At 33.2% G+C, this 72,089-nt stretch overlaps 4 protein-coding genes across 11 annotated transcripts in view; 3 read left to right on the forward strand and 1 right to left on the reverse strand.

Annotated features, from left to right (window-relative positions):
• Positions 1-230: 230 nt before the first annotated feature.
• Positions 231-2,342, forward strand: LOC120354800 (tigger transposable element-derived protein 7-like). The gene is made up of 2 exons (XM_039442573.1): positions 231-282; positions 555-2,342. The coding sequence occupies exon 2, from the start codon at positions 582-584 to the stop codon at positions 2,340-2,342; it is 1,761 nt and encodes a 586-aa protein (XP_039298507.1). The 5' UTR covers positions 231-282; positions 555-581.
• Positions 2,343-4,843: 2,501 nt separating this feature from the next.
• Positions 4,844-27,799, forward strand: LOC111044200 (androgen-induced gene 1 protein). 2 transcript variants are annotated; one of them, XM_022329284.2, is made up of 6 exons: positions 4,844-5,299; positions 17,985-18,122; positions 19,663-19,880; positions 23,801-23,952; positions 24,336-24,441; positions 26,970-27,799. In XM_022329284.2, exons 1-5 carry the CDS (start codon positions 5,150-5,152, stop codon positions 24,395-24,397), a joined length of 720 nt encoding a protein of 239 aa, XP_022184976.1. In that variant the 5' UTR covers positions 4,844-5,149; the 3' UTR covers positions 24,398-24,441; positions 26,970-27,799. The 2 variants fall into 2 exon arrangements, with proteins under 2 accessions (XP_022184976.1, XP_022184977.1); XM_022329285.2 differs by lacking the exon at positions 24,336-24,441 and having other exon boundaries at positions 4,865-5,299.
• A 2,485-nt stretch (positions 27,800-30,284) lies between these two features.
• Positions 30,285-45,056, forward strand: LOC111055000 (ATP-dependent DNA helicase PIF1-like). Its single transcript, XM_039445265.1, is given in 10 exon segments — positions 30,285-30,433; positions 31,899-32,408; positions 32,929-33,037; positions 34,566-34,700; positions 35,628-35,761; positions 36,164-36,405; positions 38,056-38,195; positions 39,490-39,652; positions 43,286-43,451; positions 44,671-45,056. Coding segments are annotated over 9 exon segments (1,821 nt in total). The 5' UTR covers positions 30,285-30,433; positions 31,899-31,907; the 3' UTR covers positions 44,902-45,056.
• A 4,990-nt stretch (positions 45,057-50,046) lies between these two features.
• LOC111044198 (double-stranded RNA-binding protein Staufen homolog) overlaps positions 50,047-72,089 on the reverse strand; it is a 40,861-nt gene continuing 18,818 nt past the window's right edge. For all 7 annotated transcript variants that reach the window (XM_039445289.1, XM_039445274.1, XM_039445281.1 and 4 more), the window contains 9 exons: positions 71,151-71,347; positions 69,599-69,775; positions 68,874-69,017; positions 68,015-68,143; positions 58,746-58,908; positions 57,254-57,435; positions 56,498-56,596; positions 55,967-56,058; positions 50,047-54,997 (listed from right to left, as the gene is read on the reverse strand). In XM_039445289.1, the coding sequence (XP_039301223.1) occupies positions 54,925-54,997; positions 55,967-56,058; positions 56,498-56,596; positions 57,254-57,435; positions 58,746-58,908; positions 68,015-68,143; positions 68,874-69,017; positions 69,599-69,775; positions 71,151-71,347 (1,256 nt within the window). In that variant the 3' untranslated portion in view covers positions 50,047-54,924. The remainder of the gene's footprint in view (positions 54,998-55,966; positions 56,059-56,497; positions 56,597-57,253; positions 57,436-58,745; positions 58,909-68,014; positions 68,144-68,873; positions 69,018-69,598; positions 69,776-71,150; positions 71,348-72,089) is intronic.

The raw sequence follows: 72,089 nt of genomic DNA on the forward strand, positions 1-72,089 counted from the left end.
ACCATTTCCCAAAAGATAATTAATTTTATTTACATGGAAATAATAACAGTAGATATTTTATTTTTTGCCCAAATGTTGTGGTCAACCTGCTCTATCAGAAATGATAGGTTTCATTATTTTATATTTTTTAGGTTGGCACCTTGCTCTTTGAAAGTTTTTAGGTTTACAAATAAAGTAAAAAAAAAAGTTTACAAATAAAGTAACTATAGTTTTATAGTTTACAAATTTTTCACTTCTGAAACTTCTGACTGTGGAAATATAACTGGAAGCCTTAAAATTAAAGTAAGTAGCACAATAGTATCTTGTATTAGTTCCTGAAACATAGTAACAATATAGTTTCACTCATAACAATGGTTTTAACTTGCAGTTACTTCTAAAAAAATCCAACCTAAAACTTTGTGTTTTGGGGTAACATTGGCCCAAGCATTGTTTGGGCCAATGTTACCCCATGTAATGGTTCCTTAAAGTGTTTTGTTAAAAGGCGTATTCCTGAATTGTGGTCATGCTATAGGCTATGTTTTGATTATACACTAAACATTTTTGAATTGTTCCAGGTACTGGTACGTTCAGATGCCACAAAGATGCCTCAAAACTACCAACGACAAGTGGGCGCTCGAAAATACACAGACTATTCAGCAGAAACTTTGCAGATGTGTTTGAATGATATCCAAAATGGTTTGCGGTCTCAAAGAAATGCAGCAGAACATTACGGGATCCCAAGAAGCACAATAAAAAATAAACTCAAAGGAAATTTGAGAGAAAAAGTTGGACGTCCGACAATATTTACGGAAGAAGAGGAAAAATGTTTTGAGAACCACATACACAAGCTTGCAGAATATGGATTTCCAACAAATGAATTGGACATCCGTTTCACAATCAAATCATACTTGGATAAACAAGGTCGTCAGGTGAAACAATTCAGCAACAACTTGCCAGGTAAGGATTGGGTCATATCGTTTCGTAAACGACATCCTAAGTTGACTGTGCGCAAGTGCAGTAATATTAAGAGGGCTCGAGCTGCAGTTGATGAGAGCATAATCAACAATTACTTCAACAATTTGGAGGTTACACTGCAAAATGTTCCTCCTGAAAATATATGGAACTATGATGAGACGAACCTATGCAATGACCCTGGTTCAGCAAAAGTTGTGTGTAAGCGAGGTTCTAAATATGTAGAACGCATAATGGACTCTACTAAATCATGCATATCTATTATGTTTTGTGGAAATGCTGTTGGGGAAATGTTGCCTCCCTATGTGGTATTCAAGTCTGAACATTTATGGTCCACTTGGACTGAGGGAGGACCTAAAGATTGCAGATACAATCGCTCTAAGAATGGATGGTTTGATACTGCCTGCTTTGAGGACTGGTTTACAACCTGTTTATTGCCTCGTCTTCAAAAGGAAAGTGGAACTAAGGTTATTATTGGAGACAACCTCAGCTCACATATTAGTGTGCAGATATTGAAAATATGTGAACAAAATGACATTAGATTTGTGTGTCTCCCGGCTAATTCTACACACATCACACAACCCTTAGATGTGGCATACTATGGGCCAATGAAACAAGAGTGGCGCAAAATTCTTACTAATTGGAAAGAAGCTCAAAGAGGTAAAAATCTGTCAAATTTGCCAAAAGATGAATTTTCTAAGCTATTAAAAGTTCTGGTAGATCATTTGTTTGTTGAAAAAAAGCAAAACATGATTTCTGGCTTTTTGAAAACAGGAATACAACCACTTGACCGAAAAAAAGCTCTGGATCGATTACCACAGAGGAATGTTAATGTTGATCTTGTTAGTGACTCATTCATAGAGAAACTTGTGCAGAGGAGAGAAAAAATCACAAGCACCGGTTCCTCACAACCTCTTAAGAAAAAGCAAAAGAAGTTGGATGTTCCTCCAGGGAAAAGCATAGGAGTGGAAGACATTGAATTACAGTTGGGACCTTCTACATCTAACCTAACACAACCTAAAAACAAGAGGGTGCGACCTAAAAAGGACTCAAAAGAGACTGTGCAACAGTCTGACTCTAGTGATTGTGATGATCCATACAGTATTCACGATGATAGTTTTTCTGACGATGATTTGGTTTGGGAGGAATTAGTTGGTGAAGATGAACAAGAGGAAGAGGAAGAAGATTTGAGAAAAAGTTATGCTGCCAGTAAGCCCACCTTGGATAAAGACAACCTCAAAGAGGGTAATTTTGTAATAGTCAAATATAATGAGGGTTTCTATCCAGGTATGATTTCAAAGATGCCAAGTGAAGACAAGGATGGACCAACCGTGCACTGCATGCAGAAGAAGAAAAAATCGTGGGGCTGGCCCGAAAAAAAGACATTTTAATGTATCATCGGTGTGATGTAGTTCAACAAATTAAACCTCCAAAAATGGTCAACAAGAGGGGGCAATTTTCTGTCCCTGAACTTTCAGACTTTTAGCCATGGGAAACTTTTTTAAACATCTCAAGTGTGATTTTGGTTTCTTAATAGGCCTACTATATTTTTTATGTTATTATTTCAACTTTACCACATTACCATTGGGGTTACAATAGCCCAGCAGAAAAACTACATGCAATTCTAGTATAAATGTAATACTGGGCCAATGTTCCCCCAATGACGGGTAACATTGGCCCACTGTTAATAAAATATTCTAACTATTAAATAATTTTGAAAAATGTAATTAACAACATGTCAACTTGATCTTTGACTCATTGAGAAACATAATAAATTATATAAAAAATTATTTCTTTTCTGATTCATGCTTTAATAATGTTAAATTGTTCAAATGTCCAAGAAAGTGGGCCAAAGTAACCCCGGTCTACGGTATTATAAAGATGATAATAATATATTTCTAATCTGAACTATCAATGCGAAACCTAAAATTAGTCAATAAAAAACAAACGGAATTTGATGTCATATTATAATTCACTTGAAATCAAATCTTTGCAGTCTCTACAATAGGTCAGTATAAGCAGAGACAAGAATAATATAGTTCTTACTTACTTATCCTTCATCTATGGTATAAGTTAGTTTTTTCGGGTCATGGAGCGTGGGAGGAAACTGGAAGATGGGGTTATGTTCTTGCTTTTAGATGGTATTATGTTGATGTTATTCGAAATGTTTTGTAATTTTACATAACACAAATAAAGAAAAGTTGCTACACTGGACAATAAATTTAAATATAGAACAAAATAAATGCCACCCGTTTTTACAAAATTTGATGTTTTCTTTTTAATTTAATAGTAAAACTACTAAATAGGCTACAATACAAAATAAATATCAAATGATTAAGAATACAGCCGTAAACCTCCATTTATTTCTAGAACACTTTTAATTGTTCAAAGATGATGAGGTCTATATTGAGGTCCACGTTATAATGACAGTGTTTGGTTAGCAATGGTTTTGCTATCCTTGTCTATCATTCAACAAAGAGGATAGTACTATCTCTTTCTCGCTTTGCTCTGTTGCCAGATCGTCTTTTAACAATGGAGAATTATTAATTAACTAACAAAATATCTCATCCTAACTATGAAAAATCATTATAAAATTATTGAAAAATATAATTCATTGCTTGATAAAATATAATTTATTATTCTAAATAAGAATGAACCGTTAATATTATATCAATAAACGTGTATCAGCTACAGTTTATAGAAGGCAGATTGTCAAGACAGAGGATCCGTAACGTTGCTCTTCTATCTTTCTGCACTGCCATTATAACGTGGACCTCACTATAGACCTCAGCTTATTATAATGTAAGTTATTGTGTATATAATATACTAGCCGTCAGGCTCGCTTCGCTCGCCGTATCTGTCTAGCCAGGGGGCTCCGCCCCCTGGACCCCCGACTGGATCGTCCAGGAATGAGATCAGCAGGCTCGCTTCGCTCGCCTGCATTTTTCATTTGAGCATTTTTATCATATGTTAGGACAATCCAGTCGGGGTCCAGACTAAACGTCTGGCTAAACGGATATGGCGAGAGAAGCGAGCCTGACGGCTAGTAATATAATATTCCCAGGAATAGCTCTAGCAGTGCCCAATCAATTTTTCCGCGATAAATGCATTTCAATCTTCAACTTGGTGCCAATCTTACAAAGTCAACTCAACTTAATGCCAACCTGACAAAATTATTAATTTAGTTGCCAGTTAACAACACTGTTTCGAAGAGGTACTCTATCTAGATTATAGTTCTATAGTAACATATGATATGGAAATTTCAATTATAATTAAGAGATTGGGAGAAGAAGAATATACATGCTAAAAGACGAACTTTAAACCCTTAAAAACAACCCTTAGAGTTAAAATATTGCCAAAAGATTTCTTAGTGCGCCTCTAAAGGGCCAACTGAACATACCTACCAAATTTGAACGTTTTTGGTCCGGTAGATTTTTAGTTCTGCGAGTGAGTGAGTGAGTGAGTGAGTGAGTCAGTGAGTGAGTGCCATTTCGCTTTTATATATATAGATGTATGGGCATATATTCCTTTATTTGGACAATATATTTTATGGAATTGGGATGAAAAAAGTTTTGAATTGTAGTCTGCTTCTTTGTCCTTAAGTTGATTGTAAATTATAAATAATAAATATTATATGTTGTAAATTTTATTCCTGTATATGTCAAATAATTATATATATATATATATATATATATATATATATATATATATATTTTCTATTTTGTGTTTTTTGTAATTTTCTATTGATGTGATTAAAAAATCTATCCCAATCTGTCGGTTGCTGACAGTATGAAAGAATAGTTTTGTCGACGACTCACTTTGTCTTAGCTTTGAACGTATTCGAATGTCAGTCAGCTGAAATGTAGCACCTGGCATTTGGCAACACTGAGCTACAGCTCAGATTTCAGCATTCAATTTCATTTCATTTTCCAGTAGCAGAAGCAGATTGGAGATCAGTCAGTATCAGTGTTGAGTGTATCAGTAGTGTTGAAGTGTTTGAGTAGAGTGTGGTTAGCTGTTTGGTTTGAATACCTGAGCGTTTGTTTGCTGTTGCACTGATCTTCAATTTATTATAATTTTTCCCGAAGTATTCGCTCATTGCTTGAGTTGATACTTGAATCTATGATTAGAGTTGATATCAAGGAAAGTCTAAGTTAATTATTTTATTTAGATTTAGTTTTCTAAAAATATCAACAAAATGCTCAATTACGTTGTTCATTTGGTCGGCGCGTGTCTATTCTCTTTTGGGGTATTTTATGATTATACTTACGTTATAGTTCCTACAACAGTGGTCCCAATTATGTCGGCCTACGGTGGAAAATTTAAATTTTTAACCTTTTGGGATGCGGTAAGTTTTAGTTCATTATCATGATAATTAACCTTATCGCCTGTAACGCCTTATCTTAGTAATCTTATTATCACTAACTGAAATTATCATATCATATATATTATTATCTAGGTACTTTGTTTAGTGTAGGTACCTTATTTTTTTCTGTAGTCACTTTCTTTGTATATTCTCTTGTCATAGAACAAACTCATTTTGAACATTTAGAGTTACTTATTACCGGTAATATCCAATTGTAGCCTATTGCAGTCCTATCATTTTTATGATAAAAATACTTGATACCTTTATATAACCTAAATATTTTGTTCTATTTTATACTTGAAACTAATATCTATTTTACAAAAGTGATAATTAAGATTGTTCAACTCCTTCACTTTTATGTTATGGGTGACCAACAAACCCCCCCCCACCCAAATTGGAAGCCCCAAAAAAATGATCATCAGTGGTAATTTTAAACACTGCTTACCATTTTTTTGGAACCCCCAATTTGATTTAGAGCCCCCCCCAACCATGATTTTTAGTGACAATTGAGTTTGCAGGTAGGCCTGCCAAGTTCCATCACCTATTGGGTTTTCATTCCCCCCCCCCCCCACACCAGTTCCAACAAGCAATCTGTCAAATTTGTAAAATTACTACCTCGGAGGCAACGAAGGCTTTGACAACATTTTTTCTTGATCGTCAAAACTTGAATTGAAGATATCCAGATAGCTTTCCTATTAATTGGCCAAGTATTCGACCACTTGATGGGACCCCGGCATGCGGTTGTCATATTATAATGTTGACTCATATATAGTCTGCTAAATGACTCATATATTTTAGCTAGCCTCTTGTTAGTTAGAAGTAGGCCTATAGTAGGGAAGGTAGCTACTAGATTGTAAAAATGCATTACTTTGTCTAGAAGCTCATTCTGAGTAACTTATTTAGCATATGTGTAGTTCTGTGATTCAAATCTATAGAGTAACTTATAGGCAATTAACTCGCTAGCATAGGCTACTAAATGAATACATGTATTAAAATAGCCTAAATAAATACCAAGTAGTAGAGGGCTATGTAGTTCAAGCCCACATTATTAACAATATTAACACTTTTATATAATTTGCATATCATAGCCTACCTATAATATTATAGTCTATGCTAGTGACAGGGGTGTCCATCCTCGGTCTCCTCAAGACCGAGGAGGACGCAACTCCTAAATGGTTTTGAACCCCCCACCCCAAGAATTTCAAGGATGCCGTCTGTGTCCTCGCTCCCCCCCCCCCCTATGGGCACTCCTGACAAGAGATATATTCATTTTTTAGTGGGCCATCTGAAGCACAAAAATAACTTCCATCTCATGATTGGATGAACTTCTTCAATTGTAATGTAACACTCATGAGAGAGACTCAATATTTAAATAGTTCAACACATTAAAACATTACCTTCCATAGACCTTTTTTCCAATCTCCAATAGACGATAAATGAACGATTATAACAAGATCAAAATCGAATAATTTATTTATAATTTTCAACTTCATAAATTATTGATGTTTTCTCACTTTGGGTACCTACCTGCTTGCTGCTGCTATCAACTATAGCCTAGTAATATTCTAATTACAGTCCTCAATAATGTCCAAACCAAATAATATGTGAGAATGAGTACGGTAAACAGGAAGTATGCCTGCTGTATTATTAATTTTCTTTCATGCAATACTCGAAGGTCGAAGATTATCAATCAAATACTCACTCATCTCCTAATGAGATCCTCATTTAGCAAAGTAACTATATAATTGGTTCTTTGCCAATTGACATTTCTGCCAATCATTATTATATGGGAAGAGAAGAGAGCTATACAATATGCATTAATCATTCTCAATTAATTCGAATTTGATTGGTTATTATCATGTTAGTTTCTGTCATTAACTTAATATATACGGATCAATTATTTCTTATCCACCTACAGCTCTCTTCATAATTAAAATTCTGTTTAGAAGCACAAATCAAATAAAATTGGTCATTTCATTATTTTCCATTTTGGTTTACAAGCATGAATTTCCCCTTTTTCAATTTTGTCGCTCTATTCTTATGCTGAATTAGGCCTACTAATAATCAGTATGATAATTGTCACTCATTCTGGCCATCAAACTTGCGGTTTGTCTCGTCAAATAAAAGAAACGTTTTTGGCTCTTCAATAATGATTTGCAAGAGGTGTACTAAATCATTATAACTTCCCCAAGTTAATAGAATAATCGTATTTTTAGAGAAAAATGTATGTAAAATTCAGTAAGCCCTACTAAACTTTAATAATTGACCGAGCGAAGTGAGGTCTAAGATTCAAGTCGACGGTTTGGCATTTCTCTTAATGTTTAAATGTTTATATGTTTTTATGCTGCGCATTTACGGCGAAACGCGGTAATAGATTTTCATGAAATTTGATAGGTATGTTCCTTTTTAAATTGCGCGTCGACGTATATACAAGGTTTTTGGAAATTTTTCATTTCAAGGATAATATTAAAGGAAAAAGGAGCCTCCTTCATACGCCAATATTGGAGTAAAAATCAGACTAGAATTATTCATCATAAATCAGCTGACAAGTGATTACACAGATGTGTGGAGAAGCCAGTCTATTGCTGTATTCTCATAAGGTCTATAGTTTCAATCGGGTACTTGTGGATGAGAGTACTGCGTGAGGTCTACTGTTCACAGAACTACTAGTAATAATAATAATATTTCTCTGGATTTTGGACGACACATCCAGAGGAGTTTATGCGTAAATTCAGGAACATTACAATCATATTTTTATACATTTTCAATAATATAACATTATTCAAAGTTTTCAAAATTATACCTCACTATATAGCTTACTTTATAGCAAAACTTTAATTCAAAAATTAGAATGGCCGAGTGGCCTAGATACGTTCGAATCCCGTCCGGGGCAAGGATATTATTTGATCATCTCATATCATTACCCACGAACAAGATAAAGATTAGACATTTGAGTATCAAGCAAATTTTTTATTTTAATTGTTTGCTCCATCAACAATTTTGAAAGAGAACTTCTTCCAACGCAGTTTTTCATTCTGTCGATGTTTTGTTGCATAAGGGTTATTGCATCCTCTGCGTGAATCACTGTACAAAGCTGCAAAGTGCATGAGATTGTCGAGTAGTTTGAAATGGAACTTTCCGTGCAAGAGAAGCATAAATTGCACAATAGTAGGCTGAAATTATCTTCACACACAATGTAACATTAATAGGTCGTCAACGCTCGAAGAAGAGACAGTGTTACTCAAGAATATTTTTAGGACGCCAAGAACCTATTGAGTAATAAGTCGTGAATTATTTTATGATGGACCTCTTTTTGTTGGATCATCCCGAATGCTGCTTTCACTTGAATCTATTAGAACATCCTTCATTATCACTCAAATTGTGATGTTAGTAGAGTTATAACTGTCACTTGAAATGTAGGTGAAAGAACCGTTTCATGGTACCCCGGGCATGGCTATTTTGATCATCTTATCTCATTACCCACGCTCAAGTAGAGCTTTTGATGGTATCATTCAGCAAAAATCACATTTAAAAATATCGTTAACTCTTATCATATCGAAGTCCATAAGAAGAGACAAGTATTGCAACAATCACATAATAAATTTGTCATCTCTCTTTCTTAGGGCCTGGGGCATAGCTATTCCGATCATAATCATCTCATTACCCGCGCTCAAGCAAGAGCTTTTGTTGGCATCATTCAGCAAAAATTATCAACCAATAACATATCGAAGTCTATAAGAAGACAAATAATGTAACAATCACATAACTAAATTTGTCGTCTTTCATTCTTGGTTCTGTTACTCCATTATATGTTAACACAAGGATACCGTTTTGTCAATAGTCTATTGACTCTTATAATTACAAGTTATCATCCAAGCAAATAATGTAACTGGATAAAATTTGTATTATATATTTCTATTTATTTATTTACTTATCACACGATTTAGTTATACTCAAAGTCAATAATGTAATTGGATATAATTTGTATACTATTTGTCTATGTTTATTCAGTCACAGACCAATAGATTAGTGTGATACGCGTATTGACAGTTAATAATATTGATCAAACACATCAATATAACTGAATAAGATTCTCTTTCTATTTCATACTTATTAATGATCATTCTATTAATTAGTGGCGCGTTTCAGTAATCTTTTTCATTGCATTGTGAGTATTTGAAAAATGATTTTTGATAGTTTCACTTTCATAATAATATGATGAGTAGGTAGACATCTATCCACTCAGCTTCAATATCACTGACACTGTCCTAATTAATGGAATAACGTGCCCCACCGTGGTCGAAGTCATTGTACATTACTGAAAGTTAGGTACTCTTATTATTTGACTTTAACACACTACCAGAGTTCACAATTTACCTGAGTCAAATGTTTTTCGTTTGGTTTTTCAATTTAGGTTAAACAGTTTCATAAAATTTCGGATGAATAATGGCAATTATAGTGTATTTCGAACATTTTCATGATTACTAATAATGCTGATCAATCGATAGGTTAATGATGACTGTGGAGATGATGATTATTGTAATGATGATGATGTTCAATCATGATGTAGTTTTCGAGATGCAGAGAAATCTAAATTTTGAGGGCATATCAAAAGTTCATGCTGCGAACATCATCTTCAGTGAAAACATCAATGAATTGATTTTATGAAGAGTAAAAGAGTAGAAAAATATGAAGAGATATTAAAAGCGAATTGGTTTGAAAATGAAGAAAAATATTAGGCTACTCAAGTACGGTAGATAATGTAGGCCTACATTGTAGGTCTTTTGGACGTGAAGGTGACTTGTATACGAAAAAATCCAATATCAGTAAAGTTTATTATTATTCTCATTATATTGATTGACTCAAATCTAGGTCAATAGTGTTTAATTAGTTGAAAAATGGTCTTGATCTCTTGGAGGTACCTCTCCTTCAAAATTATAAAAAATTAACTAATGAAACGCTCTTAAATTTTGTTGATTGCCTTGAGAATGAAGTGCGCACAAACGAAAAGCTTCTCATTACCACTAAGTGAAGTATTCGTATCGTCCTACAGAAATATTCAAATGGGAAAAGCACAGAGTTCAAAGACCATAGTGGTCAAGCAGAAATAAAGAATAATTCTTCCTACAATTGAAAAAACCAGGCCTAGAAGGAAAGAAATTCTTCATTTTAGTAGAGCATTATTTGATTTTTGGATTATAGCTATGGTTTGCATACTACTTATGCCCGGTTTTATCGAACTCGGTCAAGACATTTGAACATAGAACATGCTCAAACCGTGTACGCTTTAAATGATTGCAGTGGAGCTATCGATAGAAGCTATTGTCATATAATCATATGTTCTAGCCTAGTGCACACCTTGAAAAGCGTATGTGATTTGACCATGTTCATTATGTCTTGACCGAGCTTGGTCAAACAAAGAATCTTCTGTCTACAATTTGAAAAGCATATGAGTATTAGTATTAAAGTAATTACAAGTGCAAATAGCAAATTAAATAATCCATAGTATAGTTATTAAAATAATCACAAGTGCAAATAGCAAAATAAATAATTCATCATAATTATTAACATATATTGCTACAGTTAAAATAATGTCAAGTGCAAGAAGTGAAAAACGTTCATTGTAAAATTAGATACTGCTATATGTACAACACTGTTGAGAAGACTAGAAACAATTCAGAAATAAAAAATACATCCGAATAAAACTCTCATTATTATTCTAACATGATAGTGTATTGCTTATTCAAAGATTGGAGTTCATTATGTTTTAATGAAGTATTGTCTACCTCTTTATACTTGCAATAATTGCTGCAATTGTTCACTTGTGTTAAGTTGCAGGTAGAATACACTTATACAGTAATAATAGCACCGGAAAAGTACAATAGTTTGGTATTATTGTACCATAATCACTCCTTTATACAATTTTTGAAAATGTAGTTTTACATTTTTAAGTTATTCATTTCACATATGCGATGCTTCTGAGCTCTGTAGCTGGTCTTGAATATTAATATGATAATCCATTAATTTGAAATCATGTAAATTTTCATTAGAAAATTCAAGAGCAAGTTTTTTCTGGCTTGATCCTTTTCGAGTCTAATTCCAGTAAGTTAGTACAGTAGTGTCTCTGTCTCATATTTTTATAGCCTAATATTTTATAAATATACTCTGAAGCACTGCGAAATATTTATTTTTCCATCAATTGTATATTCATAATGGGAAAGTAAATTGGGAATTTCAATGGAAATTGAACGATAAAATTGATGTTAACACTATATTATAACTTTGTTGTAGTTCAGACACTGTGTTATATTTGTGTTACACATTTGTCTAAAAGTGCGTACAGATATACGCGCCGCGAACATGAGCAATTCACTTTTAATCAGCTGACTATATCTGTATTTTTACAGAAACGGTAAGATACAGATATATAAAGCTTGGCATCAGCTGATTAAAAGTGAATTGCTCATGTTCGCGGCGCGTATATCTGTGCGCACCTTTACAAGTACCTCAAGGAAGTGTTCTGGGGCCCATTCTCTACCTGCTTTACACAAATGATATTCTTGTAAGACAATTTTTTTTATTGAATATAACTGTGACTAGTACTAGGACTAACATCACTTTATTTCTATCCTAAATTAATACTTCAAGTCATTTTACAAGAAGAGTCTTGTAATAGCTTCTCCTTGTTTTAAATTAGCTCATTCTTAGCTTTGCACTTAATTGATATGTTAATTTTTTCCTTTTCAATCTCCTCGTTGATGTAGAGTTGTCCAAAAGCTGGATTTAACACCTCAACATTTTGGTGGCGATGTAGAGCCTCTTCATAGGTCCTATGAAAAAGTTATTGTTCTTATATAAATCTGTAACATTAATATTATGTGCAAGACAAATGTGTAACATGGAACACAGTGTCTGAACTACAATAAAGTTATTGAAAGATAATGCTCAATTCAAATTTTAAATGATATGTTTCCTGGAAATTACATGTTACACCAGCCTATTTCAATTTTTGAAGTTCCAATTCTTTGAATATGCAGTAAAAGGTACAGTTTCTATTATCACTCATATATCAGTGTGAGCTATAACCTGAATAAATTTAGAAACCTTATTTAGTGGGATGCACCATTTGATCAGGTACCATAGTATTTGAAAAACTCAGTAGTACCAGTGTTGAAGTCATTTGCTCCATTATACATCCAGTTATCAGATGATCACATAATCCTAATACCTAATTGAATAAATAATTGTTTCCCGAATTGAATTAGCTGCAACCATTAATTATTTATCGTTGAATAAGGTAAACCGATGAATGGAGTGGGTGATGGGTGATGGCCTTCGTTGCAGTCGAAAATGCTATTCAAGGTCTCGACTTTCCATGTCTCGTTCACTAATTCTGGTTTACCTTGTACTTCACTGATAATAGATTATTCTCTAACCTGGCTTTTTTATGGCATTAATTCTTCAGTTCACATGATAATGCATCCTCATTCTTCTCCGGTAATTATCATCTTCAATTGAGTAGTGATTTAAACTAGTATCACTATCCACACTAGAGTAGTTTTATTGCAGTTCTCTGATTCATAAATTTGAATCAGTCTATGAATCCATTCAATATTTCAAATGTCTTTATCACCATTTGAAAAAATGGAATTGAATAAAAAAGCCCAAAAGTTCAATACCAATAAAATAATAATTAGGTGTGGTTCATACATATCAAACTAATTAATTACGTGGTTGAGGGATAACTTGTTTTTTATCTCTTTATGAGCATGTCTTCTGTCATGATTATTTATTATGTTGAAATAATTGAGCTGCACATTCTCTAAAATGCTCAAAAGTAGCATTAAATTAATTCATCAAAAAAAGAGTATTTTATAAGAATTTGCATAATTTTTATTCGAATCAATTCATTACTTATTCAAGATTCAGAAACTGTGTATCAATAACTGAGCTTCAAATCATTTCAGTTTCTAAATTTCCATCAATCGATTCTCACAATAATAATACTCTAATTATATCTCAAGCTCCTGAGTTCAAGCTCTACTGAGGTTTACTACAATGTGTAGTAATGTAATTTTCGTGAGCATTAAATAATATAAATATATTAGAATGTAAAGATGGCTGAATTTTGATTTCAAACTATTACTTTCGAAACTCGAGAATTTTCATAGATAGCCTGAAGAAAATTATGCTACAACATAAATATAATGTATTCCGTGTAACTTAGCTCATTAGTCGGAAATAGTCTGAATACTGATTTTATTTGTAAAAACAAACATTTAAATATGTAAAGCGAGAATGCTGGTGCATTCACTCACGTATCTTTGACTCACTAGAATTGGAAGACTGGGGCATAATAAGCTCTTGGCTCTGTTTTAAATATAATCATCAGGGATGTATTGATGGCTAGCAATCAAGAATCTATCTGTCATTGACTTTATCATCAGCCGAGGATTGGCATGTCATCTTCATTTTCATCACTATTCATGATGCTGATCACCATTATGTTTCATTACTTGATAATTCTTGACACTATTCTTGTTCAATAAAACATTCAATGCATGTCAAACATTTGGCTATAATTATTGCAGGTACGGCAATGTTGATGTATTTGGTGTTGCTATTCATTTCAATGTTGACGATCAAGTTTGAATCAAATCTCATTCTTAATTCTAGTGTTATTCATTTTTGGTTACTGGAAAGAGAAAATAATGTGATTCATGCAGTACTCGACTGCTCATCAATACGTCTAGCTATTAATATTAAAGTTGAATCATCCGCTCATCCATTTGGATGATTACAATGAAGTACTGAACTAATGGCTCTAGTCCAAAACTGTTCAAAAACAATATTACTATTACTATACGGTAGTAATTCTATTAATGTTTTAAATTGCTTTTAAGAATTCCCCAACATTGAATTAATCCTTCAAATGATAAATTGGCATTCTTAGATTGCGGATCTTATTGATACACTCTTTGAGAACTTAGTTTGCATTTACAATGAAGGTGGAATTATTATTATTCAACAAGGTCGAGCATTACAGCTGCGTATAGTTTGTTGTTTGTAATGTGCATACTCATCTTCATAGTTATATAAGAATACATGAGATTTTTTATTTCGCCAAGTATTGTCGTAGGTTTGTAAACAAATAGTTTATCTCATCTGTGATTCAACTTTAATAGACCATCTACAATGGATTAGATCAATATAGGTAAATTTATTTTGCGCTTTCTGCATCTTGGAATCGAATATGCATTATTTTTAATGAATTATTCAATGTTATTAGTATTGAATTAAGGTAGGCCTATTCAAAATCAATAATTTTACTTAACCATCCAAGGATCTAAACAATATAAGAACTTATACTTTTAACTTAGTGAATCAACATAGGTGCCTCCATTCCTGTACTATAGCATACGCTACTATACTATAACATAGATTTGGAGGTAAGTGTTCTTCTATGGCCATAGGTAGGTCTACCTTAGTGAGGAAGCTTTGTAAAATCTAGTTACTAATAAAAATTGATTCTGTCACCTCTGCTTCTAAGAACCGTCCAATCTCCTCAGGTATTAATAGTGAAAAGACATCGAAAGAAAAATGTCGTTGAACTTATTTCACCTTGATTAAATACGGGTTGAATGTTATCTATGACGTTTCTCCAAAATTATGTACTATCTTAATTACAGTACCATTCAAGATAATTGAAACCACTCATCCATTGATATCAACTTATTCTTTCTAGCCTAATAGATGTTTGTATTTGTAAGAGAACTCATTAAAATCATTTTCATTTTTTCCCTATTTTATTCTTCCACTTTTTATCGCATCCATGGTACAAAGGCATATTTTATAAAATATATTGTGTATGATATTCAATACAAACATGATTCCCTGTATTTTGTGGCTTTCATAATTGTAATCTTTTCAATTCATAAACTGAAAATAATATTCAACTTCTATAGTAAACTCAAGTAAACATTTTTCTTTTGAGTTTCCTTGCACCAGTAGCTATGTTGCAAAAATATTATTAACACTTAATTTTTAATTAGATGCTACATAAATTATTCAATTACAAATCTTTTTCAAAAATGCTCTGGTATCAGCCTATTGAGTGAGTGAAATTATCTGGATATTAAGAAGTCTCTGTGTTTTGGTGGGCATCAATGATAGTGTTTAAGATAGTTTGATTATCACCATTCTCTCGGTATCCAATGATCGTAATTATAAAATATATGGCAAAAATCAACGTTTCACATACATTTCAACCTCAACGAAATTGGCTGGTCTCTGATGTGGATGAATTCATATAAGACAAAAGTAATTTGTCAATGCCACAAATGGGATGGGAATGTCTGTCAAATTTGTGACATTCATTATATGCAACTCTATCAATTATTATCCCAGTTGCATTGCCTTGTTTGTCAATTCATAGTTAATTGGTTGAGCAATATATCGTTAGTGAACAAATTCCATACTATGCAGTGGCAGCGGCAGCATACTCTACAATTGAGCACTTGTAGCGAGAGAAGAGTAGAGTGATTGTGGAAAATGCTGTGAAAGTTTCATTAGCGAGAATTTTTCCTTACTATGTTGAAGTGTTTAACTATCAAGTATGCAGATGAATTTTACTGCCTAGTCGTTGGGTCATATAAGAGGCCCTGAAATTGATCAGTTGCGACCTGAAAACTCTGACACCAGACCTGAGCCAGCTAGGTCACTCGATATTATTACTATTTTTACTGTAAGAAACATCAATAACTAAAGTGGAAATCCAGGGTCAATATATCAGTAGGCCATTACTATTGGTAGGTCGTTACTCATTACATATTCAAAAGATAGTTTTTAAATTTTTATATACATAATTGAAGAATGTTACTCTCGAAAGGTGGATAATTTCATTTTAAAAATGATTTTTATTCTCATTTTCTCGTCTATTTAGGATAATCTTCAAAATAATATGAAGATCTCAGATAGTCCTTAGCTCTTCACACTCTACCAGAAGCTGGGTTTATTGCGGTGGTTGTTTTCTTTGTAGATTCTTTGATACTTTTCAAGGTTTGGTTAACAAATTATACTCTACAACTATAGAGATAGAATGTTTGGCTAAAACCTTTTAACATGGTAACAATAGGTTTGTCTTCAAGGTCTGTGAATTAGTACCTTGATTCGGATGGTTCCAGCAATCCAAATCCACCTATGAACTTGACAACTTGACTTGAGAATATATATTTTCAAGTATTGTCGAATGTTGGTGGTAAAAGCCGGCAGGAGAACCGGACCAGGCGCGAAAACCGGAAAGTAGGTTGTGCAATAGCAGCTTTTGTGGAGACGAGCCTATATGGAAGTTGTCCGACCATTTCCGTCTGCTTCACCAAATAGCAAGTGTAGCGCATTCATCCAGCGATCCAGCACTCACACACATTCACATCCACTCATAAATACACACATATCTACCACTACATGACCGAGAAAAGTTTCCGGAAGTGAAAGCATCTCCCTACCACCTACCACTCACACCTTGTCCCATCAAATGATGCGTTTTAATTTTTGTGTATCACATCATACCGAATCTCTTATGTCATCTTACATAATTTGTTATGAGGCCTATAGAAGCTAGGCTACTCTATTGTGCAGCATACAGCCAGTATCGTGCTTGATTGATTTCTTCTCCATTCTCGTTGTGTCCTCAATTGAAACTTGATCTCATTTTTCCATTCTTGATCGTGATCCGACATTCTTCAAGTGGTTGATAGTTTTTAAGCGGGTTGTGGCTATAAAAGAAAAGAACTATGAGGTCAATGGTGTGAAAGGGTCAACTGCATTTTGTTGAGACTCAGCGTTTTTTGTTATCTTTGAGAGAGATCACCTTATGAAAAACCAAATTTAATTACGATGTAGGCTCCATAGATAAGTTTCAAACTTATTGAAAACTACCGCTCTCGATTAAATCAACCAAATATCAATATTTCATCTCTAATTTATTGTTCTCATTTCAATGATTTATTTAATAGTATCCCCACAAATAAATTCTGTGATAACCAACACCAATTTCTCAATAAAGTTGGAGGAAGTTGATTTATTGTCAGTAGTTTAGTAAGTGTATAATTAAGTATTGATAACTCATTTCTATCTAATCACTAGTTCTCAATTTGTAGCTGCCTTCATATGAATGACAATTGACAATACCCAAATGATGTTATCTATTCAATATACAAAGCAGCCTTAAATTGAATTTTCTATGAAAAATACATAATTTAGTTCATTTTAGTTTTACTGCTTATATAGCCTACTTTCATTTCCATGTTTTGGTTCCACAAGTATAATAATAGTAATGCGTTTTTAAATAGATCAACACAGTAGTATCAAATTAACCTTCAACTGTGGTAGTAAACAATAAGCCATAAAAATTCCGATCAATCAATCTTTTTCCATCCGGCTATCTGGATTTTATTACTCAGATCATGTAAAATATTTCGCTAGAAGTAAATTTTCATTCAATTACCATGTTGAAACGGCAAAAAAGTGATGCCATTATAATGTCCGGTCCCACAAGAAGTCAAATTATCAATTGATAACATAATAAGTAACTAAGTAAGTCATTTTAAAAATACGGATCGTTCTATTCGATATTTATATTAATGTTGTTTCTTTTCTTTTGTTGCAGATCCTACAAGCATTATACTTCATATTCTGCATAGTGATAGACGTTGCTGGTTGGGAGCGACAGAAGGGGGGCAGTAGTTTTTGGGTCTGTGCGCTCAGAGATTATATTTTCACAGTGTTTGCCTTTCCGGTTGCCTTGGTGAGTCGTAATTCTTCTATTAATGAACATTATTATCATTATGACTCCTTATTATCATTATACCGAAATGTACCGATGTCCTAAAAGGCCTACATATTAAAATTAAAAATTCCTAATTTATTTATTCATATGCAAATACAACTCAGGCAAAAACAACAGGCATTCGCCCAAAACTGCTTCAAGCCTTAATTTGGAATAAACAGTCAAAAGGTTAATTTAGGCACATTAAAATTTCATTTAAAAATATGAGACAATTTAATCGTCAAATCAGAATTTAGACACGTTTTTCTATAAAGTTTATAAAACTATTCAATCGCCTAAAGGCTCCAATTTGATTTTATTTATTATATATAATTTATATGTATAATCTAGAATGAGAAATAATAATAAATCGGTCATATAGAATACAGACGAAATGCAATGTGCGTAGAATAGGACAACACGCCTCTAGAAAAAGCGCGCAAAGTCTAGTAGAGGCAAGGCAAGACACTCAATTGAAATATTTTACTTATCAGTGTCTGCGGCGTGACTATAGGTGAGAGTATCGCAATCAAATATGTCAACAATCTCTATCTATTAAATAAAATGCTTTGTCCTGACTGACTCATAATCAGACCAGAGCTGAAACTACTAGGCTTAAAAGCTTGAAATTTTGCACATGCGCTTCTTGTAGCCTCCAAGCACCCATTATGAAAAGATTTTCTAAACCCTTAAAGAATAGGCCCAACAGTTCTTCAAAGTTCACATGTTATTCTTATTAGAATGCCACAAACTGGTGTGTCATTAATCAAAACTATGAATCAATTAGAATTATACTTATGCAATATGCATAGATTTTCATGTTGTAAAATAACTTGTTTTCTACACAAATTTGAAGCTGTAATTACCATGATTAATATTATTATCAAAGAAAGGAAAGAAAATGTATCGTATACAAATTGTAAAAAAGTTGTGTTGTATTAATATATTTTCATGAAATTGATTGTTATTTCTATGTAAATAGCTTTGGAAGGTTATTTGTGTTTCTTGATATAATGTGAAATTATGCTATTTATGTGGGATTCCTTGCATAATCTTGGAGAAACTAAAGGTAATGATGCCAGATAGTGATGAAGCCTTCATCGTAAAGTAGAACTATATTTAAAACAAGCAATGAAAAGCCCCAGGTTTCGCTGGCCTTGTCACATTGAAACGTGTTATTTTTAGTTTAAGAATTTATGTGTTGATTGGATTCTTAGTGTGTATTTATTACTTATTCATTATTGATAAATCATACATTGTGTTGAAATCATTCATCCATTGTTTCCAATTTGACAAAAATAAATTTAAATTTGACGGACTCATTTTCATCTTTCTCATTCTTGTGAATAACTCATAAAGTTTGCCAGTTTAATTTTCAGATACTTTGTGAAGTAAGATTGTAATAAAATATAAAGTGTATGTAGAGGTATTCTGTGCACGATCATGTACAATAAAATGTTCATTCTTCAAATTCAATTTTTCAATATTTTATCCAATTTTCTTTTGTAATTTTTTGCAGTTTGTTAGTGCAACATTTTGGGGACTGTATGCAGTAGACAGAGAGCTAGTTCTTCCTAAGGTTCTGGATCCATACTTTCCAGTATGGCTGAATCATGTCATGCATACATTTATCACCGTATTTGCAATTCTGGAGATGCTCACTTCTTACAGGGCATATACCACCAAGACAAAGGGTTTGATCGGCCTGCTTCTCTTCCAGTTGACCTATTTGTCATGGTGAGTTTTTGTGTAAGATATGCGGTAGTTACTTCAATCATTTTTCGCCTCGATTTCTGAATCAAAACTATCATAGAATATTTAGATTGCATCTCTTTGTTTTTTTCTGTGATTCTAATCTTACTCTTAGTTCTGTGAACAGTAGACCTCACGCAGTTCTCTCATCCACAAGTATTTGGTGTTATCTGTTCACTGGCTTCTCCAGACATCTGTGTAATGCATGCAATGAATAATCCACTTGTCAGCTGATTGATTATGAATAATAATTCTATCATTTGATTAATCCTATCTTCAGAGTAGATGATAATAAAGTAATATCAGAGTATGGAGGAAATTCCTTTTCCTTTCGTATTAACCTTAAAATGCAAAATTTCAAAATACCTTGTGAATACATCGACGCGCAGTTAAAAAAGGAATATTTCTGCCAAATCTCATGAATTCTATGAACGCGTTTGGCCGTAAATGCGTTACATACTTACAGACAAAAGAAAATCAGCTCACAACAGTATAGAAATGAAAAAAACTATTAAAACTGTCAGATTGAAATAATGCTCAACAATCGGTTTCCAATTTGGGGTACTAGGTGCAGAAAATGAGGATGGCTTATTAGTGAGGTAAGAATCCCACACTACCAACGTGGTTCCCCTACCACCTTGGTGCCATTTAAAAGGGTTTTCCTTCACAACTTTGGTTATTTCCATTGATTATTTTGGGGGTTCAATTGAAAAAATATTGTCAAAACAGGCCAGAATTGTTCATTTTTAGAAAAATATTGTTAAAACAGGTCAGAATATTGTTTATTTTTAGGTCACTCTGACGTGTCTAGAAATAATTACAAAAGTAAAAAATTTCTCATCAGTTAGTCACAACAATTATTGATGTATGTTATAGCTATTCATAATCGCAGTGTAATTATTTTCATCAAATCAAAACCGTGTGTCTCAGTAAACAGATCGAAACTGGTGAATTTTGGTTTTATCTCGGAATCATCCAACCTGTATAAATCTACAGTATGAACCTTGAAAAACTATTGTAAACAAGCGCTTTAGAAAAAACTCATAATTTGATTAGGAAGTAGATTTAAAAAAAACCTTCATTGCTACTCGAGATAGTGAACTCAAAAAAGGTCTTAATCATGGAATCAGAACTACCGTATTGCACAAGGCTACACGATTGATTCAGAATTCTAAGCACAGTTGAGTAAGACAGTATAAATAAAAATAATAGTAAAGCTGAATTTTTTATCTACTTTTACATTTATTGAACAAGTACAGTGGACTATAAGTTCTCTTTCACAAAGCTTCACTCTCTTGATTTTCATAACTTTTTAATAAATATTTTTGTAATAATTTAAATTATCCATCAATCATTAAATCAATTTTGATAATAATGATTCATTCGTCAAGGTATGATTTTATTTTATCAATCAGTTTTGGCTTTGCAACTATCGGTATTTCTCTCTTATGAGTATCCTTTCATTCAATATTCGGTATACTATATTTAGTTTCATTACCAATTCCCTGAGATGCTAAGTTTAAAATGAAAGACCAGTTTCCATTGTTTTTTCAACAAATTTATATAATGTTGCAGCATAATTTTTGTTTTTAATATTCCCAATCTCAAGAATAGTGGATAAAATTTTTCCAATTTTTCTCAGTGATATATGGCGATGCAAATGGACTGTAAAACAGATAATATCTCAGCAATCCAACAATATTGCTGGAGTGAGTTCTGAAATATATTTAGCTGTGGTTGAACAGTGGGGGATCCAACCGTAATCATCATTGTTATTCAGCTTTGATCAGCTGACAGCAACAATATTCAAGATGTCACTGGCGTCTGAAGGGGGAGCATTCTGTCAGAGGATTCTCATTATTATGAATGACATCTGTTCTCTGTATATTTGAGTTTCTAAAGGAAATACTCAAGCTAAATATTAAACCTGCAATCAGATCCTGGAAAGTGTAGTGACAGGAAATCGATAAATGTCTTTGTGCCGGTTGCACAACAGCCGGTTAAATTTTAATCGTGATTAATTCCACGAGAACCAATCAGAGAAGCCGTCTTATCAAAAATGCCTTCTCTGATTGGTTCTCGTGAAATTAATCACGGTTAAAATTCAACCGGCTTTTGTGCAACCGAGCCTTTGAGATTGATATGCTCTTCTGCGCCTATAAAATATTTTTATTAAAGAATCTCCAAGATTAGGCTACATAAAATAATATATCTTTCAACAAAGATCGAAGTAGAATTCTTCTAGGAATATATTGGAGCCCCCATGAACAATATTTTTCAACTTTTATTGTGGGTTTTGAAACTAGAATGTAAATGGGTCCGATAAGTTAATCGATCAATAACTGACTCATTTCTCAGTTAATTTCAATTATTTCTTGGTCTTTTCAATCTTAATTCAAATAGGAGCAAATAATAAGAATTGAGAAAGGTTGACTCTTCCCACTACCAAAATGAGAAAATACTTTTTATAAAAAAATATATACATAGTGAGTCATATGTATGGGAACCCTTCAATAAGTTGGAGACTGTTGTAGATATAATACTGTAACTTTCAAGATGAGTTATTGGTATAATACTCTACCTTTAGACGTACAACTGAATTTCAACCCCTCATAAGGGGGTGACTTAGGGGTTGTAACTCGAATATTTTGAATGTAAGCACCCATTGTGTGGTATATCATTTTAAAGGCGTTTTTAAAACAAACATATGACTCACTCTGTATATCACATTTCATCGGTTTCAAATGTCTTGAGAAAAATTTATTCAATCATAGTGTTGTGACCACTCTGCAATTCTCTGAGTGCATTTATTCATAACGATTTATAATAATTATTTTATCTATTGTTGTCTATTTAGTTCAATAAGTTCTGAGTCTCATATCAAGACCTATTCCAAACTAAATTACATTGAAGAGAAAAGAAATACAATTTTCAAATCATATCCGTATTATAACTGTGTTAGTAAAAAAACAACTGAAAACATTTCTCGATTGCATTGTCTCCATACACTCACTTGTTACACTGTATATAGAAATTAAATTTGGTGAAGAATGGGCCTCATACTTGGAAATTTGTTATTTCTGCTTGACCTATGACAATTAGTGATCTAGGTTTGTAGCTATCAATGAACTTTAGACTGACAAAAATAGAATATATTTTACAAAATCTGTTTTATCTCCGGAAGAGCTTTGAAATACTGTTTTGAAATTGTACGCTTTAGGCTTAGCTCTCTTATTACGATTATGTTAAAAGTTATTCGAAATAAAAAATACCTAGAACCCAGCAGTCTTCAAAAATAATTATGTGCAATCCCTCATTTCGTATTTTAGAATATCTAGCACCATTGTAATTAAAATGAAATTGTGTTGGTCTAAATAAATAATCTTTTTATTTGTTCAAGAGCCTTGGCTCATTCAAATTGGTCTAAGTAAAATGATGTTTGTTCTTTTTTTTGAACCAATATTTTAAATATGCATATTTATCCCCTTTTAAACGTTTGTATCAACTTCTTCGCAAGTTTTTTCCTCTGTCAAATGAATAATAATAATTATTGTACTCCTTGGTTATTAATGGTCCTGCTATTTGGTATTTTTGATCATAAATCAATCCTAGTGGGCGAAACAACCCATAAAAATCATCTCAGTTAACAGATTATTATTTATTGCTCAAGAACTTGATACAACTTATCAAAAGTGAAACTATAAAATTAATTGAAATGGTTGTCATAAACCTTTAACATTAATTTGTTCTTGTCAAATGAAAACCCGTTATCACAAACTTTTTATGGACTCAATAAGTATCATAACAAATTATTTCCGTTTTGCTACAGAGCAATATGGTCAATAAATTGTTGACATTAGTTCTATTTCTGCCATATTTTACGATGTCCTATTTTTCTTTTACAGGATGCATTTCGTCTATTATAAGAGTGGACTATGGGTGTACAATGTGTTCAACGTCCTTAACATTCCGCAAAGGATAGCCTTCCTCGTAGTCTCCATTTTGACTGGTTTCTTTTTCTACTTTGTCGGTGAAAACCTTAACTCTATGATCTGGCGTAAGTACAAAACTGTTTTTCCAATTAAATTCCTGTTTTTTCTTCCAAGTTTTATTATAATTTCGTTTTTATTTTCATTTTGGAGAGGTCTTTTGATTTCTTTGACAATTCTGTGCTTGATATATTCAGTCATGTTTATTCATGATCAAACTTGTTCCCAACTGTCGAATCTGGATCTATGTGAATCTTGTCAGTTACTGTCATTAATAAAAAATGTATCTATATTCTCAACTAGTAGAAGTATAAATTTATCAATCAATTATCATTAAGTAACTTGAAGTGAGTAGTCCTGATTGGTTTTTATAATCGTGGATGATCATTGTGTTTTCTGTTCGATTTAATTATGTTTGATTCCTCAGACTCAAATACTCGTTGTTTTGTAGCTAATGAGGAAAGCCACGGAACTCTTCGCCAGCTCTTGTCATCACAGTGGCAGAACATTTAAGAGCTGTTCCCTATTAGTCTACTATTCAGAAATATTGTTCTTCCGTATGTAGAATCGTTCCAAGGCATGTGTTAACCTCTCCCCTGAACACGTCTTGTGGTTTGGCGATGCACTGCAACTCTACCACCTAACTGACATCTGCTTTCTATCTCATTCTCGGTTATGGTCTCTAAATTAGCTCTAATAATTTTGGTTTTGGTGACCTTGAAGTGTTTGCAAATGGAAACTAAACCACTCACATAATTATTAGAAGTGAAAATATGTCCAACTGAAAGGATGTCACACTTCACTCGAAGTAATGAAACTTTTGTATTAGATCAGCTGAAGAAGGCTTAGATGCTGTTTGTTTTCTATCATTCTCATTCTCTGCCTCTTTTCATTTTCAATTAGCTTTCTCTCCATAAGCATTATGCTTCTTACCTCTATTCTATTCCAAATTTCATACTCATTTTTTATCTCCATTTTTCTACTGAAGTTTTGATTGACACTGACAGCTAGAACTTACCTTTCTAGCAATATAATTAAATTACACGATGAACTCAATACTGAGTATACAATATACAGAGAATACTGTATCCTACGGATAAGACAGCTTATATTAGCTTGGCAAAGTTGTAAAAATTTGCAAATATTTGTGAATAATATAAATCATTGAGTGATTTTCCTCATTGGTTTTGGTCTTGGACTATCAATCGAAATGGACTGCTGATACGGAGATTCCCTTTGTGAATAAACCAATAATATTTTACGGTTGATTAATTTTATGTCATATACTGACCAATTAATTTATACTCAATTATTCCTCACAAGCTCAATATTCACAGTATCACACTGCTATTGGATTTTCTTGAATATAATCCTCTAATTTTCCAAATTTAGCCGCACTTCCGAATATATAAATTAAAGTTTCTTAAACAAGAATATAACAAAATAATTTCCCCATGTGATTTAGAAATGTTTAGGAACTTATGCTTACTAGAATCACAGAATACAGCAATACAACAATACAGAATTCAGATTATAGAAGTTTTCTCTGCTTGAATGAATGGATGTAACAATTGATTTTGTCAAATTCCATCAATGATTTCTAATAATCAGTCCTCACATGCTAAAATGAAATCATTACTGGAATCTGCTACTTCTTATATTATTTATTCATATTCTAATTCAAGTAACCCCTGGAAGGGTTGCAAAATACATTCAGGATTATGTATTTTACTGTGACATATTTTCAGCAATATTGCTTGTTTTTGCAAACTTCTATGAATTGGTTGAGGATCAAATTTTATAAGAATAGCGTCCAATCAAGAGCAATATTTATGTAAATATTTCTGTACATAGTGTCTTCAAGGCCTTTCACAAACTTGTGTATTAATTTAAAAAATAATAATCCGCATTATATTTTAATATAATATTTATTCTTCAAGGTTTTTAGGTTTAAGGTTATTATACTTTAAGGTTCAAATTAATATGTGCTTAAAATCTAATATTTGCATTCAAAATAACTCTTAGTTGCTTCAGAATAATTCCAAATAACTTTTGACTTTTAGTCTGATATTGAATTTAATAACTATTAATAATATCAATATTCTTATTGCTAATTTTACTAATATTTTTAATTATGAAAGTTTAATACCTCTTTCAATAGCTTTATCTTGTACGAATTTGGATCAGTTGCAATTATTAAGTTATTATTATTTATTACTGGTCCAAATAATGAGAAAAATTCTATAAATTGAGAGATATTCTATACTGGTACTGATTACAGAATTTTCATAAAACACTACTAAATACTCAAATCTTTTAATTAAATGTGAGCATTATAAAATGTATCTAAAACTCTAAATCAAGTAAATATAAAAATTTCAAGATTTTTTGTAAAATTAATAACTACTTCTATTATTTGCTTCAACAGCGTTTATAGATCTTCAACATTTTACTAGTTTTCAGATGCTGTTTCTAGATGATGTTTTCTAATGAGAATCTATAGATTCTGCTTACTTGTAAATAAAATTGATTAGCATTTATTCTAATTGAGTGTTGAACAATTTCATTAATCCAGTCCTCAGATAATATCTTTCCTGTTATTCTCTTCCATTATCTTTGTATATTACCTTTAGGTATCTCATACTATAATTGTGCTATCGTTTCTCAATATTCAACATACATCAACAAAATTCTCAAGCTCACCAAAATCAATCTATATTTCAAATCTGATTTTTCTTTAAAAACATCGTCTTGTACAATCTATTTTATATTTTATCTTAGAAATGTCATTATTCATAGTATGAATGATGTATAATCGTCTCATCTAGGCTATCCGAATAGAAATATAGGATTCATTTACTCAGGGTTTCCTTTAAACGGGTTTTTGTTTTATTTAACACATTACAATTCAAAGTCGTCTGTAGGAGGAAATCAAAGCCCATGAACCATATATTTTGCAAACAAATCTCTTCACTAAAGAATATACTTATTATTCAATGGACATTGATACTAAAATATCTTTTGCTCTCATAGTTCTTATAGTTTGTTCTCTTTCACAGTATTTAAAAATGTTCTCGTTTTTCAGTTCAAAAGAAGTCCAAGAAAGAGAGACTGAAGAAGAAATAGAAGTTGCTGCAACGTTCGTCTTTGTGAGCTGCCGTACCGTTCATTTAACGTGCACAAGATTTTGGAAATGAGTTTTTTAAATCAGGAAGATAGAATAGTATATGATACAATTCACGGTGGAAATCTCATTGACATCTCCACTGCCTAGTCCTACTAATATTAGTCAACATATCCTTTTTACTTACAATTTTGTGAAAAGATTTGTGCTGCTCTAGAATCAAACATTCGATTATACTCAGATATTTGCTGAAATATTGTGCTTAAAGTTGTGCTTAAAAGTAGAACTAAGTAATTCGAATAGAATCTAATAATAAGAAGATACATCAAAATTACAGTGCTTTATCCATGGGTGATAAATTGTTTTCCTAGTATTGTAATAATAGCTGTGTATGATAGTAACTAGACTAGAACTGTTATTTGTTATGATTGCTCCATTGATGCATGTATTTAAAGTGTTGATGAATTATTATTATTATGATTGCAGAACGTAGAATATTAATCATTCGATTGCTGGGATTGTATTAAAAGCTGAAATTATTAGGAAATGATTTCATTGAAGCGAGTTTTTTACTTTTGTAAGTATTGTAGGTTACATGATATACTCGTATTTCATAAATCATTTAGTTGTAGAATATTAGTGAATCTCTTGAAATTTTCAAGCAATCAACTTGTAGAATAGGGCAAGACGAACTAAGTTCTTCCATAACTTTTTCTATAATTTCAACCATCATTGTCAGTCTTTACCACTGTAAATTAGAACTAACCAATTATAATAAAACATGTTTGTTTCAAAAAACTGTTTTGTGTTATTATTCTATCCAAAAAAATTGTTGAAACCAAACAATTTTCTATTATATAATATAGTGAGCATGACATTTTCTGTTTCCTCTACTATGTAGTTATGCATTTTGAGTAATATCCTTACGAACCTTCCGTTCTCATCCGCCCATTCTCTACTAGTAATATTATAATTAATATTTTCTTTGTATTCTTTACATTATTCCTGTTATATCTTTATAGAAGTTATGTTCATGTGTTTTCAATTTTGTTTTATTTTTTATACCAATCTTTTCGTTGATGAAAATTAGGTTATCTATTCTATAATTCAAGTACTTCTTACATTACTGTTTTCATAAGATAGTTCCCCCCTCCTGAAAACCGACAACCCTTAACTCAAAGTGTCCCGGCTGGTCCGTGAAAAAATATGGCAACCCTACTTATGATGCTTATGTTACAAAGCTTTAAAGAGGTTTTATTAAGGTTTGTACTGAAGAGGTAAAATAACATTATCATTAAGGGCTGAGACATATGAGGCGTTTTCTTTATGAGTTGGCTCGACAGGTCAGGGAGGTGCTCTTCGATTGGCTGATTCTTGATACGTCAACCCAATCAGCCAATCGTAAAGCATCCTGTCATGATGCGCTGACTCGTTTGAAAAATGTCTTGTTTTTCGGCCCCAAGTCCAACGCACACAGCAACAGACAGAAGGAGGAAAAATCCCTCCCCAGGTTAACGAATATAGCAACGCACACAGACGCCCGCCTGTATGCTCACATCTGCATGCAGAGGTTTTATTTTTTCCTCCCTCTGTCTGTTGGTATGTGTTTTAGCAGTTATGCTCCAACTATATGGAGCAAAATATATCCAGCGCCTTATGCGCTGAATTTATTTTACGCATCTTCAGAAAATGCATGACCTCTTGGTGAAGCGTCTATTTCGATTTTATAGTTTACCCCATAAGAGAAAATGCATCCAGCCAAACAGTTCAGCACATCTGAAACACCCGCCATCATATCAAGTCATGAAGGTTTTCGCTAAAGAGTTTGAACTGTATTGAGATGAACTCCTTTTTTGAAAAGACCTCAATTCTTATTATTTCATTATAGTCTGTGAATATAAACAAGGATGATACATAGATCAATGTTTAGAAATAGGAGACCTTCTGAGAGAAGAACAGTATTTTAATTTGTCAAAGCTCAAATTCAACTCAACTTTTTGATGAATATTATTAATATTCTTTTAAAGGTTGTATTAATAATTTTTATAGGTATGGTGTGATATTTTTTCAAAAATCTAATGCTTTTTCTGCTTTCAACTCAATTATTATATCTCTTTTAAATTATAATATTTTTCTACAAGTTGAGTTCATTATAACTGTTAACAAAACTAATATAAAAATTAAAAACACTGCTCTATACTAGTAGTACTGTGAACAGTAGATCTCACGCAGTATTCTCATCCACGAGTACCTGATTGAAACTATAGACCTTATGGAAATACAGCAATAGACTGGCTTCTCCACACATCTGGGTAATCACTTGTCAGCTGATTTATGATGAATAATAATTCTATAGTCTGATTTTTACTCTAATAATGGCGTATGAAGGAGGCTCCTTTTTCCTTTTATATTATCCGTGAAATGCAAAATTTCCAAAAAACCTTGTATATACGTCGACGCGCATTTAAAAAAGGAACATACCTGTCAAATTTCATGAAAATCTATTATCGCGTTTTGCCGTAAATGCGCAACATATAAACATTAAAATAAATTATTTTAATATTTTTCATTTGAACATAAGGAGAAATGCCAAACCGTCGACTTAAATCTTAGACCTCACTTCGCTCGGTCAATTAAAAATAATAGATATTATGGAGATATGAGAAGTTAAAATTGTACCATAAATCTTGTACAAATTTTAAACCTTCAATTTCTATGGTTGATAATTCTGTCCAAGACTTCTATATCTTATTACTATAAAAAATAATATTTTTGTTAGTATGCATATTATTGTACTGAAAGATTACCCAGTCACAGAAGTGACCCTGTGACTGGGTCTAGGCAAAAGAGTTAGGTTTGTCGTTGACCCATTTTGTCATATTTTGTTGACATAAAAATCCCAATAATAATTTGGATGACACAATAATAAAATATATGGATATTTCAAAAGAAGTTATAAACTATTCTATTCATTCTTGAATTATTCTTAATTATGTTCATTGATCATAATATTTTTCAAATCATTCCATTCAAGTGATTGCTATTATTCTCAAATGTTGGCCAACCTGTTTTATTAAAACCGCGCTCAAGCTATTTTGATTTTTGGGACGTGGTTTGTCGGTTTGTCCTTTGTTTTTGTCTGCTTTGCGTTCTTATGTTTTGTTTCATTTATTGAGACTTTTAGGAAGGTCAGGTCTCTGCACCATAAATACTTCTTTACTTTATATTACGGTATATTGCTTATTTAAATATTAGCTTGTCGTGTATAACTTAATTGAGCATCAATTTCATTGTTTCAGGATTTATTTGTCAGTGATCTATTAACATGATCAAGATGACGAACATCACCCCATAATTTTTCCAATGCCTTCATTTACCTCATTCAAGTTATAATTTGGATCTCCTGTCACAACTCCTACAAAACAGTAAGTGACATCGTTGAACATTCAAAGCATATTGACATAAATGCTTTTCAAGAAGTATTATCGATCAGGTAGATTCTCAAGAAATTCTTTAAATAGGCAGTTATATTTAATAAACTAATGTCATGACCGTGTAATCATGACCGTGGTGTCATTACCAGTAAAGATAATGCTAGTGGTTTAGATTCACCACTTGGTATCCCATGAAAAATAGGGATGAGCATCTACTTCGTCATTTAATAAGAAATCTCATAATATCTAAGATTCAAATCAGACGAGCCAGGATCGTTCGAACTGGAGATTTAGTTCAAGGAGAGCCGACCCCAAATAATGGAAAAAAGGCAAGGAGGAGGAAGAAGAAGAGTCATAATATCTAAGATAAAAATAGGGCAGATTCAAACGTTTCCGAACTAACCATGAAGATGACAATTCCCGCCAATAAGATTTGGAACAACTTCTTGGGCATATTTAAATAATTACACACTAAAATATTACCTATTTTGGATGCGTAGTAGACTACTAATACAGTCGTTCGAATAAGTCGATGTCGGGTGTTGAGTCATCAAAACTTGATCAATACCAACTCTGATGACTCAGTTTGAACGCAAATAATATGTGTTCTAGCACCAACTCATCATTTCAGATACCGTGATATTTTAATGCATTACTGATCATTCAGAACGTAAAAATTAGTGAACTGTCATCAAGGAGTTGGAATTAATCAAGTGTTGGTATAGACGCAGCAATCAACACCCATCATCTGCATCTTATACATCTTCATCCATTTTATTAGCGTTTTTTATTATTGAATCATTATAATTCTGCTAATATTCTTAATAGTGTTGAAAAGTAATGCTTGTAGGCCTATTCGAATGTTTCAAAAGAATGGGTAAACGGTATAAGGAAGAGGAGACATTCTGAGGTACATGCATCACGTTTTAAAACTCTCAGCTTCCTTTGATGCTCCACAAAGTAGATTGATTTTTTATCCTGTGGTTCGTTATTTGAGTTTTTTCTGGAATTTATTTATGTAAGTGACTCCACCAAGGCCCATATGCAGCATCTCGGTTTAAAGAGAAATATATATCATGTTTTAGTTTGAACCTGTAATGAAACAAAGAAGTTATAGAAAATGTGACCATGCCTTCATGTAATTGTAGATTAGCGTTAGACGTAGATGCTGCATATACTACAAGCTGGATTTGCACACAAAAGTCACAGTGAACAGTGAAAATATTTTCCCCCACGATTTCTAAATGGACTGTTAAGTGAGTATTAATAATACCATTAGAACTTATAATAATTATTATATTTTACCGTCACAATTGTGTGCGAGTCCAGCTTTAAAGAGATATACTAACCCAAATAATTTATTTAGTTACTCTCAATATTTCTGATGGAGTGTTTCAAATATCTCAAAGCATCTCTTTTACGTTATGAGTATTGATTTGACTTTTTGGTGTTTCAGGTATCCAAGATGGCAACCGTGCCATCTTCCTCAGAACTGACATGTGACGCCACAATCAATTGGGTCAATAATCAGAATGTAGTAATTAAAACAGTAAAATGTAAAAGTGCAGTATTTGAGCTTGTTAGAAACGAATTTAGAGACTTATTTTTCAAAACGACCACAAAAGGACTAAAATTGAAATTGATCGTTAGCAATTTGACAATACACAAAAATTTTGTGTCTGAAGGTAAAGCGTCAATTAATTTTCAAGAAAGCAAAACAATTGTCTATCTATCAAATGCTCCAGTATCAAATCTCATGTTATTTTTGAAAACACTATTTGTCAAGATGACAAGTAAAAAGAGCTCACCAAAAGTTCCTTTGAAAGAGAGACTGATGTCTGATAAACCGAATATGCTGACTGATATAAGCCCTGTCAATGGTAAAGACATGAACCGGTTGAAGCAAGCCTTGCCAAACAAAACAACTGATATGAAGAAAAGGAAGATTTCTTCAGAAAATGATCAGGTAACTTATGAATAAATTGTAATTAAACATGCGGTTTAAGCAACATTCATTATTAATTTCCACATAATCTCATTGAACTTCTAAAATTAAACAACAAATCTGTTGAACCTATTCATTTTCTATAGAACCTAGCCTAGACACACATCACATTGTTGACCTTTCTCAAGTTTTTTAATCGATTCTCCAAAGCTAAATGCTCTTCAGTCATCTTGTTCTAAGACTACCGTATTATTACAATTATTTGAAACTGAGTTTCTCGTCAATAACAATGCTATGCAGAAAATTTCTTCAAAGTCATTTTGTTTCTTTAAATCTTATACGGACAAGTGTCACTCATTTCTATTAAATTTAGCATATAAACCTATCCCATGCTCAGTTTGTAGATGGTATAATTCTCAGCTATGATGGTTTTATTATTTATCACTCATGTATTAATTCTTCTAATGATCTCTTCTATTCAGTTATATCTCATGTTAGATTTACATTGTGAACAGTAAAAATAATAGTTATGAATTTTCAGGATGCAAAAAAGAAGTGTGTCGCTAGTCTAATGAGTCAGCATACTTTAACAGCAGAACAGAAAAAGGTGTTGGATGCTGTTAAAGAAGGTCAAAACATTTTCTTCACAGGTAAATGAGCAAAATATGTACATTCTTAGCAGCTTTGCTTCATTACATTCATATTAATTCATAATAGAAAATGTTGTATAAATTTAAATAAATTTGTGTTCCTAACATCAAAAGCCAAAGCAGAAGTAAGTGAAGTAGTGGACTGGAGAGTTGATCTCCATTTGTTTGGTGCATGGGCGGGCGGAGATGGAACGAAGCTAACTGCGCAAGCCTGACCGCTCCTGCTGTATTTCTAATAAATTATAAACATGAACTTGTTCCATATTAGAGGAGTAATTTTCAGGAATGTATTGTAAAATGTACACTTTCTGAAAATAAAATGACGGCATGCTGGCAAGTTGACTCAAATAGCTGGATAAAAGTCAGATGGATGATCAAATGTTATTGCAACGCTTAGTAGCGTAATAATGCATTGGAAGGGGTAAATCGACCAACAGATCAACTATCCCGTCCACGACTGTAGGTTCTCTTGTGCTATAATTACCTTTATTGTTCACAATTTAAACTTGTTATATGTACTTTGAAACATGTATAAAAATTGAGTTGTGGAAATATTATACTAAAACTAACTTTCTAATTTTGAGGAACTTTTGAAAAGAAGTTTTCCTTTGGAAATATTTAAATGTTAAAGAGCTTCACTTTACAAAATATCTCTCAATTTTCAATGAGACACATTCTGCACAATCTTTTCAAAACTACATTCAAGAAAACAATGCTTATATAAAAGAAAGGATTCAAGCAGCTAATAGGGCCTACTATGCCAATGTTAGATTATTTAAAAGTAAGTTGGTCGGCAAGAGCACCAAGATAACAATATATAAAACATTGGTGCGTCCAGTGGCAACATATGCGGCAGAAACTTGGGTGATGAATATGGCTGACGAAAATGCGTTAAAAATCTTTGAAAGATCCATACTAAGAAGAATTTACGGTCCCGTTCAGGTTAATGAGCAGCAGTGGTGAATAAGAAAAAATGAGGAAATAGAAGCATTAATAAAAGGAGAAAATATAGTACGCTTCATTAAAGCCCAAAGAATAAGGTGGTTGAGGCATGTGATGAGGATGAGTGAGGCTAGAATGCCGAAAATAGTTTTTAATAGCAAGTTGCACAGCAGAAGAAAGAAAGGTAGGCCAAGGAACAGGTGGGTGGACCAAGTGATGGATGACCTGAGAAAGATGGGGGTAAGAGGATGGAAGGAAAGAGCTATGAACAGGGAAGAATGGAGGTGTGTTGTGAAGAAGGCCAGAGCTCACCTAGGGCTGTAGCGCCGGATAAAGAAAGAAAGAAAGACATTCAAGAAAACCACTTGATATGAATAAACAGTACATTACACTTTGGTTATAAAAATAATTAATCCAATCTAGAAAAGGAACATTTTCGTGCTTTGAGCTGTAGATGTAGTAAGGTAAAGCTTATTCCAATCCTGATCAACATTAAAAGGAGGTTCTATTCCAATTTTCAAAAATTCAAATTCAAAGTTGCATCTATCACATATTCTTGTACAATCAATTTGTATTCGATTTTCAGGCAGTGCTGGAACTGGAAAATCCTATTTGCTGAAAGTGATTATCAATTCGATTCCACCAGATGTGACGTTCGCCACTGCCAGTACGGGCGCCGCCGCTTGTCTCATTGGAGGCATCACTCTACATTCGTTTGCTGGTAAATTCAATCATTTCATTTCGATTCATATTTTAATAATTTTTCATTCATTCAAGTATCTCAGTTTTTGTGAAATTCTGAAAATAACGAATGAAAGAAACTTATAAATGATTCAATTCAACACATCAAACAAAAACCTTGTCAATTTCATATCATTCAACGTTGTTCGCACAATTTTTATCATTTTTGAAACATATTTCCTGATAGTTTAAAGCAATTGTAGAACTTTGAACAAATTAAATCTATGAAGAATATTTTTTAATACAGTCAGTAAATACTCCATTATATGCGTTTAAAATAAAATGATTAAATCATTTACTGTCAAAAACATAAAATGTTTTAAGGACGTTAAAATCACAACTAATCAATCAATATTTAATTAGACCTACATTCAAATCACGTTGTATGTCTGATCACATTATCATCATCTTAATATTCTATTCAAAAAATTGTGCTAGGGAGATACAAAAACAATATAAGCCCACATTAATTTCCAAATTGTATATAAAAAAAGTCTTCCACTATATACAAACATTTTTCTTAACAGATCTTTTACTCTTCTCATAATTTATATGATATATTTCATGATACTAACCTACATTATCTTGTTCAAGCTTAAATCCATAATTTATCAAATAAAATATAATTTTATTCTCAATGCTTACAAAATCTAGTTTCAATAATCTATATTATTTGAGCGCATGACAAATAATGTAAATAAGATTAAATGATAAATAGTAAGCAATCCTTGTGCTACTTTTTCCCCAAATTCAGATATTATGACACAGTCCCACATTCACATCTTATTCTTAGATTCAAAATAAATAAGTAATAGGAGAAAATATATAATCATCGTTTATTTGATCTGATGTTAATGATTGTACTATTATAAATAAAGTATAATAAAAAGTATGTATTCATTTATAGGTATTGGTACAGGAGAAGCTTCATTCCAAAGATGTTTAGAGCTTGCATCAAGACCGCATGTTCTTCAGAATTGGAAAAGGTGTAGATATTTGATCATTGATGAAGTATCAATGGTCAAAGGTGATTATTTCGAGGTAAGAGGATTTATTATTTATTAATTATTGGTAATTAATAGTCAATAATATCTTAAAATATAAAATATTTCAAAAGTGAATATAGGATTATGTATAACGAGATACATAATGCTTTATATCTATTATATAGGTTACTCCGATCAAATTAGAACACGAAACTTACTTCCCTGCTAACGATTTCAAATTCTTGTCCAAAATAATCAAAATTCTAATATAATTTTCAATGTACAATCCAAAAATTGCTACAATAATAATACTATACAGTAATTACTAACTTATGCACGATAAACAGTATCATTTATTATTTTCAACAGTGAATATTAATTATAACGTCTTTTAATGGTTCTAATTAACTTGCATTTGATGTTCCTGTACAGTGTTTTCTGTTTTTGTTTTTTCTAGAAATTGGAAAAAGTAGCTAGAGCATTGAAAAACCCGGACAAGCCTTTTGGAGGGTTGCAGTTGATCCTAAGTGGCGATTTTCTGCAACTGCCGCCAGTCACGAAGAACGATGCCAATAACCGGTTCTGCTTTCAAACGGAGACATGGGATCTGTGCAGACTGACGTGCTTCCAATTGAAGCAGGTTCACCGCCAGAATGATCCCGAATTCATATCAATACTCAATAGTATTCGAACTGGAAGGTAAGTTTCACTTTTCTGTCCAAGAAGATTTTTTCCGTTCTAGTTGCAATTGTCTAACATACTAACTCCATGGCGCTACATTCCATCCAGGGCCTTGGCCTCCTCTAGAATGCCTCTCCACTCCTCTCTGTCGGCAGCCTTGCGTCTCCATCCCATAATGCCTATTTTCGAAGATTGTCACCTACATCCTCTAGCCAGCACTTTCGTGTCGTCCTTTCAGCCTTCTCCCACATGGGTTTTCTCTGAAGACCCTTAAAGGTTCTTGAATCGCTCATTCTTTCTACGTGACCTTACCAGCTCAAGCGTCTCACTTTTATATCATGTACAATATTTGGTTTTCTGTACAGGTCACGCAGCCCTTGATTCGAACTAAGTCTCAATTCTCCATCGATACATACTGGACCGTATAATTGCCTAACAGTTTGATACAAATATACAACTGCATACATAGAGACCTTTGTATTGTATTTGAATTTTACAGAAATAGTAAGATACAGGTACAGGTGGGTGAAAAATCCGAGAACGGCTTAATATCTCATACACCAATGTAATTTGACGGTGGGTGTTATTGGGGACCTACTCAGATTGAAAATACTAATTTCAAGAAAAAATGAATGGCGAAAACCGAATATCGATATCTCAAAAAGTTTCGAAGATATTCACATTATTAATCAATACTATTCAAAGCAGAAAGGAGAGAAAAAGTATGAGAACGTCTTAGTATCTCATGAAAGATTGTGATTCCAAGGTGGGTGTGATTGGGAATCCTACTCAAATTGGAAATACTACTTTACTATGACTAAAAATCTGGTCCACCATCTTGGATCCGTCAAATTGAATGCAACTTTTTTTTAAATAAGAAGGTTGTCATCCGATACATGATTTCGATATGGAATTTGAAGAAAAAATGAATGGCGAAAACCGCACATGGATATCTCAAACTGTTTAGAAGATATTCACATTATTAATCAATATCATGCATATCAGAAATGAAATACATAAGTGGTATTGATTAATAATGTGAATATCTTCTAAACAGTTTGAGATATCCATGTGCGGTTTTCGTCATTCATTTTTTCTTGAAATTCCGCATCAAAATCGTGTATCGCATGACCACCTTCCTATTTAAAAAATTAAGTTGCATTCGAAATGGCAGATCCAAGATGGCGGACCATATTTTTAAAGTCATAGTAAAGTAGTATTTTCAATTTAAGTAGGATCCCCAATCACACCCACCGTCAAATTACCTTTGTGTATGAGATATTAAGCCGTTCTCGGACTTTTCACCCACTCTGTATAATAAGCATAGCATCAGCTTATGCTCAGCGAAATTTGCGTGTTTGTGACGCAGTTCACAGTGAAGTATTTTGATAAATAGTTTGTATAAAATAATTTGAAACTTGGAGAAAATATTTGTGTTGCCAAAATTGTACGACATTTCAATCCTTTCATGCAAGCCCATATGGCTGGATATATTCATATTGACAACACGGTGTTGTCTTTGCAAGAGCTGTAAATAAGGGAATAAACATTATGCGTAATGCTCTACTATCCTGTAAATCTTATAACAATAATTGGTTTTGCTCCATCATATCTGATTTTCATAGTTCAAGAAATTAACTAGATTCATAAATGTATTATTGTTTGCAGAGTAACAAATGAGATTGCAGATCGTCTGAATTTGACGAGAAGTCAGGTGATTGGAGGCAATGGCATTCAGGCGACCAGATTGTGCTGCTACACCAATGAAGCAAATACTATCAACAAAACTAATTTGGAAAACCTTGCCGGTCAGTGTGTAGAATTGCTTATGTACTGTACGATCTACTATTTTGCTTTATAAATGATTCAGCGTTCTAGTTTTTCTGAGATAATTGAGAATCCTTCTGAGTTCTCGAGGAATATTCGTCAAAATTCTCGAGGAATCCCCCATTCTTGAATGATTTTTCGTGTAAAATTTGAGATTCATATCATGAAAATTATCCAATCTCAGAAGATCTTTCTCAACGGTGTTTTTCAATATTATTGAGAAACAAGCTTTGTAACAAAACATTAGCTTTGTAACCAATTGTCAAGGAAATTTTAGAATTTTAAAAAATATCAATGAGTTCCGTATTGAATCGATTTGAAATTCAATTCTATTATTCATAATTAGTTTTCAGAAAAGAGGCTAAACCCACAGGCTACTACAGGCTAAAGCCCAAAACGGTTACAATTATAATATAGGCTATTTATACAACAGTCCAGATGTTGCTACAATAGGTTATAGGCTTATGTTACTTTCAAATTTTTGATAAATCTTTCTATATAGAATTTTTATCGCGGGTGATGCCCATATAGACTTTTGCATGTGCGTAATGGAATGAGTGCTTTGCATGATTGATGTGATTATTAAACCGTACCTACCGGCAGGATATGCATTGCTAATCAAATTCCATCTTATTATATCTAATTTATTTCACAATAATTACAGTATATTCTAGTTCTTATCTTCTTTGAGAGATGTGATCCAGATTACCGTGAATTTTTCAACTCTTCCTAACAGATATATTCTATTAATTTCTTAGCAACAACCATTTATTCAGTTTTGTAATATACATTGTTAGTTTTCTTTTAGTGTGGTTGAACAGTTTCGTTCTTAGCTCACCTCATAAAATGCATATTCATTGTGTGAAAATCTTACTATTAAAAGTGTGGATTCTAGATTTGATCAACATATTCTAAAACTGTTATTAGAACAAATATGATAAATCCAGGGCCCGGCCTCAAAGAGATCTATTTGCAATCTTATACGTATTTATCTGTAACTATATCATCAAGATGTAGATATAAACCATGAAGCCTGTTTTTTTTATTATAAATTTGTATTTTGATTGTGTTGTTTTTGTATTTTGATTCCTTTTGTGTGTGTGTGTGTGTGCCTGCGCGTGGGGGAGCGAGGGTCGGCTTAATCTTTCAGCGCTCATGCCAGTTTGGACAGAGTATAAATAAATATTTATAGGATTGTAGATCGCGCTCTGTATGGTCGAGCCCTCAGTTCTCCTTATTACACAGAGTTCCTATACTTATTACTACATTTTGCAGGGGAATCAAAAGATTTTGAAGCGTCAGACAGTGACAAGGGGAATAGCAAGATACTCGATGAATACACTCCGGTCGAAAAGACAATCTCCTTGAAAGTCGGGGCCCAAGTGATGCTTGTCAAAAATATCAACGTCAGCAAAGGCCTTGTAAATGACGCCACTTCCTAATAGATTCTACAATGGCATATGCCTCTTTTTCAACTGATGAGTGTCGTTTTTCACTTTCGTTCAGCATTCGTGAAAAGTATGCAACAGGACGTTCATTGTAAGATAGTGTTGCTGCTATGCAGAAATCTGAGGCATCAGTCTCTACAGTGAGAATGCCTCCTTCATCAAAAACATGAATTACAGCTGCAGCTACTTCTTTTTTAAGATCTTCAAAAGCTGCAAGGGCCTTTCCTTGAAGAGGAAAGAGCGTACAGTGTGCCAAGGCATGAATTTTACTTGAAAAATTTTGTATCCATCGAGAGTAATGTGCGAAGAGGCCCACAGTTCTCTGAAGAGTTTTGGGATTAGGAGGTGGGGGCATATTAAGTAGAGGCTCAAGGCGTTCGGGATCTGGACGTAATGATTTGTTTCCAACTAAAAATCCTAGGAAACGTATCTCCTTTTGACAGAATTTACTCTTCTCCTTGTTTATAGTAAGTGAGTTATTTGAAGCTGCTGCAAGAAACCGTTCAAGATTAGTGTCATTTCTTCTTTTGAATTTCCACAAATTATGACGTCATCTAATAAGCATAGGTATCAAATAATTTCTCTTTTTGTATGAGTGAATCAATTACTCTTTGAAAAGCTGAAACACCATTAGTGACACCAAAAGGAATACGACAGAACTGATAAAGTTTCCCACATGCTTCAAATCCTGTGTATTGCCTTTCTTCAAGTAAGATTGGTACTTGGTGATATGCGGATTTCAGATCTACAGTACTATACCAAGAATACTGAGCTACTTTGCGAACTAAATCTTCTATATTTGGAATGGGATAGGCGTCCAATTCAGTGAATTTGTTTATAGTTCTAGAATAATCTATAACCATCCTTTTTTTCGGTTATCGGGTTTAACAACAAATGCTTGGCACGCCAAGGTGTGTGGCTTTCTTCTATGATGCCATCTTCCAGTAATTGTTGAATTTCATTGGAAATAAAATCTTCATCATCTTTTGATAATTTGCGAGATTTGGTTGTAATTGGTTGACAATTGGGTTTTAGATGTTGAAAAAGGGAGCAAGGAGGAATTTTTGCTTGAGTTATTCCGCAAATAGTAAGAGGTGGCTTCTCCAAATGGTATTTCTATACTGGAGAAATTGTTCATAAATTCGTGCCCAAGAATAATATTTTCACAGAGGTCTTGCATAAGCATTAATGTTGTGTTTGTATAACTTTCTCCCTGAACTGTTAAATTCACGTTAACTTTGCCTCGGATTTGTGGTGTGAAGCGTTTTGAGCCTAAAGTTACTTTTCCTATCTCTGGTATAACTTCTAAATTCTGTTTTTTTGCATAGGTATCGTCAATAAAGTTGCCAGTTGCTCCAGTATCGATCAGTGCTTGACTTTCAGTTCCGTTTATGGTAATAGGAATAATAACCTTTGAAAGACATTTTTCGGCTTGCACTGAAGGTGCTAGTAATATCGAATTACTAAACTCTCTTTTTTTCTCTAAAACGGAAGATTTTGAGTTACAGACCCGAGCAAAGTGTCCCTTCTTACCACACTTCTTGCAGAATTCGTTTTTAGCTGGGCAAAATAGTCGAGAATGTTTTTTGTTTCCACAAAAAAGCATGCTTGTCCACTAATACTAACAGCTGATAATGAGGAGTCTGAAGTGTTTTTTTGATTAGGAATTAGATTTGATGCATTTTCTGTATCTTTGCAAGCATTAAGCTCAAATGGAGGATTAGATTTATTGTAGCATTGTGATTGATCTTTTGCAGACTCAAAAGCTCTTGCACGATTAAGAGTTTCATGCAAAGACATATCTGGGCTTTCTAAAATTCGTTGGCGGATTTCGGATGAATATAAACCTGCAATCAATGCTTCTTTTATGTGCTCCTCTCGATTCTCTGTAGCAGAGATCGCTGTAAAATTACATTCTAGGCTGAGTTCTTTCAGTTTTAGGAAAAATTATCGATGGACTCACCTTGTTTTTGTTTTCTTATAGAGAGAAGGTACCTTGTAAAGATTTCGCTTTTTATCTTGATAAATATGCCTTCAAGGATGGAGATACTTTCCTCGAATGTAGTACAATCTATTATCAATTTGTAATTTTCAGCTGACAGCAAGGTAACTAAGATATCCAATTTCGTATCTTCAGTGTAATAGTTTCCTTTCAAGTAGGCATCCAGCATTCTTTTCCAGTGTCTCCATTCCATTGGTGCACTAGGAGAATCTGGATCCACACTTAGACATTTTGGTTTGAGAATTTTCCCAATTGATTCCGAGTTGAAAGATGTATCAACGGGTTCATTTCGAGATAATTCGGTAGGCTTATCCTGATTCCGTGATGGAGATTCAACATTATTTCGATCCCGGGTTTTTCTCTTTGGCATTTTGATTACCGGTACTTATTTTAGTCTTCTTCAACTAAGGATAAGCACCGATTTAAGCTTGATAATTGCCTTTCTCCATAACCAGAAGCATGATACGAGTATGCCTATAAAATCATTAATTTTGTAATAACTTACTGCTCACAATAAAATAGCTCCAAAGTTTTGAATAGTTTTTGACATGTGTGACAGACAGTAAGGTGGTTTTGGACGTTGAAATTTGATAGTGTGAATTGAAGTTGTTATAATATTCAATTTAAGATTTAAATTGACAGAGTTCATATAACAGTTAATTTATCAATTTTTGAAAGTTAGTATAACCACTACCTCCGTAAACGGAGATAGTGGTATAACTCGATAAAAATAAGTTATACTCATAATTTAATATTACTATGTCTATTGATATGATGCTGAAGCTGTATTTACTATTAGTCCTAATGTAAAATTGAATTGGCAAGAAACGGCGTGAGTTCTTTTGTCAGTGAATTCATTCATTCATTCAATTCGTTTTCAGATGAAGATATTACCATTATTAATCAATACCACTTATGTATTTCATTTCTGATTTGCATGGTATTGATTAATAATGTGAATATCTTCTAAACGGTTTGAGATATCGATGTGCGGTTTTCGCCATTCATTTTTTCTTGAAATTCCGTATCGAAATCATGTATTGCATGACAACCTTCCTATTAAAAAAAATAAAGTTGCATTCAAAATGGCGGATCCAAGATGGCGGACCATATTCTTGAAGTCATAGTAAAGTAGTATTTTCAATTAGAGTAGGATCCAGCCTTCAGACCGTAGGCGGCCCGCATACAAGCCGCCGCAGTCCGACTGCGTTTCGCGTCCTCGCCGACAGAAAGCGGCCGAGAAAGACGAGTGTCGTCACATTGACTGAGATGAAATACGTATCCGATATTATTGTCAAAAGTAATATTCTCAATAAATAATTTTGTCCAGTAAAGTAGAATAAGTTAGTAAAGATCCATTAAAGAATAACAATCTACATCCCCGATCACACCCACCGTCAAATTACCTTTGTGTATGAGGTATTAAGCCGTTCTCGGACTTTTCACCTACTCTGTATGTATTCTAGGTACCTTGATACTTACTAATGCTTATTTGTGTTTAATCCTACCTCGCATCTATAATACTGTATTTACAAACACAATCCATAGAAATAGCCAGCATTCAATAATCAGCTATTTACTATTATACTAGGCCTATATACTATTTTATCATTTATCATTTAATCTTGGAAAAATAATCTGCAGGGCTACCGGTAGTGAAATTTCTGTCAGTGGAATACACGGTGAAACAAGAAAAGTGGATTGTCCGCGCAGCTGGAGGTCTGATGCTCACCAGGATTCAACTGCCTCTCAAGCTAGCCTGGGCATTCTCCATCCACAAATCCCAGGTAAAGTATTACAACACTTAGGTTCCTCTCCAGGAATGCCATGCCCAACGAACTGGCAACAATGCTCTTTAGATCCGAACTTGGTTCAACTTAGTTTAGGTTTTTGGTTAGCAGGCAAGTTGGAGCTAACTATGGATTGATAGACCTAGTAAAGAGCGTTGCCAGTTCGTTGTCTTGAGCATGGCATTCCTAAGGATAGCTGAGGTGGTGGAACTTATTAAATTGGACGATATCTTATTTCGAATGAGTCTTGGAGAGTAGATTTGTTTTCAAGAGTATATTCTGAAGCCATTTCACATTGCGAGCGATAAATCGGTCTCTATAATATTAATCATAATAATTTATTATACATGTCATAGGCCATTTAGAATTGCATTGACAATAATTTTCATACGTAAAATTCATACAATAATCACAGCTATAATTAAATTGTAATTGTACAAGATAAAGTTCATAATAAGATAAGAAAAACAATTAAGGATTATTAAGCCTTCAAAAAGGCTGTATAGGCATTTCTCCAACAACCATTCCTTCGATCTGCATGAGCTTTACTGCTAGAAATAGATCCTATAGTAGGTAATGGAAGATGCCTGGACGAACAATGATTCTCCTGCAACAGTTGAAAAGACTCGGTATCATGTCAAGGACATGCGGATGGAAATGGTCCAATTTTTCGAGTAGCAAATTTGTGTCGATCTGTTTCTACACGAGCGGCGGCGCTTCATGACAGAAGTTTTACTGCACATATTGAGCAGTAAATTAACTGCGCGTAAAGCCTTTATCGCACAGCTTATTATCTGCAGTAAAACTCCGACTAATTAAAGCAGTAAAAACTGTCTGTGAAGCGGGGGCCTTGAACAGCGGGGACATCGCTCGCAATGTTTGTACCTATTTGATATTATTGTGATACACTGAACACTAGTCTGAGGGAATGTTATCATATCGAATGCAGTTACTATCGAGTGAGATTTTTCACTAAAAAACAAAAATAATTGCATGTTTTAGGCTGTGAGACTACATCCAACTGCCCAGGTGCTTGAAGTTGGTTAAAATGTTAAATCATCTTTATCATTCCCATTGACTTCTTTTAGATGAATGTACGGTATTTAAAAATATCTATCAATTAGATTATGGATCATATCTATTAATATTATCAAGCCTAGACAATTTATTGAGTTTTTCGTTTTTATATTCCAATTTCAATATTAATTTTTGACAGGGACTAACGCTGGACTGTGTGGAAATGAACCTGTCTCAAGTGTTCGAAGCTGGGCAGGCGTATGTGGCGCTCTCCCGTGCCAAGAGTCTCGACTGCTTGCGGGTCATCGACTTTGATATGCAGAAAATTTGGGCCAATCCTGATGTACTTAAATTCTATAAGCGACTGGATCAACGATGTAGGGAACTAGAATCAATTAGTGAATTTATTCCTCTTGGTAGGAAAAAGTGATCGATCTTAGATGTAATAATCGATAAAATCTATATTTTTATAAATTTTTTACTATTTATACGCTCTATTTTATTTTTGTCAACAATAATATACTTCGATATCACCGTCAAATCGATTCGTCAATATGAATAAAATGATGATTGTGTGAGATTGAAGAATGTCTATAATATTTTTCCCAGAACGAGGCTATTCAAGTAACTAAAATAATGTTGCCGTAGACAAGGGCATCATCGATAATTCATGGAAATTCATTATGGTGCATGATCATAACAAATACGAATTATGATCAAATGATTATAACTCGTATTGGTTTTAATCGAAGTGTTTGTATTGGTTTTACTCGACTTCACTCTCGTATTGTTTTTACTTGAATACGAAATGGATTTTAAGATGATATCTTCTGAATGGGTGAATCATTACATAATCCTCGTAGCTGTTATAATTTAATACACAGTTTTCTATCTAACAAATGTGAATCGGTGGATTGGCTGATACCCTTCACCTAAATAATCAATTTCGCTGTGAAAGTAGCCAATTCATAAATAATAAGATCATTCTAATTTTTAACTTCCTGTGCAAGATTTAAATTTTTTCGTTGAGATATTCTCTGAAATTAAGTTACTGGTTAGTAGTACTCAATGAACTTAATTTTTATAGCTCCTCTTTAGACTGATAATTCATACAGTGAGCAACCTAGTGAGATGAGAAGAGAAAAAGATGAATTTGCAGCGGCGTGAAGCGTATTGCGCATGCGCTCTATTTCTCTTGTAATCTTTTTGCACTAGCCGCAGGGCGGCCAACCAATGTGATGTCCTCTTCTCTAGCCTTTTTTCTCGTGACAACCATCGATAACACTCCAGCCAACCTTTCTTTGTGACAACCATATATAGCAATGCCACCTAAACTTAAGTTGCTATTTTAGAACTTACAAAGTTAAATGAGCGTGGGTATGCAGAGTGTTGATAGAGCGGTCATAGCAAAGCTACAAGCAATTTACGTTGCTAAGGAGCAACAGAAACTATCACCAGTAGTTTTCTGATAGTCCAGGCAATGCTCGGAAGAGGGTATAGAAGGAAAAGTTTGGAAGACAATTTCGACCCCGCAGTTCTGTTTAGGGTAGTAAGGAGGTAAGAGCGAATATCTCGGAAACTGTTGGGAATATCTCAAAATTCCACTAAATAAAAAGTGTAGAGAATTCAAGCTTCACACTCCCTTCAAATTTCATTGTCAAATGATCAACTGTTGCAATATTGAAAATTTCACCAACTACACCAAAGCTGCTATAACAATGAAAAGAAAACTTGGAATAATAAAAATATTACATCATTTAAAAGAGACTTTAATGCTCTACAAACCTACGATAAGCATTGATTTATAAGATGCATTGTTGAGGAGTTATAAGCCCTGAAAGAGCAAAAAATGGTATAAAAACCTGTTATTTTAACAAGTACACACCTTCAAGAGCGAGTATCTCGGGAACCATTGGGAATATCTCAAATTAACACTGAACAAAAAAGTGTAGAGAATTCAGCAAGCTTCATTTTGGAATTGTTAGTTATGTGGGTTCAACGCATTGTTCTCAAGATATGAGCGTGGAAGCAAAAAGCTAAAAAATGCTACTTTTAAACCACCCTCATCCCCTTAGCACATGAGTTAGGGATGGGGACTTTTGATATGTTCTCCTCCTAACTAGTCTCAACAAAGCTGCAAAGTCAAAAATTGTGTTCAAAACATTCCCTCCAAATTCCTTTGTCAATTGGTCTATTGTTGCAAAATTGGAGTTTTCACACTCAACACTCAAGTCTGCTGCAACAGTTGGTTGTAGGGAAATGCGTAAAAGTGTGAAATTATACATCAAATTGAAGAGAATTCGATGCTCTACAAGCTCATAATCAGCATGGATTTTTTCAATCGATTTTTAAAAAGTTATATAAGAGCAAAAATAGAAAAAAATGGAGGCAAACGTGTTTTTTTTTAATGTCGCACCTTTTAGAGCGGATATCTCGAAAACTAGAGAAGATATAGAAAGAGTTGTGAGATAAAAATATTGTAGGAAATTATGTAAGCTTTAATTCTGTATATAACAGTTATGTCCGTAAGGTACATAGTTTTCGAGTTATATGCGAGAAACCAAAAAATGGCACCTTTGAACCACCCCCACCCCCTTAGCACAATGGGTAGGGGTGGGGACTTTTGACATGTTTAACTCCTTACTACCCTAAACAGAACTGAGGGGTCAAAAATTGTCTTCCAAACTTTTCCCTCTATAACCTTTCCTTGACTGGACTATGAATAGATTTTTAAAAACCAAGAATTGATTTTTGTAATCTGTGATTCAACATGCTCTGATGGATTGAGTTTTCCCTCTGTCAAAGAGGTTATATAACATAATATTATTACATCCTCTAATGTTATCCCCAAAAATTTGACATCACTGGAAAGTGGTGATATAAAAATTAATCTTGCTAGCAAGATTCACTTTCAAGTGTCATCATTCCTTATTATAATAGCGTCATCGCTTCCCATTAACCAATGCTGACTATAGAATTCATTAAAATCAATCAGCTGTTTCTATTTCTCCTGACTTTTCACTGCTTTCAACTCTGGCTGAACAGTTACCCAGCTCCAACGTTAGTAGACAGAAGGTTGATCACTCACAGGTGTAAGATTCGAAGTGGAGGGGGGAACGCCAGCGTGACGTCACGTGTAGTAAAAATGTGATGGAGTAACCACACTGAGCATACAGTTTATTCACTGTATCTTCAAATAAATCGTCGTTTATTGCCCTCAAGATTGACCTAGAACTTGAAAATTCTCCATACTTATAGCGAATGAATCACCAATTCTAATGATTTTGTTAAATATTCAAAGTTCATTCAACTTGTATGAATAAAATGAAGTTGAAAGTTTTTCAAGAATCTAAAAACGTGACACGAAAAAGTTAATAAGCTGTAAAAGCGTTAGTAGACAACGTTATACTATTATAATTTCAGATTGACGCATGAAAAATATTGAAAAATTAATGCATTGCAATAAACCGATAAACCGATCCCGATAAATCCGATAAATTTCGTTCATATAAATGCACTGAACACATGCTGGTATTGAGCACATGTTCTTCGAGAATCAAAATATCTCATCCCCGAAATTCACAAGTTGATGTATAGCCAAAATACAAAATATAAACACGACCTAGAAGATGAAGAAACCTCGAGGGCTTGAAAAGGAAAGTTAGGAGGTGGGGTTTTTGCTTTTATATGGCGAAATGCTTGTATTATTTAAGTGTTTTGATAATTATTGTAAGTCAGAAACAGAAAGCTTCCATGTCAGAAAATGTTTGTGTTATATAATTTGACTGTACGTCACCCTATGATTTTCAAGAATGCGATATTTTGCCTACTCTGTACTACAGCCTACGTCACGGCTGCAGTTCCCCCACTCCAATTGCATTTCAACTAAAATACTATAGATGAGTGACCAACCTTCTGTCTACTAACTTTGACCCAGCTCTACTTTGAAACATTGTCATTCTCCCAAGGCGTGGCGTTCTATTGGAGGAGGCTGGGATATTAGTCACAAAGAGTTTGTATTACATTATTAGTCACAACCTCTTTGGCCTCTGCTTGTATTACATTATTAGTCACAACCTCTTTAGCCTCGGTTATTAATTATTTTCAAACTTTCATGTGAATATGCTAATTATAATTGTCTCAACGAATTAATAGCTGTAACGCTGGTCTGACTACTCATAATCTATACTATAATATAGGAAAGAACTTGATAGGAAAATTATGTTTGACGCATCATCACATCTGAACTACTGGACTGATTAAGTTGAAATTTTTCATATAGATACTTAATTAACCGAGGATGGTAATAGGCCTGTTTTCAATTCTTCAAGATCCCACTCGGTCAAGTTTTCACTTTGTCAAGTTTTAAAATAGACCCTTGCGGAGCATGGGTTTCCTGCTAGTAAGCAATAAACTATGTGATTCCTCATCTGAATATTTTTATTTTGAAACAGTTTCCAATCAATTTTGTACTCTAGAAACAGAAAGTCTTGTCAAATATAAAATGTGATGCGCTTGCGAGTAAAGTAAGATTCGCATAAAACTGTCTGAATAAGTTGAATATAATTTGTTGGTGTTACAAATGAGGAATGCTGACTGTTTGAAGTGAATTTCACTATAGCAAGACCGCGACAGACGCGCTACAAGCAAAAGCAGAGAAAATAAAACAATCTTAAAAGTTTTCTCTGGCAAAAGGTTGTTTCGCTACAAGCACTGCGAGCATGAAGTAACATTGAACAAACGCGATATAGGGTGATGTCACACCATGCTGAACTCAATACTATGCACTGCGCACATAGATGTCAGGTGTGACATGGTCTCGCCTACTCCAATGCTTATACCTTCCCAGTCGATCGGATCGGTTATTTTGTCCGTTCATATTCTGCTTGGTGTGACATCACCCATAGAGAACGTTTCATAGATCCTTCAGTGAATAAATTCTGCTGTAAATCAGCTAACGCGTCCGGTTCAGTGAGAATATTATTCCTATAAGGTCTAATGGGATATTAAATAAATTCATAATCTCAGTCAAACTGAGTCAAAATAGTCCTATTACAACTCATGGGAATTATATTTTCACTGTACCCCGGTCACTGACTTGAAAGCGTGTTATTCATATGTGCGATATCTCAAATTTGTGAGAATCAACTGATCGGGAGGATCTCAGATGTCTGGTTCCCGTTGCTTTGTGGATACAGTATCGATACTGTATCCTAAACAAAACATTTCAAATAATAAAAAATAGCCATTCAAAGAAGTTTGCCATTTAGAAGCCAAACCCCAACCTCCCTAACCTTTCCTTTCACCCAAACCTACTTAAACCGAGCCTGATTAAACATTCAAATTTATATCAGTGTAGCTGACTAGACTCTCTGTGTATCAGCCTGCAACGTGGAATATTCTGAAATAGTTTGATTCAGTTGTCTCGCACATATGTCTGGAATAGGCACTCGCAGATCTGAGGAGGCACACCCTCTTTTAATATGTGAGAATCTGCCTTTATTCACAAAGTGTCTTTATCGTTCCAAGGGAAAGGAACAAAAATTGAGTAGTAATCAACATAATGATAAGACTATTTAATTATCAAAAAGGAAATTTATTGATCACATTTTCGTAATATTATCATTCTTAAACAACCAACTGTACAATAAATAAGAAATCATTTATCTAAGAGAAACTAAGCTCCTTTATTGATTTCAAATTCAGGTGGCAATTAAAGAGTAGATCACTACAATATCCTAACAAAACGACATACACCATTGTAGAATTGCAATCATTAATAAGTATATTATAGGCTAACTGTAGTCTATAGATATGCAACAATTTGCACCTACTTTTCTGAATAAAACGACAGTTTCAAATTCAGATCAAAAGCTACATCTACTTGCTAATGATGAATTTCATGTGTTTTATTCTAGTTCTTCAAAGTAGAGACAAATCATTCATACTTTGAAACTAATGAAGCAAAAGTAAATTCAATCTGCTAATTGCAAGTTATACATTTTTACGGTATACAATTATTACAAATCCATTTCAGGAGTAAAATATAAACTATGAAGGAAACAAAGAAGAATATACTAGTTCATATAAAATTCAGTTATACAAATATTGATAGCATTCACTGTTATACTTAATCACCTCTGAAAGGATTCGTTCATTTTATTAATCAATTACTGTAGTTACATAAATCAACTATTTCTAAATTCAAATTGCTTGTTTTGTAGTGTGAATCGTTGAAAATTCAAAATGTGATACACAACCAATACTTTTAGACTGAGTTGTATAAATTGGAACAGGAACAGTTTTGGGCTTGATTCTATCCAGCAAGTGATAAATAAATATGTGATTAAATGAATAAAATTAAAATACTTATAAGAGAATAATTTAGGCTATCTTACATGAATGAAATATCAAAAATCCAATGGAATCTATTTTTCAATAATGAAAAATCCCATACAACAGTTCATGAAATAATAATAAAACTAATATAGCACACTTTTTCTCATTTAAAAACATACCACACTTCTGTAAATTATTAAAACTATTATATCACTATCAGATGTACAAAACTATATATATCAATTGATATATAATTATGATATGTCAATTTTATAATGAACTAAATTTAAAAAGAAAAGAAATTTTTGGCTGGCGCCTGTTTTTTCTCTCCTATATTACAATATGTTTGAACAAATAAATATGAATATTTCGGTGTTTAAAAAGGGAACTATATTAGTTTTATTTTTATTACTGAAAGTAGGTCTTTGATATTTATAATAACAGTTATTGTGTATCTCAACTGCAATGTTAGTTACATATACTTTTTATCCTCCTACTAACAATAAAATATTCCAATCATTGTTTTGGAGACAACTACATTGATTGGTTCTAACTCCCCATTTGAGTTGGGCTAAAATAACATGAATGACCGAGAATTTTACAAATATAGATAAATATAATTTATTGCATAGATAGATTAGATAGGCTTAGTAGTCTATTTAGATTTAAATACTGACGTGAATTATGCATAACAGTGAATATATTATTGAATCAAAAGCATTTAGTAAGAGTAAATAGATAAATAAAATCCTATGAACAAATCAACAAAATAAAGTAACTTTTAAAACAAAGACTGCGAAACTAATTATTAACTTTTTTTTCATAATGAACATCGAAGGTCACTCACAGTATCTGTTCATTTAAATTATCGAACAAAATAATTTAATATAAACAATTAAGTTCATGATCAATCGATTATAATCTATTACTAACTTAATGTCACATGAGAAAAATTAATCTTAAGAACGATTTTCTTAGACCTAAATACCTCAACATTTCTTTGAATTTAGGAAACTATTCAGGAATTTTTTAAACAAAAAATATTCAAAAATTTGTTGAGTGACTCAAGATTTAACACAGCTGAAAGTAAGTGGGGATACAAAAACAAAAAAGCATGGCAAGATAATCAAGAATTGACTAATAGAAAGCGCACTATTGGTGCACGCAATGTTATGTGCACCATAGTCTATCAATTTGAAGCTCTCTGGAGTGAGGTTTTAAAAAAATCTATTATACAGTGTTATTGTTCGCCACAGAATAGTTTTGGGCTATGCCTATTGCTCTTTCCCAATCATATTTATATGATTTGTAATTGTATAAACAAATAAATACATTAAAAAGTGCCCGAATCTATTCAATTAAAATGGGTGGCGTGTTCTTCTACTCCCATTAGAATGATGACCGCTTGTGGCCAGATCCACTAAATGACAAATTTGTAACTGGCATTTTTTTAATAAATAAACCTAAAATATGTATATTTTCAAATAATAAATAAACTAAAACTTTATCCATTTTATCAAGCCATTGCAATCTTGCCATGCAATTGAGAAGGTACAAAAGATAAATTGATTAAAATTCAAAACAAGAGCCATCAATAACTAAAAGATCCAGAAACTTGATTTTTATGATTTTTTCGGTGATTTGCGTATAATTAGAAAAAACCTTCAATATTGTATTATTGGATACCTCTTTGATATTGTTAATTCGATCTTTAATAACAATGATTTTTATTAATATGAGAATAAAATATTACGAAAGAGATCTACAAAAATGAATCAGTCTGAGAACTTAAGAAAATATGAAGCTAACTCTAAGAAGAATTTTAGTACATGGAGAAGGTAACCTGACAAAATTTTAAAATCTAACTAGGTTAGAAATTTAATTTTGAACATTTTGTGAATTTGAAGAAAGATAACAATAGAAAAATTAAAATATTACTAATTATTAAGCATTGAACAACAAATTATAAATTTCAAGATATATGTTGAATTCATCAGGTTTGATAAAAATTACCTGAATAAAAGTTTTAAAGCCACTTTCAGCTTCCATGTTGTACAGAATATTTAGGCAATATATTATAGAAGTTGAAGCTTGGAAATTGAAGTGGAGTAAAACAAAAAATATCATTAATTAGTCTAACAGAACACCACGATAATTTCAGTTGAATGGCATTTCCTTTGAAATTAATTTCAATTCACAAATCGAAAATAGTGAAAGATAAGGTCGGCAATACTTTTCATTCACAAGTCTTTCCAACTCGTAAATATAAAATAATGTTATGCTACTATTTATCCAATTCGCGAAACAAATCCAAACATAACAGCCAAATATGGTAGGGGTAAAATGGTGAATATTGCACAAAAGATAAAATCGGTCAGTCTGAACTGAGAAAAAATGCTCTCAAAAGTCGAGAACTTTTTCTTAATAAAACTTTAGTTCGCAATGATTTTACAGGCTGAAATGATAGTCTGCACTGCACAATAGAAACGCTACTTCATATTAAAATGTTATCACCAAAATTGTTTCCATTTTGAATCCAGAGCAACCTATTTGCAGTTAAGGGAACGATTACTAGGCTGGTAATGATTTCCATTTTCTGGCACGGTGGAGGAAGACAATAAAAGGTTAAATGGTCTATTACTTCAGATTTTTTCAAAGTTCAACAAAATCAATAACAGAATAATTGAGATATAGATGCAGTAAATACATAACCAAATAGGTATTCAGCCTTCATAATAGGACTGTGAAGCTATTAACATTAAATGAATAATATAATATTAAATAATCCTTAGTTTTTGTGTATTAATATGTTTTCTAGAATACTCTTGCGTTTTCAATAAATTTTATATTAAATTATTAAACGAAAATGCAATTAAATGCTGCAAACCACCCCGAAGACTTCTGCTACAGCAAATATTGACAACAGCTACTATCCAAGATATTTATTTTCAATTTTAAAATTCGGTTACATCAAAAAACCGTTACTCTTCAAGTGGATCTACGATTTTCGATCTTCTAAAAAAACCATTAACATACAAAATATATCCAACTATTACAAGTTCTGGAATAAAATACTTCAAATACAAGTTGACAAATGTTGTACGAACTGGGAGAAAATGTTACTGTGATGATTTATAAGTATTCACTATTGATTTTCATCAAAATGATGAACGATTCCTTCGTCACACATTGATATTTATTTATGTATTTATCATTTACAATCAACTTAAGGATAAAGAAACAGACTGCAGTCCAAAACTTCTTTTCATCCCAATTTCATAAAATATATTAAACTCTCTTCGCTATTATGAACCTATACAAGAATTTCCATCCATTTAGGTATTCTATTGGTTATCATTCAATTAATAGACATGCTAATAGAGAAGAAAGTGAATCATTGATATTGGACAGATACAAACAAACTTATAGAAATTTAAAAGTATGTGAGATATTTCAATATAAATAGTTTAAACAGACACAACACCAGTAAAGTAGTAATTCTTTAAAAGCCAAAATGTATGTGTGAATTGTTGAAATCAATTCCATGCTAACATCACATGGCATTAGGGCGTAGGGCATTAGCACTGCGATAATACGATGTGATGCTTTATCGGTGAAGCTTAAATATACAACTATTCTAATCTAAGTGCGTCTTACATAAAAATTCAACTCACACTCATAAAATCATTACAAGCTCAAAAACATGATGCAATAACATTAGCTTATTAGAAGAGTAGCAAATGAAGATTTCTTAATTCCAAGAACATATTTATTTGCTATTATTTCAAAATGCTTATTTGACTAGTAGTAATGAATAAGTATTAGTATAACAAAGATAAAATTATGACAGCTAAATGTTATTAATCATTTGAAATAGTTTTTTAAACATGATAAATTGATTGCAATTTTGAGTTTGTAATAATTTATGAGTAACGCCATACTATAACAAACTTTCACAATTTTCCGTGACTTTTCTATTAGTTAAGTAGTCGTGTTACTCAACTTTCTAGTAAATTGAAGTTATGAATCTTTTGTAAACTTCAAGTACAACAAACTTATTATTTTTCATACTTGCATAAACGTGAACGTCTCGTCAATTCTTTGAGAAAGAACCTTATTTGCTAGATGCTCCATTGACGTAGCTGGTTTTTGTTTCCGCTGAAGGAGATATATTCGATCCGAAAAGTCTACAACAAAAGAATTAAGCCAATTGAAGACCGGTTTCAAAATGCCTCAAGAATATTAAGAAAAATGAGTAGACTGACTACGATTGGAATCGACCATATCAGATTCTACAAATAACTATTCCATTCGAATTAACAATTAATAGACCAATGTCACTCTTTGATACCAATCACCAAATGTTGGATGATAAAGATTGTTAAGTAACCAAAAAAAATAAAAATTAAATTGCAGCGGCGAAAAGGCAGCCACGCTTCTTCTTTTGACTAAAACATCTATAGTCGTCCATATTATACGAAGTAATTGAGAGAATTCTCTCAATTATAGATCCATATCGATTGAACCCGTGCCAATGAAACCTAAGCACAGCACCAAATCTTATTGAAGACAGTTGATCCTAGTTGGTGCATCCCAGCATGAGGTGGCGATTTAGTGGTAGACTTGACTAAATTAATTTCTCTTTATACGGTAGCATGATCGCAAATTCTCTAATGCTTACTAATTTAGGGGATAAGATATCGTCCATTCCTTTTGATGAACGAACATGACATTATTTTAAATAAATCTGTTGAAGTTTATAAGAGTTCTGTTGAATTTTTTAGGAGTGTTTCGTCATGGAAAACAACATCATTTGATGTTCTATTATTATTATTATTATAGTATCCATGCAAAAGACTAATTATTCAATAGTGACTGGACATGAATGCAAATAACTAATGCGATTGTTGGTTAATTTGTCATTTTGAAAACTGGATTTAGTCATTTTTATTATTATTATAGTATCCATGCAACAGACTAATTATTCAATAGTGACTGGACATGAATGCAAATAACTAATGCGATTGTTGGTTAATTTGTCATTTTGAAAACTGGATTTAGTCATTTTTATTGACGAATACTAGTAAACTTGAATGTAATTCTAATGATTCAACTTCAAATAACAGCTATATTATAAAAAGTAAAATAACAATTACCCGTCTCCAGATTGACTATTAGTCTCTTTCTTGGTTGGAGCGACTGTGTCAAGTCCCATCTTCGATAGTGCCCTTAGCGCTGTTAGAGCAGCCTAAAAACAAAGATAAAATACATGTAAAAATACAATTAAATCCATGGTAAAAATACCATCACAAAAATCCATGAAATTACTTGAAATATGATAAAAAGGAAGATTTTTTGTTTGGATTTGTATTTGGAAATAATTGATCAATCTGATAAATTCAAAATTGTAGAAGATACATTTTTTTTGGACTTCAAATTGTTTGCGAATTAAGTTAACATTTAAATTACGTAAGTAACATAACCTTTAGACTGTGTTTTCCAGAGTAAGGTTTGAAGCAGTTTTGGGCAAATGCCTCTGTTGTTTTTACCTGGATTGTATTTGCATATGAATAAATGAATAAAAAATAGAAATAATTATTTCGACCTTTTATCGCTCAGAGTACAGCAGAAAAAAACATAATTCAAATTCAATATTTTCCAATAAAATAAGCTATAAAATATTTTACCTGATCATGTGATTGATCTGTTGTCTTGCCAGATCCGTGGCAGACATGAGGTGGTTCGGTGGATAATGAGACAAGACTCAAGAATTCCGAATGATTTCCCTGCAAATACAATTTTATTTTAGGTGCATGTATTGAACAGATACGAATTGGAAAATTATTAATACGTTGCAGATTGCATTATTGCTCTTGGAGTTGAAAAGTAGAATGATTAAATTGTAAGCAAGCAAATATCAAGTCGTAAGCTTTATTGAAAGATGATCGAAATTAGACCAATCCAGAAAATGTTAACCTTCTTTGTATAATAAAATGTATACAATTGAATTGTATAAATGTATACATGTATTACACATCTATACATTATATACATCATGTGTAATGTATACAAAAAAAATATTGTAAACAGCTAATAATGCCAACACAAATTGTAAGGAAAAGAAGAGATAGATAGATAAATAACTTTGATTTACACTTTACAATATTAAAAGTGATGTGGGCGAGAAATGAAACAGTACGAAAATTATTTCAACTTTAAATAACTTATCAGAGTTCATAATAAAAAGTAGCGGTGAAGGCAAGAATTGGAATTGGGTTGATAAAACTAGCATATTAGTTTTCTTTAATAACAGGCAAAAATACCTAGGTCGATTTGTTAAGAATCTATCAGAATTACTCAAGTAGTATATTACTCAAATCATGCTTTGATTTGACTTGACAAAATATGAATGGAAAGTGATTGGAAGAGAAGTGACAACCGACCTTTGGAAAATCCGAGTACTGAACGGTGAAACCCAAAAGCTTGGCGAGATACATGAGCTGGTCCTTGGGTCTGACGCCTGACATCCCATCACCCGAATTACTTCGAACTTCATTTTGATTCTGATTGCCTCCATTTATGTACTCTTTGGCGAGGGCAGCAGTTGTTTGTAGGTTCGAGAAGCCTGGAAAAATACAAGAGCATTGTAAAATCCAACATATCCACGAATAATTGCGGATAACAGGATATCTTGACTTACGGTAAATGGAAATACACGCTAGTGATCTGGAATGAATTGGTAATGGATCAGTAATTAATTGCTTAAATGTTACCTTAACCAATTGGGCTTTCAAACTCCATTTAGCAAATATATTAGAATTTCAATTTAATACAGATGATTAAGTGCCGTTTGCACAGTGACAGTTTAAACTAAATTCCATTTTAAACAGGATTAAATCCGTATCAAGTATCGTTTGTTATAATGTGGTTCATTTCGAGTTTAAGCCACCAGCTGATTAAATTCGGTTTAAGCTTTGTCTGTGCAAACGGCCGTAAATGTGGAATAAAGTCAGAACACATCAAATATAGTCGAAATAGACATAGGCTCAACCTACTTTAATGTAAAACAGATGATTAAATGTGGAATTAAGTCAGAACACATCAAATATAGTCGAAATAGACATAGACTCAGCCTACTTTAATGTAAAACAGATGATTAAATGTGGAATTAAGTCAGAACATATCAAATATAGTCTTAACCTAGACTTAACCTACTTTTTAGACCAGTATGAATCGAAATTCGTGGGAGGGACAGTTTTGGGCTGTGCCTGTTGGTCCTCCCCCAATCATTCTAATGATGTAATGAATAATTGTGTATCATTGCAACAATAAATGAATGAACGGACGAAAATATGAAAGTGACCTCTACCGTCTTCTTCTAAGTTCAAGCTGAGTTGACAGAACGTCAAAAAAAGGATGGCTGGGACTAGAAAAATTGTAGATTTTTAGGTAGTACATAGAAATAGTGTCGGTAAGTCGGTACTCAAAGAATAATCGAAAATAGGAGGATTGATAAAGTAGATTTTCCAAACAGGCATATGCTGTAAAAGTATTGAGGGAGGAGGCTTGAGTAATGAATTCATAAATCGAAAAAATACACCATATTTGTTGATTTTGATTATCATCATTCAAGAATACTGTGACAGATTATAAAACAATAAACTTTATGAATATTATGGAACTATAAAATGATTCAGTTAACTGCGTACACATTTGAAGAAAGTTGTTTTGGATGTTTTTCTTTTTATTTAAATTGGAAAGGTTTCATCTATCAAACTAAAAGAAGTGAGGTTTGTAACAAAAAAAAGAGGTCAAAAAAGTTTGACACAACAGCTTTCACGCCACTTATTTTTCAATAAATCTATCTTTTGGACTAAATTCATTTGTTAATAAATAGACTAATTATAAAGAATAATCAAAATTGAATAAACTAACCAGATTTTCCGTTGCTGCCAGTGGATGAACTTCTAGTATTGTCAGTCATGAGAAGAACTCCCGGCACCAACTGTCGACCCCCACTCCCTCCAGCTGTTTTGCTTTTCTGCTTATCCTGATTCATGAACCCGTCCTGCTTTTCTTGGTTCATATACATGTTCATCTGCAAAGAAAAGTTCAAGGAGCTTTAGTTGACTACATGATATAAAAAGTAATAACAGTCATTTATATAATGGAGTGAAATTCAATTGGCGAGTCTCCATTTAAAGATATTAATATATTTCCGTTTGAACAGTTGATAGCTTGGAAGTATATTGATTACAGTAAAGTATTGTGGAAAAAGCACTTCAAATCCGCAACTTCCAATAATGAATATAGTTGAAGCATACCGTTTTTAATGGAACAAAATATAGATGGGATAGTGTCGAATCATTAGGGTTTGGCAATTTCAATATCACTCTGTAATTCACCGTCAACGTTTTGAACAACCAATGTCACCAAGCACATGACATTAAATAAAAAGAGAAAGTTAATATCACCTAATCATAAATTTTATCTGTACAACTTAATAGAATAGAAGTAGAATAAGGCCCATATTAGTTTAGGAGACAAGGCGGGGTTGCCAGTGGGACACAAGTGGTGTCCATGTGTAAAGCAAGCAGGGACACCAGCGAGGTATTATGTAGGGCTGACGACCCATTTGAGGCACTTGTGGCTGTCAAAATCTGGTGTTCCGAACGCAATAAGAGCTAACGTCCCGCGACTCGCTCATTTTGTCTCCCTGCTGTCCTAAGGTAATAAGGATTTTCAAGTAAAAAAGATAAAGCATTATAGAAAATAGCGTTCGGTACTTTGAGTTATATGATTATAATTATACTAGTAGTTCTATGAACAGTAGACCTCGCGCTCAGTAAGTTACATTGACCTGTTATGTTTTCTCAAAAATTAATAAATAATTTATCAATTTAAAATGTCTAGAAAAAATCCTAAATAAATATAGAGCTTTCGTCCTATCGTACCGTGACGTGTCGTCCCGGAATGTGAGTGTGAGCGCTGTTATCAGGTCTGGCTGCAACTGTCTACAACGTTGATGGAAAGATACAATTTTCAAGATGTTCGATGTTTTTGAACGGGTAGTATTATAGTCAACTGTCTACTAACGTTGATGGAAAGATAAATTTTCAAGATGTTCGATGTTTTTGAACGGGTAGTATTGTAGTCAACTGTCTACTAACGTTGATGAAAAGATAAATTTTCAAGATGTTCGATGTTTTTGAACAGGTATTAATAGTATTATAGTCCACTAGACAGCTGATTTATGATGAATAGTTCTATAGTCTGATTTTTACGGTAATATTGGCGTATGAAGGAGGCTCCTTTTTCCTTTAATATTATCCTTGAAATGCAAAATTTCCAAAAACCTTGTATATACGTCGACGCGCAATTTAAAAAGGAACATACCTGTCAAATTTCATGAAAATCTATTACCGCGTTTCGCCGTAAATGCGCAACATAAAAACATTTAAACATTAAGAGAAATGCCAAGTTCTTCTATTGCTAGTAGTGGTTCAATCTTAATATTTGCTTCATGTATAATATCAAATGAAAAGTTTGTTTTCAATTTACGAAATGGAACTTCAGATGGGATTGATATATCACTTTCCCAATATTCATGTATTTTAGGATGTTCGAATAACTGTTCTGACTTATTAAGATACAATAATTGAGTTGATTTTGGATATAATGTAGTGTTCTTTTTGTCTGATAAAATAATAGCTTTGTCAATTTTGTACAGTAGATATTGATTGATAATTGGAATGAATTTTACAAAAGAAGCAGATTCATTAATTACTAATTGTTTACAGTGTTCTAATTTCTTATCTTCTAACACTTCACTTATACACTTATTTTTTATCACTGTCACATTTCTGCAGTAGTAGTTGTCACACAAATATTCACATTTACCAGATAAAATTTCGTCATATCTCAGGATAAGGGAAGGATATTCATGAATGGTGGTAACTTCAGTATTACGATAAACAGGATAGGATAATAAGAAGAAGGTTTCATAAGTAGGTGATTTTAAAGGGAATTCAATGAAGTAGGATATATATTCTTTATATATTGAGCAGTGTACCTTTGCTAATTGCCATAATACTTCTGGTTCTTCAGAAATCAATTTTACATTAGATTCAGAAATAATATTATTTATTTCTTTATGGGATAATATACTAGAATGTAGAATATTCAATCTACAAAACTCCAAACTAGTATCTAAATCGCTTATTTTATTAAAGAGCAAACTTAATGAGCTAAATAAAAGGGAAAATTGCTGGTTCAGCTGTACAGTCGTAGTTTCATTTGAGAGAGTTTTGAAATAGTTTATAATTTTCAAATTATTCCCATGAATCTTTTTCACATCAGCATTAAAATCGTCAATGAGCCTTTTGTTTACTGAAAATTGATTCTCAATATTATGCTGTAAGCGGTATTCATTTGACTGAACTTGAAATAATATTTTGTCGTATTTTTCTTTGTCGTTCGCATCCATGTTACCGGTTACCCATGAAATAGCTGAGCCAAGTCCATTGAAAAGTCCACGCTTATTTCTATTTTTGCTGATATTGATGTGATCTAGTTTTGTTTCTGTGTATTTTAAATGCATTGTTATGATGTCTAGACGGCCTTGATCGATATTGTGTTCACGCAAAGTGAATATTGTTCTTTTGATTGTATTTAATTCGATACGCAACATGTTCACATTAATATTATGCATGTATGTGAAGGTTTCATTTATTACGAATGAGTCCTGAATTTTGATAGGAGTGATGCCTGATGTTTTACTTAGATCAGTCAATCTATACGGGTTTGCTGGTGTTAGGAACAGCATCAGAAGAAGAAACATTGTTACCTGAAACAGATAAATTAGTTGATTTCTTTTTCTTTCGAGCTCGCTTCACTCGATTCGGATGAAGTTTGAAGGGTCTTTTCTGAATCGCTCTTGGATTAGTAGCTAATTGAGTTTCCTCATTGTATTTTACTTTGAAAAATTTAGGTTTGTCCTTTTTATTAAACGTTGTCTTTATGAAGGGTTCGTTAGGCATTTCAAAATCTTTTTCTCTAGTTTGATTTAAGCGATCAGTTCTGTTTTGTTTTTCTTGTCCTACTTTATCTTTTACTAGTTTGTGAATAGTTTTCAGTTTTTCTAGATAGGCGTTTGTTCTTTCTTCAGCAATAAGGGCTTCCGTTATTTCATCAACATATGGATTTTTCGATACACCAAAAGTCATTTCCATAGGAGTTAGTTTCAAGGTTGAATTTATTGTGTTATTGAATGCGATAATTGCAAGTTTCATATTATCTTCGGGTTTGTTGTCTTTATTTTCCATTTGTATAGCATTAAGGAGTTCAATGAGTGTCGAGTGTGCTCGTTCCAATAAACCCTGGGAATCTGGATGTCCCGGTGTTATATAATAAGGTTCTATCTTATATAAACGCAAAAAATCTCGAAGTCCAGCATTGTCGAATTCACGACCATTATCCATTTGGATTGTCTTAGGGCATGGAAATAGAGAAAAGTAATCATTCAAACAAGACTGTATTTCAAGTTGGTTCAAACTTGTTAGTGGATATGCCATGAGTTTTTTCGAAAAGCAATCTATTATCGTGAGGAATTTTATTCTACTGTATTGAAACGTGTCAATCTGTAATTTTTCGAAAGGTTTGTCAGGAGTTGGGGTAATTTTGTATTCAACTTGAACAGGTCTTCTATCATATTTCACTTTAGCACATACTGAACATTTATTTATGTATTCTGTAATGTCTTTAAGCATGGTAGGCCAATAGTATTCTCTTCGAATGTGGTTATAGCTTTCATTAATTCCACGGTGATACGTTTTTCCTACATGATAATTGGTTACAACTTCTTTTTGTTCCTCTGAATCAGTTATATCCAAATTCAGTTTCTTATATCTCCTAAGTTTCACAGAATTAAAATTAGCAATGATAACATTCTTAAAATTTTCAAAAATCATTTCATATTCTTTTTCCAATACACCTGTCCTGGAGCAAAGTATCCCATAAAGTGTGTTGGGTTTCAAGTATTGTATACACACATCATTTATTTCTTCAGGAGTGGATGAACTTTGAAAATATAGAGTCAATCTGTTTTTTGTAAAAACTTTTCTGATAACAGGTTCTTTGTTGCCACGTTCTAAAATGATTTGATTTTGTTCAACATTGATTATTTTGTCATCTTCCGCAATAACTACTTGTTCGTTCGAACTCTCCTGTGAATGTATTGTAACTAGACTACGATTATCAATTTCTTGTTCATTAGCATCATTATCATTATCATCATTATCATTAGCATCATTATCATTATTTACAATATTATCTCGATCGGAATTGTTAGTTTGTTCGGCAGATTTGCCTACATGTTGAAGAAAATCGTCAAGTGTGACGGTGTCTACTGAGGGAATGTCTGTGTTAGTGTTAAATCTAAGCAGTTCGTCCATGTCAAATTCGTCGGGGTCATCGAGATCATTGTTATTCTCGAGATCCTGAAAGTCATGATTGAAACCACGAAAACCACTTTCGAAACCTTGGAAAGGTTCGTCTTCATCATTTTCCATCATGTTAACGTCAAGTGGGCGTATTCTTGAAAGAGCGTCGGCTACTTGGTTCGATTTACCTTCCACATACTGGATTGAAAAATCAAATTCTTCTAGAAAGAGTTTCATACGAATTAATTTTGAATTCGGTTCTTTAATGCTGTGGAGCCATTGAAGAGGTTTGTGATCGGTTTCGATTATGAATTTTCTACCATAGAGGTATGGTCGAAAATGTTTGCATGACCAGACTATAGCTAATAATTCTTTCTCAATCGTAGAAAGATTTTCTTCATGACGATTAAGTGTACGAGAAGCATATGCAATGGGTAAGGTTTTACCATTGAATTTTTGTGATAACACTGAACCTATAGCATAATTGCTAGCATCACAAGTCAGAATAAATGTTTTTGTGAAGTCAGGTAGCTGTAAAATTGGATCGTTTTGTAATAGAAGTTTTAATGTTTCAAATGACTTTTGATAGTCTGGATTGTTTGGATTGATTTTAACATCTTTTTTCAAGGCGTGTGTGAGAGGTTTTGCAATCTTAGCGTAATCTTTTATCATTTTTCGATAATAGCCTGTCAATCCTAGAAATTGTTTAATTTCTTTTTCAGTTTTTGGGATTGGAAAGTTCTTAATAGCTTCTAGCTTTGAAGGATTGGGTTGAATTCCGCGTTCAGATATGATATGTCCTAAGTACAGTAATTCTCGTTTAAAAAACTCTGTTTTGTCCAGTTGGATTTTTAGATTATGATCTCTAAGTTGTTTGAAAACTGATTTTAGATGTTTCAAGTGTTCCTCGAGATTATCGGAAAACACAATTATGTCGTCCATGTAGACTAACACATTGGGCATTCTGGAAAACAAAATGTTCATTGCACGTTGGAAAGTAGCTGGAGCGTTCTTTAATCCAAACGGCATTCTCAAAAATTCATAATGTCCGTTCTCAGTCGAAAAGGCAGTTTTTGGAATTGATTCCTTTTCCATTTGAATTTGATGGAATCCAGAAGCGAGATCTATCGCTGAAAAATAGGTAGCCCTTCCAATTTTTCCAAATAAGTCCTCAATATTTGGTAGAGGATATTTGTCTTCAATCGTTTTATCATTAATCTTCCTGTAATCTAAAACGACACGTATTTTACGTTTACCGGAGGCGTCTGGTTTTTTGGGCACTACCCAAATTGGACTGTTATATGGGGAGTTGGAATGTTGAATTATTTTATTCTGAAGAAGTTTGTCAATTTCTAATTCAACGTCCTTCCTAAACACTTGAGGGTATCTATAATTTTTAGAATATACAGGGATTTCGTCAGTAGTGTTGATTTTAAATTTCAACAGATTAGTACTACTTGTCAATTCATCATGTTCACGTTTGATGATTTCAGGAAAATTCCGTATTAGATTTATGATATGTTTCCGCTCTTCGACATTCATATGGTCCGTCCGAAGAAGTTTGGGAATTTCTCTTATAATATCCGATTTGTTTGATACATCTGAGTTATCAATTTCATCATTGTCAAAAATAGTTTCTAATTCTTCTATCTCCATTGGCTCGGGGCTTATGGTCATGAGCTCATTGGAATACACTACGCACTTACATCTATTTTCTTCTATACTAACAATACTTTCTTCAACGTAATAGCTTTCATGAGAAACAGCTTTAAGTAGTCCTGTCTTGAGATTAGGAATCGACCTAACTGGTACAGTAACAACATTAAATCCTGGTTTCAATTGAATTTGTTCATTAGAGTTAATCACTGATAACAACGGTTTCGAAATAGTACGATAATCTAACGTGTTGTTTGTATAATTTACATTGGCTTTGAGTTCTTTCAAAGTTTCGTGACCTAATAAGATATCGTATCTTGTTGAAAAGTCATACACGTACATTTTGATTTGTGAACTTCCTGGAAACACAGTATTTGAGTTCATATAGATGTATTCATTTCCACCACTTTCACCGGCTGGTGTTTTTACTACGAACTTTTCTTTATATCTGGTCACATTGGGTGGTATGATAGAGGGGTTCACATAGTTCTTTGACGACCCAGTGTCAACCATCCATTTACGGTTAGCGTGGTCGACAAAATATGGGAGCGACTTATTTATGATATTCAATTCAAATTTTTTGGGGGTGTTTCCGCTGAGTGTGTTGGGCCTACCCCTAAAAAATGAGCCTGCATGTTGTTGAATGCTTCAGTAAGTGAAGTTAGCTGGTTTTGCATGCTTTGGATTTCGTTTCCGAAAGGATGAGATGAGTTGTCTGTCAAGTCATCGTGCATGTTTTGGATTCCGTTTCCGAAAAGATTAGATGAGTTATCTGTCAAGTCATCTTGCAAATGATGCACTTCAAACGGAGATTTTGAGTTCAGTTTGAAACGATTAGAAGGATTAGTTTGAACTGTGCGCATGCTGACAGTGTTTTGTGAATCCCACTTACTATTATGTGGTTGTCTGAATTGAGGATTGATTTGCACAGGCCTCGGTTGGTGAGGAATTGAGCAAATTGATTTTGAGGAAAATTTTGTTGAAAGTTTCTGTTCTGGGGGAATGTTTGCTGTGATCCATTATTCTGTTGGAAGAAATTCGGTACTCGAGGTTGCGAGAAGTTGTTAGAAAAAGCTCTGTTGCTTGCTTGATAAGCATGAGTGAATGTGTTTGATCGCATTGGCGTTTGATTAAAAGCTCTTGAATCAATTTTATTGATAGTACTGATAGTTGATTTGAAGTTCAAGCTCCTTAGAACAATACTACAGTCATTAATAATCTTATGTCTAGCATCGTCAAGATCGTGAATTTGCAGGATTTGCAAATGAGAGCCCAAAGTTGGATGAACTCCGTGAATCAATGTACGAGTGAGAGTTGCGTTCAACTGCTGCATTAGATTTGTCAAAAGTTCACCTTGGATACCATCTAGTTTATATTTAGTCAACACAGTTGTGCGTTTTTCATCGAGGCGATTAATGAATTCGATCGGGTGTTCATTTGAATAGGATTTCATGAAAGTAATTTCCGCAATTAGGTCTGGAACGGACCTGTTGTCAGCGAAGTTTGTTTTTAGAGCGGCTATCAGCTCTGTTACAGTTGTACAATTGTTATTAAAAACAACTGATTCTGCGGGTCCTGAAAGACGGCTTACGGCTGCCCTGAAAAGGAGCCAGTGATTTTCTGTTTTTTCGTCAATGTTTGCACTACAATAGGACACTAGTAGTTCATTACAAGTACTAATAAAATGTGGTAGCTTATAGCAAGTACCATCATAGTGGGGTATGAATTTAAGAATGTCATGAGGAATTTGTTTCGAGATATTAGGCATTGTAGGGTTTGGTTGAGGAAGAGATATAACGAAATTACTCACAGTCGATTGAGGTTGGTGGGCGATGTTCCGGTTGTCGTCAGCGTCGGCGTCGGCGTCGGTGTCGTCTTCTCCTTCGGATGATATAAGGACAGCAGGAATCCTCCTGAAGGTGGCGAGATCTCGGTCCCTCTGTAGAGTCCTCTCGTCTCCTGCGGTGGCCAGCGTGGGGTTGAACTAACTGCTAGGCTGGATACGGTTACAGCGTGATGGTGATAACAGCTTGATGGTGGTTTTCCATTGAGAAGTACTTGAAGTCGTTTTCGTTTTTGTAGTTTGATTTGATTTACACTTATTAACACTGGTGAAAGTTAAGTTCTTGTTGAAGAAATTTTTGAAAGTTTGAGTTTACTCTGATAACACTTGACTTTGTTTTCTCGTTGGAGAATAATTTTGTAGTTGAGTGGTAGATTTTGAAATTTTGAAGTCGAGTCACTTTCACTATGAGTTTCTCGTTGGAGAAAAATATATGGGTTGGTTCACGGATGAAGAGGTGAAACTCAAAGTTTTTTCGTTGCACAAGATAAAAGGTCTTGTATCCGAGTTTAATGAACGTGGATGGATACAACGATAAAACTTTCCGCGACGTAAGTTCGGGCGCCAGTTAAGTGATTGGACGACACGACTGAGTTTTTAAAAATTGAAACTTTATTAACACTACAACTACAGAAAATACCGAATTAAAGAATTTCGGGAGCCGAGTGCTCTCGTCAAGAGTTTTCCAGAAACTATTCGTCTATGAAATAGGGAAATTTCGAATTGGAAAGGGAAAAAATTGTGCAGTCAAGCGAGACGAATTCTACAATTAATAAATACAGCACAGTTTAGAGCGGCACAAGTTCTATTACAAAAATGAGAGCCAATTTTTTTACTTATATTTATTTTGGACAAGATTTACTCTTAACATATTGTAAATACAATGATCTTTCATTTTGAAAAGAATAAAAATTGTTGTATCTTGAAAAATAACGGCTCTAGATACGAAAAAGTAGCTTTCTGGAAGGAGGTTGGTCTGCGGTTTTTCAAATTACAAAAAAATCGGAGGTCTTATCAAAAATCGTTACACATACGTTTCTGCGCCTTGTTTCAAAGAACTTGTATACCAAATTTTATCCAAATCGGACAATAACTGCGACTTTAACTGCGGTACAAACAAACCAACAAACAAGCAGACAAAAGCCGATCGAGTCAAAACTAAGACCTCAGCTTCGCTTCGGTCAACTATGTCATCATTGTATGTAAATTTTTCCCTTTCATTGGCATTCGAAAACGTTTGATTTGTGGAATCATCTTCAACTTACTTTCCTATAACCAGGTTGCGTTGTTGGAGTGGAATATCCCATTTCTTGTAATAATCCTTCAGCGGCATTCCTTTTGGCTAGTTTCTTGTTAGGACCCGTTCCATTGTAAGAGTACTCTCCAACTGACACCTGCAGCACATAGCATTAAATTCAACACATTCTAGAAATCATTTAGAATGTTTCTAATAGCAAGAGGCTCTATTTCTAGTTCTATTACTATAGAGGTTCTATTTCCTCTGAGGTTTGGAAAAAATATTTTATTATTCCGATCAATGTTGTTAATTCCAACTCCTTCTACTTTCTTGAAATATATTATGATAATAATTGAAGGGTAGTACATAAACCGTTCAAAAAAAAAAAAAATAAATATCTTATATCTCACCTGCTAGCTGTAAATTGTGGGTTCCATATCACAAAATTAAATTTCGTAAAATTAATATGAATTTCTTACTATCTATGTTGACCTTGCAACCAGCTATTTACAAACAGACTATCTTGGTAAAACAGACTATTTACATACAGCTCTAGATGGTTGAGTCGCTTATAAGGACGCTGCAATTTAAAGCCATTTCTCGTCACCGACTATCTATAACTTTTTTATTAATCTCTGTTTTCAGTAGCAAGAAAGACATCTTGACTTCCTAGTACTATGAAATGGTTCACAGTATTTAAACATGTTTAACTAAGTTTAGTGGAAAGTAATGGAAAAATACGCTAGAATGTGGACATTCTGAAGAAAAAATCATAAAAACTGTATAGTATAACATTGAGTTGAAATCAATTCAAATTTCCTGAAATACGTGACAAAAATATGATTGACTACTAGACAATGTATTAAAATGATTTGATAGTAATTTACCTCGATAACAAATTCCTTCTTCCTAGGTCCTCCTCTTTCTTCTTTCAGCGTATATACAGGTTCTTTCTCTTTTTTCGCTTGCTGTATTTGAATTAGTCTTGAAATAGGATTTATCTCGTCCGCTACTTCGGTTTCTGGTTTCTCCTGATAGATTGAAAATATAAAATAATTATTAGGCATTTTATTACACAGTTTCACATCAACATTCAAGGGGACTTAATACAGATTTTAGAAAGCAGTTTGGCAAACTTTGAAAATTGAAACTTTACATAGAGAAAATTCAAGATTTTCTAAATTATGTTTTCAAACGAAACTAATTTTTCTATTTTATAATAAGCATGGCCAGATTTAATTGAATGGAATTAATATAATTCAAATGAATATTTCATTCCCACATTTAATTCTGAATGCGTGTGCATTATTTGAGAAACAGTTCATGAGTTTTGCGAAATAATATTACAATGTCTACAGGAATAACTTGTAATTTATGAAAATTTGCGAGAGAAATGTAGTCTCTCTATGGAAATAAATCGTATGACTACATTCTATTTCATTTCTACATTATATCTATTTATTACATCAATAGAAAAATTTTAACATATGGAGGTTCACAGCTTTATGCCAAAAGAAGCCTTAATAATTTGAATATGGTTATTCTAATTATTTTCAAGGATTGTTCTATGAACAGTAACGATTCCAATATAGGAAGTCAATAAAATAGTAACCTGAGTTGTGGTAGGGTTGACAGCTCGGATGAGGTTCCTAGATTTCTTTTTGGTTGGGTTTGTTTTCCTCTTCATCCGATTCATGGATCCACTCATGCCCGATGCATTCACTGTTGTTGTCGGAGGGAGAGTTCGCAGTTCTTCAAGCATCTTTTCAGCAGCTCGTTTCTTCGATACCTGCAAACAATAATTTTCAACATTCAGTATGTGCCTAATTCTTTAACCAATGCCGAAGAAGATTTCCATCAATAGATGAAAGATTTCAGGGTTCACGTTTACATACATACTATTTTATAATATAAACAAAAGTAAAAATAACAGTACAAAAGAACTTGAAGCTTATAAGACAAAAGTCTTATTGTGAGCTTGTATTGAGAATAGAAAAAACTGAAGTACAAAAGAAAAATAAAACATTTGGAAAATATCGCCTTTCCACATTTATTCTGAGAGAAATCATACTTTGCCATATACATTTTTTCCAATAAATATGAGGGGTCCTTTTATCCAATAAGGAAATTTCTTCATGCATATTGAAATACACAACTAAGATAATGCCAGACACTGATTCTCTAATATTGGGTCAATATAAGTGCGGTTACTTTTAAAAGAAATGTAAGGTCAAACCACAAGAAGCGTTTTTTCAGGCGTTTTTGCAATGAAAGCGGATGAGTCGGTAGGGCAGGAAACTCTCAGATTGACTGATTATCAGCTGATTGAGTTGGCGTTCGTGAATCAGCTGATAATCAGCCAATCGTAGAGCTTCCTGCCTTGCAGACCTGTCCGCCGCTATGTACGCGTCATGTACCTTCGCCATTAGTTACTTAATAAACAGATTTTTAATAATTGTACAGGGCACACCGATGCGTACTAATTCGTTGCGGAATTTTCAATAATTCAGACTGCGGTTTCCAAACGAAGTTTTCGTTGCGAAATATTGGGGCACGCACACTGGGAAGCGAAATAATAGCAATGTGGAGCGCGGGAATATTCGAGTTGACTTATGTTGTTTACAAGGCAGACGAAACTAGTGTAGTTGCAGAACTCGCCACAAAATTCGCAACACGAAAAGCGCTGCAAATGCTGCATGTAGCAAAAGATGCGAATTATTCGCAAGGGAATATTTCGCAACGCATTGGTTTGCGCCAGCACATACACTGCAATGGTATTAAATTTCCGCACGGCAAGTTCTGCGAATTGAATTTGCACCGCAACAAAACTTTCGCGTTGGTGTGCGCCTGGTATATTTTGTGTTTATGAATAAATATCATATTATGAATATTATATTCATTCATTCATTCAATCAATCAATGAATAAATATAGGGGTTCTGAACCTTATAATATTTGTTACATTGAACTTACAGTTACAAATGATATATGTCAGTAGTGAAAAGCAACTAACAGTTGTTCTTCAAGAACCCTTCAAACGATCAATATGACTACCATAAATCTCATGGCACACATCAAGTCCACAGCCAAAAATAAATATGCTTTACAATGTCAAACTGTCAATTCTATGAGATCATTGAATGATATTGTGAGTATGTTAAATACCTTCTTTCCGTTTCCTTCGCCAGTGGTGACGAATGAGTCGGCCACCTGGCATCGTGTGACAAAGGTGCGCATGTGTGGAGGGCCTCTTTCGTCAATCACTTGGAACGTGACGCTTAAATTTCTCTTCAACGCCAGTTCATGGACAAGTGAGATTGGCGATTTCAAGTCCGAAGATGAATCATTTTCAACACAGGATCCTGTAGTAAGAAGCACAATGATAATAATCAGAAAATTACAATATTTTATATTATCTACTCTCAACATGAAACAGCTGTTATGTAGCTAAGGTTAACGTGATATTTTCGAGCACAAAATTTAAGTGGTTTTAATCTTTATTTTGTGAATTTAAAGTTTGTTTCATGTTTTTACAAAAGTTTTACCATCAATCTATCCAAATTTAAAATTGATTATTTTATTCTAATCTATATTCTCAGATTGCGTACGTTCTGTGTACAGTAAATTGTTCCAGTTCCAATCGTAAATTGTTCCATCACGTGACTAGTGCAAAATGTTCCCATGGAACGCCATTTCAAAATCGTTGGTTCAAGCTTTTGGCGCGCAGATATAAAGTTAATTTACACTAAAATGTGTCGTTTACTAGCTGCGTGAATGAAGAAAGGCTGTTTTACAAACTTACCGTCTAGAAAAAAATTTACAAACTCTAAAATTTTCTATAGAGAAAAATTCATTTAATGAATGGTTATCAAACATCATATTGTTGGTTATGTATTCTATGGCTATGCTATGGTAAACAAACTATCAGCGCATGCGCAGATAAGCAAGCAGACTACAATCATCGACCAATGAGAGCTCAGAACTGTACCAGGAACTGAACTGAACTCAGGAACTGTACCAGGTCGGACAATTTACCACATTCCATGTACACAGAACGGGCCATTGTAATTTGGTGTAGAAAATTGAAATGGACATAAACTGTGT

This window comes from Nilaparvata lugens, chromosome 1, assembly GCF_014356525.2.
Source record: "Nilaparvata lugens isolate BPH chromosome 1, ASM1435652v1, whole genome shotgun sequence".
Taxonomy (NCBI): domain Eukaryota; kingdom Metazoa; phylum Arthropoda; class Insecta; order Hemiptera; family Delphacidae; genus Nilaparvata; species Nilaparvata lugens.

Bases quoted from the DNA above. Each gene is read 5' to 3' on its own strand.
- LOC120354800 (XM_039442573.1), top strand. From the start codon at position 582: ATGCCTCAAAACTACCAACGACAAGTGGGCGCTCGAAAATACACAGAC.
- LOC111044200 (XM_022329284.2), top strand. From the start codon at position 5,150: ATGCTCAATTACGTTGTTCATTTGGTCGGCGCGTGTCTATTCTCTTTT. The intron at 5,300-17,984 runs GTAAGTTTTAGT...CTTTTGTTGCAG, and splicing joins TTTTAACCTTTTGGGATGCG to ATCCTACAAGCATTATACTT. The intron at 18,123-19,662 runs GTGAGTCGTAAT...AATTTTTTGCAG, and splicing joins TTGCCTTTCCGGTTGCCTTG to TTTGTTAGTGCAACATTTTG.